The sequence below is a fragment of the Clarias gariepinus genome, chromosome 18 (assembly GCF_024256425.1).
Source record: "Clarias gariepinus isolate MV-2021 ecotype Netherlands chromosome 18, CGAR_prim_01v2, whole genome shotgun sequence".
In the NCBI taxonomy this organism is placed as follows: Eukaryota; Metazoa; Chordata; class Actinopteri; order Siluriformes; family Clariidae; genus Clarias; species Clarias gariepinus.
Genome location: NC_071117.1, coordinates 8828382 through 8892500, shown reverse-complemented (window position 1 = coordinate 8892500; position 64119 = coordinate 8828382). Strand labels below are relative to the sequence as shown.

Below are 64119 nucleotides of genomic sequence, written 5' to 3'. Positions count from 1 at the left end.
CTAATTAATTTGTAGCACTTTGAGATTTTCTTCAAATATAAAGTGCATTATAAATAAAATGTATTATTATTATTATCATAATATTATCATATAGACCAATATATATCATATTGCAATGTTTTTTAATATTTTATTAAAATATTTATACAAGTACCTGAAGTGTGTATATATTTTTTGCTGACTCTGAAACTTAAAAAAAACCAATCTGTATATAACACTACTGATTTTTCTCAAGCAAAGAGTTTTCACACCAAATACTTTAGTGCTCTTTATAGACGTTTCTTTTATGAAGAAATATTTTACTGTATATATATATATATATATATATATATATATATATATATATATATATATATATATATATATATATATATATTTAAGGCATCTTTACTTTTTTGTGTAAGTAAGTAAAATAGATTTTGCTGAGTGTTCTGGAGAATGTGGATTCTTCTAGAAACTTTGTCACACTTATTTTTCTTAATTTTCACACAAAACCCACTATTATATTAGGGTTTTTTTCTATCTGAAAACTGGTCTGTCATGTCATATGTTGCTTTCTTTACAAGCATGCAAATACTTTGTAAATAATTTGTAATATAAGGACAGAATAAAGTGTCTATAAATTGTCTATAAACTGCAAATATATACATTTTCTGTATTTATTTTATAAAATGCTTTACATCCTAAATGAAGTTGATCAGTCATGTTGGGTATTTATCTCTATCTCACATTTTTAACATAAACATGCATTATTAATTTCTATTTATAATTTCCTAATTAATTACTGCCAAACCTTTTAAAGAATCTCTTTAAAAAAAAAAAAAAAGTAATTGCCCCGCTCAGTTAGACAACTGACAGGGTTATTACAGATGGGTTTTTTTTGTTTGTTTTTTTTTTACATGTGGGTAACATTAATATTTAAAATAGAAGAGTAAACAGATACAGTGGTAAAAAGGAACGTTTATACACACACCCAAAATTGAGTTAAAATTATCCACTCTCTGGTTATAGAATTTATTTTAGGTAACTTTTAGAAAAGTTTTTTTTTTTTTTATAATTTACTTGCTTTAAATGGATGGATGGATGGATGGATGGATTCCAAACTATGTTGAATCTTCATCAATTACACACATGTTGTGTGTTGAACATTACCGTCCAGATTTATTCTCCCCTTCATTCAGTTACAAGAGAGTTAGTGAGTCCACACACTAAATACAGGACACTCGAGATCTTTTACTCCAACCTTAACACCTTAATACACTGGTTCTCCATGAAGCTCGCTTTGCGGATCTCACAGGAGCACAGTGATGCTGGAACAGGTTTAAGCTTCATAGTCACAGTGAAAGAAAATTTCGCAAAGAAATTATACACAGCTGTTTGCTTCTAACCTTATGGGGACAGTTTTGGGAAAAGAGATAAATGGATTTGATGATCAGGGGTGCACATTCTTTTGGATATATGGAGATATTTCCACAATTTTAACTTAATTGAACTGGAACAGGGAACTGTCTCTAATTAATAACAACAAAAAAGTCTAAAATATTTTCCTAAAAAGTAATTGTAATCAATAAATTAACAGTAAATTAGAAATAACCCACATGATGAGTGTGCCCAAATAGATTGCCTGTCAGAAAATGAAAAAAAAAAGATATTTTTTTTTATTAATCAAATTTATTTTTACTGATATCTTAAACTTGAAATCATTCATTATTTTATTTTACAAAACAGACCATATATTTTTTTTTACGTTAAAACGTTTAGCTGACGATGATTAACTAATACGTCTAAAAAACTACCCAATCAGAGAGCTGCAAACTGTTGCAAGCCAAAGTAGTGACCAATCCCCGTGCAGTAGGCGGGACTTGCTGTCATGCGGAAGCGGTAGTAGACTCATCTGGTTTGAAACGAAGGACCCCAAAATGGCGGCCGCCGCAGAAACAGCTGAGATCTGAAGGTGAGCTTGAATTACATCAAATGCAGTTTAGAATTATTGCACAAGACATTTTAAAAGAATAATACAAGTGAATAAAGCGGGAGTTATATTAATAATTATAATGTTTACGTTATTCATTATCGACCTTGTTGGATAGTAAACAATATTAAATTGTTGCTCAAGTCTAAAGAAATATAATGACTATTGCAACATATATTATGGGATGTTGTGGGTATAGAATATTGTATATCCTGCACTATTTTCAATTCAATATTAAGCCCAGGGTTAAAGTCAAACTCCACACTGAAACATATTAAATGTGTTTATTTTGAACTGTTTTTGCAATGTAATTTTGATGTCATATATGCACAAATTCAGGTGTGTTTTGAGATTCACGTCCCACAGATCCCGTCCCTTTTGCCGTATGTCCTCCCCCAGACGCCTTAAAACCAGGGAGTAGTGTTCGTTATTTACGGTCTGGTCCCTGGGGATGAATTCTCGATACACAATGGCACGAGTGTGGTAAAAAGCATGCACTCGGTCGAGCTGCCTCGCCTTTTTCAGTCTTGGAGATGACTTGGAAGGCCGTTGCTTCGTGTCAGAGTTGTATCCATACTCCCAAGTTTCATCAGCATAATGATCCTCGACGTGAAGGATGGATCCTCTGAAGTTCTTGGCAGTCTTTGACGTGATTTGAACATGCACAATGTTGCTGTCGGGTTCGTCCCCAGGACGTGATGTTTTTTCTGCTCCTGAGGATAAACCCAGCAGCAACATTGTGCATGTTCAAATCACATGTGAGGATCGCTTGGACTGTTCCATATGACACACCAACACAGCAATGTTGTGGATTTTTCTCCGGCATTCTTCATGTGCAAGTTGCTGAATGGTTTTGACATTTTCAGGGGTTGAGCTCGTTGAGGTCTTCCTGATCTCTCATCTTCCAAAAAGTCTTCCAAAGATTTTTGCTTTTAATGCCGTTGAAAACACCTTGAACGACCCATTGCAGCATCGCCATAAACTTGCAGAGTTATGTTAAACATGTCTGTGCCAGATTTTCCCGGTTTCACAGAGTGTCACACAATGTCTTTTGGCACACTGACTTATGATGGTTGTTGCACCTTTGATTATTTATAGTTATATAAATATATATTTATATTTTTTCTCTCTCTCTCTCTCTCTCTTCCTGGTCTCTCACACAGCCGTGACCATGAGCAGGCTCCGGAGCTTCTGGCACAACTACAAGGTTTTGATAGTGATGGGCTCAGGCCTTGGGTTCATTCACTGGGGTTGGTACTCGATCAAATCGAACCCGCTCCTGCGTCAGAACAAAGACGACTACATTCCCGAGCCGGGCATCGTGTCTTACGTGTCGCCTCCGCCACTGCCTCCACTCCCCGAACCCAGCAATAAGAAGAGGGCGCCCAAGACGAAAGAATAGCAGACCAAGTGCGCCTGTAGGCTTCCTCCTCCTGCTGATCTCACAAACACTGGTGATGCTTTAGGATTGATAATGAAGAGCACAGGGTGGGAGTTTGTCAGGTCGAGAAGCGGGTGTGCTCCTTTAAACTGAGTTAGGAAATATTTAAAGATCTTTGATCTGTAAACAGACAAATGAGTCGACAAATTGTCAATAATTTATTATATTTTTAAATTTCACAATACACTTATATTACAACTTTTGCATTTTTCTTTTTTGCATTAGTCACATTTATTACAATATTGACAGCATATTGCCTCTCTCTTTTTAAACTATTTCTTTGTTTTGCTGAGCCTACACTAGATTATTGCTACCTTTTTCTTAAATATAGATAGATGGACAGATGGATAAATGGATAGAAGGGGCCTCAAAAAATGTATACACACTTCAACAGTTATTTATGCCTTTCTTTTATATTGGATTATGGCAGCAATGTGTAGTATTCTGTTTCCTCTATAGATGCCGTCATGTGACTGTCAGAAGAGAATCATATTTTAAAAGTTTTCAAACGTGTATACATTTGTTTTTCACATATTTACACACGTCGACTGAGGAAATGGATGTTAAGAAATTCCAAAATTACAAATTGATGACATTTTAATTGCTGTTAAGTAATATAATTTTGTCATTTTTAAAAAATTAATGAGCAAATATAATATATATATATTTATTAAACATTACTGTTTACACTGTATATCATAATACATAAATATATCAGAAGTGTCATGCATTCTAATGGGGTATAAACCGTAATTATATTATAAGGTTTTGTTAATAGACTTAAATAGAAATGCAGTCTGAACTTTAAAGTCACTCATGTATGTTAAAGTTAATACATTACCTGGCCACAAGGAGGCGTCAGTCCCTCTTTTTTCCTCATTCTGATGCTAATGAGTTTTTGAATACCAAATATTCATCTACTATTGACTCTGAACATAATGTTATTATTTTTCTAATGGTGATTTTTCAATAATTATTACACTTTTAGTGCAAAGTGGGCGGGGCCAAGCCTAAAGCTTTCCCGTTAACACACATGGCTCTTGCTTATTAGCCTCGTGGGCTACACACACACTTTTCCACATCTCTAATAAGCATCTAAAAATATTTATATTAATTTATTCAATGGTCTCTCTGTCTCTCTCTCCTTGCAGCTTGAGCGCACGTGTGTGTGTGTGTGTGTGTGTGTGTACAGCGAGGATGAAGAACCCGAGCTGGCTGAGGAAGAACTGGTACTGGGTTGCGGGCGGAGCTTTCCTCGGGCTCCATTTTGGCACGTGGGTCATGCAGAAGGCAATGAAGGAGTCGGTCCGCACTGAACAGCAGCTCAAACAAAAAGGAGAGAGCTGATGAGAAGCTCGGATTCATGGCTGCTTTTCATCAGACTGTGTGGCCAATCCGCATTTCATTCAAGATCACAATTGACAGCAAAAATTGCTTTATTTTGCAGTCTCACACACCGTAAAGGGTTGTAATGCCACTGGGAATAAACAAGTAAAATTGAATCCCAAAGTCTATATTCGCAAATATAACACAAACCCATTGTTTGTTTAAGTAGTAATGTATTATGGGTGTATAACTTTTAGTTATAAAATAAAAAAGATCATTATGCTTTAATAAAAGCCAGAGATTGAACAAAGACGTGGTTAGACCTGTTTTCTTAAAAAAAATTTTAATGAGGCAACATAATTTTTTTAATGACGCAGACGATGCCCCTTCACAGAGGCTGACAGGTACACAAAGCCACACCTCTTAGAACAGTAGGCGTGGTCAATAAATCATTAACTGATTTAAATACTGTACTTAAAAGTCAAACTTGGAGTTTTGATGAAATTTCTGGAGACTTGAGACTATTAGCTGCATAAAACTATTTGAACGACGGTCCCAGCTGAGGTGGCCCTTTCCACATGTTTGGGCCGTTAAATGTGTTCCTGGGAGGCCAGTGTTTTAGATGTGAAGCAGGCAGGCTCCAGCATACTGAAAATTATTTTTTACCAAGCACTAGTGAAACACTGGGATAAGTGCACTAGTGTAGCAGAGTATATTAAATGTGTTTATTATTCTGTACAATTAAAAGTCCGGGTTTGGCCTGAACACTCGTTGTAAATCACAAGTATACTCTACACAATTAAAATATACATATATATGCCATTCTAGTGTTGTTTTTTTGTGTGTGTATTTATTTTGTTTAGCTCTTTTTATGCACAAAATGCACCTCAAAATGTAAATCATTAAACAAACTTCAGGAAATAAAAAGTACATTTGTAAAAGAAAGCTGTAGAAAACAAGGCTAGGAAAAAGAAGGAGGGGGAGGGCATCAATTAGGAATTTTGAAAGTTCACAGAATTTTCTTCAGGATCTATCTATCCAGTAAATACAGAATGAACTGTCCCAAATTAGTATCAGATTACTACCATGTATTAGATCATGGTCTAAAATTTGATCTATAAAAATCGATTAAAACTTCAGATTAGTCGTTATTGATCCCGAACCGGCCGTATGGATTCACTGATCGGGCTGAACACAAACCCACACAGTGAGTCAGTGCAGCTGCAGAGTAAACATGAACACACAGCATAGATATTGTCCTGATCTTCAGCTTCATCATGTCCTGGTTGTGAGGTATTCTTGGGCGTGGGATGATTTTCTCCTTGCGCTCTCCTGCTGCTGCTGTTAGAGGAGAAACGGGATCACTGCTTTCCTCGACTTGGGGTAATCGTCGAATTTCTCGAGGTAGAACCTACAGAGCAGTGATGAGAACTTCTGAATCAGGACACATCAACACCAAGACTTCATACCATTATTTATGCTTTTTAAAAATAATTATAATAATAATTGATGTAATTAAAGCATGAGCAAATGCAAGCATGAATAATTCAACACCACAGGAGGATTTATTCTTATTTATTTACTCGTCTATTTGGTGGCTTTTCTTTGCATAACTGTCGCACCTACAGGTGTTTTTAATTAAACTTTTTTAATTTACTATTATTTATTGCCTCATTACACTATTTAGTAGTTTTCTGACTTTTAATGGGGTTAGTATTATTGACTGAGACCTCAAATTTGTTTGTTTAATTTATTTTCATGCATTAATACGCCACCTGGCCAAAATAAAAATCAATTTAAACAAATAAATAATTAAACCTCTTTTCTTATATAATGTTTTTATTGTATAAATGTTAGAATTGTTATAATGTTTCAGAAGGGTCAAATTATTACAGAAAAACTAGAGAGACTCATCAAAAAAAAAGGCTTAGGTTTGTGAAGGAGTATAAAGACTGGACTTTGGAACGATGGAAAAAGGTCATGTGACGTGATGAGTCCAGACTGAGTCTATTCCAGGGTGATGGGCGCGTCGGGGTAAGAAGGGAAGCGCATGAAGCGATCATGCCTAGTGTCCACTGTACAAGCCTCTGGAGACAGTGTTATGATCTGGGGTTGATCAGTCGCTCAGGTCGAGACTCAGTAACGTTATGGCGCAATAAAATGAAGTCAGCTGACCACCTGAATGTACTGAATCACCAGGTCATCACATCTATGGAGGTTTTCTTCCCTGATGGCATGCTACATCCCAGAACTCTAATTGTTAAGGGGTGGTTGTGGGAGCATGAGGAGTCATTTTCACACATGAACACGTCACCACATTAAAAGCCTTTGGGATGTGCTGGAGAGTTTTATAGAGCACTTTGACTCTCCTGTCATTAGTAAAAAAAAAAAAAATCACAGCCAAAAATTCTAGAAATAAACGTTATGATGTTGAACATGGTAGATGAAAACAATGCCATGGCGAACACATGCATAAAATCATCTCTCCAAATCAGACAAAGTTAGGAAATTTTTAGGGAAGCGAGATTAGTCACTTCCATGTTGCATAAACTTCAGAAGAAGCTTTTTTGGCCATGCACATTTTCTGTATTATATGAATGGCATAAGTTTAAATCAGCTCCACTACTGTGTTTTGGCCGAATGTATTTCTCAGATTTTGATAATAATAGTGTTTTCGCAGACACTCGATCTTTTAATCCTCCGGCTAGTAAAAATTAGTTGTAACCTGTGAATGTGTTTAACTGTTATTCTATTCAGGGCCCATAGGGCCTGTAGGGTGCGCATCAGCGAGAATGAAAGGAAAGGTGTACAGGACAGTGGTGAGACCAGCGATGCTCTACGGCTTAGAGACAGTGGCACTGAAGAAAAGACAGGAGGCAGAGTTGGAGGTAGCAGAGCTGAAGATGTTGAGGTTCTCCTTGGGAGTGACAAGGATGGATAGGATCAAGAATGAGTCCATCAGAGGGACAACCAATGTTAGATGTTTTGGAGATAAAGTCAGAGAGGCCAGATTGAGGTGGTTTGGACATGTTCAGAGGAGAGATTGTGAATATATCGGTAGAAGGATGCTGAGGTTGGAACTGTCAGGCAGGAGGTCTAGAGGAAGACCAAAGAGGAGATTTATGGATGCAGTGAGAGAGGACATGAAGTTAGTTGTGTGAGAGAAGAGGATGCAGAGGATAGGGTTAGATGGAGGCAGATGATTCGCTGTGGTGACCCCTGAAAGAAGAAGAGGGCCTATAGGGTGCGCAGGACCCTCTTGTTTTTTTGGGCCCAAGCACTATAGGGTCTCTCGTCTAGGACCCTCTTGTTTTCCTAATGATTTTTTTTCCACCCTACAGGTTGGAATTTGCTGCCATTAGAATGCCTGAGAGTCGTGTGGCCCTGGGCCCCCAGGGGCCCTCACAAGAGATTTTGCTGCATGGCTCATACACACTTGCACATATGCACACAAAACTCGGTACACATTAGAGCTCATAGAGCTGAACAACGTTTGCATGTCCTGGGCTCAACACAACAGGAGGCCAGTTATTTTGGGTCGTTCGCAAAAACGCACCCCATGTATTTTGATTTACTCCTCCTAGGGAATTTATACGATCGCCACCAAACCGGGCCGATGTGATCTAAAGACACTGAATTTTTAAAATTACAGCGGGAGTTTTGTCTTAAGCTTGCGCTGAAAAATGGTTAATAATTTCCTGTGTGACATCAAATTCAGTGACACGTTTAGTGACGTCACATTGAGGAACATCATAGTGTGCTGCTTAATTTCCAGCATCTGTGGCCTAATGTACACACGTACACATTACAAATGTTAACACTCACACACACACACCTTACACACACACACGCACACTAACACACTCAAATATTTAAGGCCCAAACTGACATCCGCCCTATATAGTGTATAGTCTCAGACTGGTTCCTGTGTAACTGAGCTCTACCTGTGGTGGTGATAGGCTCGGGGTCCGATGGAGCACAAGGTGAAGAAAGCGAAGGAGAACGTGGGTAGAGACCATGTGGCAATGGCGTAACCGCACCACTCTATTATCTCCCCGAGGAAGTTAGCACCGGATACCCACTCGAACATTCCTCCTAAGAACACACACACCGAGGAACATCTACATATCTTCAATATCTTTCAATATCTCTCCAACTTCAATTTACATCTACATTTAATTCTTAAGCTCTGTATATATACAGTATATGTGTGTGGGTGTGTGTGTGTGTTACCCTCAGGGATTTTATAGGTGATCTCTCCCGGCTTCCGGAGGTTCCTCAGGATGTAATCGCTATGGATGTTTATGGCCATTCCTGAGAAGAACACTAACAGACCTGCGCACAAGAAGACATTACATACAAAGAGACAATAAATACATTTTTGGACTAAGTTTTTTAAATTATTTCAATAAATTCCCTGGTGGTGACAGCCTCCTTTACATGCACCAGTGCCTCTGTGGACTGCATTATATAACGAGAGTTTCCATGGAAAGTGAACGAATGCAAATCCAGCACTTGGAATCAACCTTTTATCTCCTTAATCTGTCTTGAAATTACCAAAAAACGGGTCACAAGTGGTCATGACACCGTTTATCGGTTAACTACGTGGTGAATTTTTTACCTTTGTAACGTTTGTTAATGTGAAACATCTCCCACTCACTCCAAGTACTGGATTTAATGGAAACGCTCATTAAGCACTCCAAAGATGTCCAAATGCTTGTAGCACTTATAGTCCAATTATTTTGGTAAAACCGCACTGAATTAAACATCTTGTATTATAGTTCTTTTTAAACAAGTTTGCATAAGCCTGGCAGCATTGTGGCGGAGTGGTTAGCACTTGCACCTTATACCCCCAGGTTCAATTACTGTCTCGGGTTTGCGTGTTCTCTCCGTGCTTGGTTGGTTTCCTCAGGGTACTCGGGTTTTGTCCCACAATCCAAGGATATGCAGATTAGGCTAATTACTGCCACCTGTATCTAGTCTGAATCTAATCTGATTTGTGTGTGTGTGTGTGTGTGTGTGTGTGTGTGTGTGTGTGTGTGTGTGTGTGTATATATAAGTAGGCCTGTGTTTGGACATGTGGTGGTCTCGTATCTGTTCCTATACTCTTGTCACCATCCTGTTTTCTGTTTGTTTCTGTTATCCGATCGCCACCAAACCGGGCCGATGTGATCTAAAGACATTAAGGACGCAAAAATCACGGAGGGATTCGGAGTATATGACTTTGCCCCAGTCCTCAGCAGTCCATTCACCATACTTTCTGCAGAAGATTAATCTGTCCCTGAGGTTTTTTTTGGGAGAGAAGTGGCTTCTTTGCTGCCTTTCTTGACACCAGGTCATCTTCCAAAATTCTTCGTCTCACTGTGCTTGATGCTTGATGCGCTCACACCTGCCTGCTGCCATTCCTGAGCGAGCTCTGCACTGGTGGCACTCCGATCCCGCAGCTGAATCCTCTAGAGGAGACGATCCTGGCGCTTGCTGGACTTTCTTGGACGCCCTGACGCCTTCTTAACAAGAATTGAACCTCTTTCCTTGAAGTTCTTGATGATCCTATAAATTGTTGATTTAGGTGCAATCTTAGTAGCCACAATATCCTTGCCTGTGAAGCCATTTTTATGCAACGCAATGATGGCTGCACACGTTTCTTTGCAGGTCACCATGGTTAACAAAGGAAGAACAATGAATTTAAGCATCACCCTCCTTTTAACATGTCAAGTCTGCCATTCTAACCCAATCAGCCTGACATAATGATCTTCAGCCTTGTGCTCGTCAACATTCTCACCCGAGTTAACAAGTCAATTACTGAAATGATCTCAGCAGGTCCTTTAATGACAGCAATGAAATGCAGTGGAAAGGTTTTTTGGGATTAAGTTAATTTTCATGGCAAAAAAGGACTATGCAATTCATCTGATCACTCTTCATAACATTCTGGAGTATATGCAAATTGCAATTATAAAAACCTAAGCAGCAACTTTTCCAATTTCCAATATTTATGTAATTCTCAAAACTTTTGGTCGCGACTGTATATACTGTGAGCATGTCTTGCCGTTAAACGTAGGCACATGCTTAAGACTTCATATGCAAAGGAAACCTTTATGGCTAAAAATGAATAAGGCTTATCACCTTATACCTAAAAGGGGGGAGGGGCCGTATCGCTGGGGAGATGGTGGTAGAAAAGTTTAAAGGGTAAACTTATATGGTAAAGAAAATGCTTGTATGTATGTGTTGAATTGTCCAAGCTTAAGGTGCGACTTTAGGCAGTTATAGTGATGACAGAAGGGCTTGCAAAATAACTGATAGAGCAGCATGTTCCCCTTGGAGGGGAAGTTAACATGGTGGGGATCCATAATTTCAAGAGAAAAGGACAGAAAACATCTGTCCAGCAACATATAGATTGTGTGTGAATGCAGTAATCTTCAGTGTATATAAGCAGAGTGAGAGAAGGGGAGGTACTGTATCCCTCTCTCACAGATGCACTCTGTGTGTGTGTGTGTGTGTGTGTGTGTGTCCTGCCCAGTCTCTAATAAAATCTTCTATTATTGGAATAGGTTATTAGATGGACGTCTCTACCTGCGTCCTTTACTGGAAGCACTTAAAACCCAAAACATTTTTTGCCTTTTTTTTTTTAGTAACATAAAAAAGTAACATATCTAAAAGAGCAACATATCCTTTTTTTTTTAAACAACCTAGAAAATTTGCAGAATTTCATTTCATTTCATGTTAACCGATTATATAAACAAGACTGAGCAAAAAAATTAATAATTAAAAATAAAAATAAGTTACATTGATCATGATCACATCTATTTATGGTCACGTTTATTTTTTGTTTTTATGAACCCAATAAAATTTTTTTTAGTTTAAATAAATATTAAATTAAAATAATAAAATAAAATATATTAAACAATAATAATAATCAGCATAAACATTTGGTGATTTTTACGACATCATTCCCATATTTTGGTTGTGGTAAAATTTTACGCCTTTTAAAAAGAATATTAACTTGGGTTCTACCTGACGTATTAAAAACTCAAATACAGCAGAACTACTGGATGAGCAGCTTTTTAATCAACGTGGTGTGTCCGAGACAGATCTGTGCCACTTGAGTTTTAAGGGTTTTAATACTCAATAAAAAAAAAAAAGCAAGGATGTTATTTATATATATATATATATATATATATATATATATATATATATATATATATATATATATATAGAGAGAGAGAGAGAGAGAGAGAGAGAATATTACGTTATATTACATGTAGATATGTAAACAAGTGGTCAGTGTTTCAGCATTTCTTTAGGGTTGGTGTTGCTCAGACACAGAGTATACAGTATTTACAGCATAACACAGAGTTACAGTATTTACACAGGTCTCAGGGCTCTGCCAATGTGTGTGTTAATACCTATAAAGCACTCCTAACACGGTGCATCTCTTAAATCCCCTTGATTTCACTCCTCCTCCTCCGAATGCACCAGTTCAGTGTCTATGTAAATAAACCACTCCTGAGCCACGCCCCTTCAGAGAACAGCAGGGCTGAGGAACAAGCCGGGGGAGGGGTGACTTCTTATATGAGGTCACAATGGGGGGGGAGTTGGGGGATGGTTAATTGGCTTTTTTTTTTTTTTTTTTTTTTACCTTGGCAATACAAAAGAATGGAGAAAAAAAATCTCTTAATATCTAAATATGACATATTTTAAAATTGAAGCTAATGTGCGACTTTAATGTTTCCTCTGATGTCTGAAAATGATTTTACTGGACTTTCAGTATTTCTGTACTGTATATGAGAACACACACCACAATAGCAGAACAATGCTAACGTGATGGAATGTCCCGATATGCTCACCCGCTATAAAACGTACGTCCGTGTGCCATTCAGGGTCAAAGTGAGCGCAGTGCAGCATGTGATGTCCCTGCAGGAAGCCATTTAACGAGCAGAACACCAGAGCCGACACCATGATGACCAGGGGACAAGGACGTCCTTTATTCAGCAACGAGTAGATGAACGTCCTGGAGGGAGAGAAAACAAGAGATGATGAGAACAAAGACCATGTGTTGTTCCCATGCCGTACTGTTTACAACAAGTGCAGAAAGAACGTGCAAAGGAATTACAATTATTTGTTTAACTATTTTGATAATAATAATTATATATTATCATTATATTCTTATATATTATATATAATTAATATAGTAATAATTATTATAATTATTTGTTTGGAACAAGTCGTTCTAGTGATGGTAATTTCGGACCCCCCCTCCCCCATACATAATCTTTATCAAATATTACATAAGAACAGAAATTCATAGGTTTATGATTTACAAATTACATGAAAGAATTTTACCATAAAATAAGCAAAATGAAAATATACATTTATATGAAAAAAAATATATATATATATTTATTTTTTTCATATACAACATACTTTTATATAGCTTTATATTGCTTTTACAGTATATATATATATATATATATATATATATATATATATATATATATTTGCATAAACCTATAACTTTTTGTTCTAATATAATATTTGATAAAGATTATGTAGAGGGGGAATCCGTGGCAGGGGGCCATTTTAGCGCATAACACCAGCTCAGACTGCGTAAGTTAATCCTATGGGGCTGTCACGCGCAAAGCCGAAGACTTAAAACAGGTGAACTAATTCGCAACATCTCGTTCTTCCCGAGTCACATTCCAATTGAACTAAACATTCAAGAACGACTAGTCTGTTCCTCTAAGGGTCCAGGGTGTGTGCAGTTGTACTGAATAGGCACTCACTGTCAACCCACATGCATTTTTGTGATACTGGTTTTAGTCTTGAGCTATCTTAGCTGACGGGAATGAGATACATTACAGTCGCAGACCTCGACTAAAAAAAAGAAAATCATTCAGTTCTAAACATTTTTGTTTATTTTTGTAACTTTTATATTAATACATAAAAATCTGGATTTATATGTTGTTTTATTTAGACATGGGAATAATGTGAGATTCCTATATTTTTTCGAGACAACATTAATACAAGCCATTACTCATACTATCACACAGAAATACCACACACTATCCAGGAAGAAAACGCTTATACAGTATTGCGTTCCTCATGGGTTCAGACATGTCCTTCTCTTATCTATTTTTTTTAAACACTTCTCCACAGTATGCATGTACTGTATGTAGGGATGGATGGATGTACAGTTCTGCTCAAAAGTTTGAGCTCATTTGCAAATTTATTAGCTTTTGTTTAGTGATTTATTATCTGTATTCTACAACACTAGTGGAGATTTCAAAATAATGAAATAACACATATGGCATCAGGTTATTATGTTTTAAGACACAGAGGTCAGCTGTTCTGGAAGAGTTTTTGCAAGAACAGTATTGTGTCAAGTGTGTTTGCAAAACCCATCAAGCTCTATGACGAAACTGTCTCTCATGAAGACCTTCCCAGGAAGCAAGAACCAAAACTGACCTCTGCTGCAGAGGAGAAGTTCATTTAGAGCCTCAGAAATCACCAACTGACAAACAGCACCTCAGATTAAAGCTGTTATAAAGCCTTACAGATCAGAAGTAGCAGAAACATCTCAATATCAACTGTTTAAAGGAGATTATTGTGTGTTTTTGAAAAAACTGTATTGTTTTACAGCGTAGAAAGAAATAAAAACCAGGCAGGAGCAACCATAGAGTTAGAAAGTGAATGTATAGTCAGGCTCATAGCTTTTGGAGCAAAGAAAAGTTCTCTGGTATTTGGACTCTGTTCATCAACATGTTGGATTTGAAATAAAACACTTCTTAGGTTTGAGTCGACATAGTCAACAAAAGTGCAGAATTACTCAAACAGTTACAGCCATTTTCATACACACACACACACATATATATATAAATTTTTTTTTTGCAGTGCTTATAAATGATGGAACATAAAGATTTTTTTTTAAACATAGATATGACCAAAAAACTTCAGCAATTAAAGCTATGCATGATGGAGGACACAACTGCTATTACATCATATCTGCTAGACTGAATTATGCAATTTTAGAAATCTGAACTGCAAAGAAAGTTATACAGTGTCACAATGTTATGTTTTACAACTGAAGAAAAAAAAATGCTAAAAATAATAAGACATGCTGTACCTGTACAACCTGTTAAAGGTGATTATGTCTGATTATGTCTCATTTCTCATTTTTCAGAAATCTGATCTTCCTGGAGCCGTGAAATAAACTGAGGCCCTCTGATGCAGGTTTGCTGATAACATGACAATTATAATTTTAACTTAAATAAAGAACAGTACGTTCAGTACAGTTCTTAGAGTGATGTTAAATACTACATTAGGGCCATAAGCAAACATGAAACAATACCAATATCAAAAGAAAAATTCTCAGCAAATTGTTTTTCACTATGTTCCTTCACCTCCTGTGCTTAACATTTAATCTCAGTACATTCAGACATCTTTATTCCATTTCTACAGGTCATTGCCTGCTTCCAATTATCCACTATAATCTCTGTCTTAATAAAATAGATATAAATTACACAACACACACACACAGATTGCATTCTTGTTGCTTAATGCTTATCAAATTAAAAAAATAAATAAGAAAAGATCAAAGACGTTAGGTGTGTCCGTCTCTCATGCCTTAGTTATATTTCTGGGAAATGGCAAACTTAGTCTAGAGTTAATTTATGTTAAACATTTATAATATTGTTAAGGATTTCAGAAAAAGTGTTCTGTTTTAGACATAACCACTGTAACCCGGAGAAAACCATTACATTTCCAAACTTACAGTAATACAGATTCTACATCAATGCTATTTGTTTTTTATTTTTATTAAATCTAGGTAATTAAAATAATAATTTTAAAATATTCAAATTTACATGTATTTTATATTACATGTAACGTTCAATGTTGGAATAAAGAAATGCATGACACACTGGTTAAAGAAAACAAATTATGCAGTTTTATAATATTTTAAACATTACTATTTAACAAATATTCCATTCAAATCTCTCGAATTGGATCAGCACTACATACTGTACAGTGGCAGGGTAGTATGGGGGGGGGGGGGGCGGGGATATAACCAGAATTTTTTTTTTTTAAATAACTACGGGAGATTTTAAAATTATGAAATAACACATCTGGCATCAGGTTATTATGTTTTAAGACACGGAGGTCAGCTGTTCTGGAAGAGTTCTTGCAAGAGCAGTATTGTGTCAAGTGTGTTTGCAAAACACATTAATTATCAATATAAACAACACACCTATGAGGCTGGACAATGGAATAAACTGTGTGGGGGCCGATAATGTCAAATATTTATCTGTTAATTCTTTGACAATACTGCTGCTTTTTGTTGGAAACTGGCAGACATTAAAAAAAATGTGAAAAATAGTTTGTGATGCAATGACTGCTGAATGCTGAACAGAGAACTGTAGATGGAAGGTTTTTCAGCTCACATGGGCGTAGGTCTCCAAATGAGCAGCAGGTAAGAATAGAACATCTTTTTTTTCATGTGACTTGAAAAATCTTCTATCTACAGTTAAATATAAATATTAAAACTTTGATCATCATGTTATCTAGTTTAATTTAGTGTTTTAAGACAGTAGGTTCTCTATTCAACCGCTAAACATTTCATAGCTACTAGGCTATTTAATCAAATTCATTAATATAGACAAACATTGTTTTAATGTAATAACACAAAGCATCTTTTTAATATCCTTTTTTTGTTACTATTAATTTAAAAAAGTAACTTTTTCTAAATCAAAGTGACAGAAACCCTATTCTAAGGCTAATAAATGTGTTTTACGATTTGGGACATTATTTAATACATACTTTTATTACAAAAAAAGGGGGTTTTCTATCTCTGTAAATCACACTGCTATACAGTTAAAGCGAGTGCACTGAATGCTGTCTGTCACTATTTTTAATCCTTTATGTTCATAACTCTATGGTAGTTAATGCTATATGCATTGTGCAATGTTTCATATAGACAGTCAGGTTTTGATTGTTTTATAAAACAGACCATAGATTCATAGATAGAGTCTGTATTAGGGGCTTCATGTTCACTGGAGGAAACAGCTGGTGTGATGAGGGTGAACACAGTGAAGATTTAACTGATTAATCCCTCATGACATTTTGTAGACTGTATTCATGAGAAAGGACTGCACTGATGCAGATACAACAATTTATCGAAACAACACACACCTTGCCATAATCCTCCCTCTGTGATGGCGAATTAAAGACCTGCTGAAAGACGGGGAGGAGCCGAAGGAGCCGCCGCGTTCATATCAAATTTAAAGGGGACGATAGGCGACCAGCAGTGTGTGTGTGAAGTTTATGGAGAATTTTCAGGGGGGCTGAGTACAAATGTTAGTTAAAACTTTTTAAAAATGGCCTAGCCACGCCCAGTAATATTTGTACTATATATAGTACAAATATATATATATATATATATATATATAGGCCTATCTGAACCGCCCTACTCAACCCTCTGCTCCTGTTACCCGACACTGAATAATGGATGGACGTTAGTGTTTAAAAACCAGGAGACTAGTCTTGCGGACTTGCCTGTTAAATGTCCAAGTCTAAACCTGATTTAACATAATGCTTTAGGTCAGGAGGTGTATTACAATTGGAGATATGTTCGTGAAATACTGATATTGTTAACGCTACAGTGTCTGAGTAATTAAAAAAGTATTAATAGAATTAAATCCAGGTCTAACAAAACTGAAACAATTAGACATGTGCTAAAACTATGATTCTTCTTTATGTGACACAGCGCAACACATCACCATTTAATTGCAGTATTTATACAACACACACAAAATAAAAACTCTCATTAATTAATCAATCAATAAAGTGTCTAATCCCGCTCCTACCTTTGGAAGTAGTGCAGGCAGAAGGTGCAGAGGAGGACACTGCGTCCCAGACCGGGGGAAGAGTCGGTGCTGAGGAGCAGAAGCACCGGCACTAGTAGAGAGGGCAGTTCCTGCAGGAACCAGGCCATCTTAGCCGGCACCATCACCCCTCCGGCTTCCACATAGCGACCGTACTGCGTGTGCTCCTTCAGTTGGCGCAGGAGGTACAGGACACCTCCAATGATGAGCGTCCAGCTCAGGAGAGACACGCTCCTCTCCATGCACTCCATACCCTGTCTCTGCTTACCCTCACTCGATCTCCTTTCTATATGTTTGGCTCCCTCCCTTTTCTCCCCAGGCACGACACAAGCGGAAACGGTAACCCGACCCGCATCAGTCTCTTGTGCTCATAGTAACAGCGCTCTTTGTTGGGCATGAAGTGGGTCAGTAGTAAGAATGTGCAAACGCACGATCCTTCTCAACTGTGTGCTATAGTTGAGTTATTTTCCCCCCCACAGTCTTAAAGTCTATAAGTTACTTATATTAATGTAAGTCTAATAGACGTTTTTACATCTAGAGCTTCAGCTGGAGTCCACTTTCTGACTCTCACTTTGGACTTGCATGATAAAGTCTCCTCCAGTGCAGTTCTCAGGGACACGATAGATACTTGCTTGGGGTCAGAAGCTAAAACAATCTCAGCAATAATTTGTTTGCTCATTCGTTTTTTAGTTCTCTCTCCTCCTGAGCCGAATATTTTACCGTGCATACAGACATCCATAGGCGTCTCTAGGCAATTTCCTACTTCCATTTGTACTCAGCCCCCCTGAAAATTCTCCATAAACTTCACACACACTGCTGGTCGCCCATCGTCCCCTTTAAATTTGATATGAAAGCGGCGGCTCCTTCGGCTCCTCCCCGTCTTTCAGCGGGTCTTTAATTCGCCATCACAGAGGGAGGATTAAGGCAAGGTGTGTGTTGTTTCAATAAATTGTTATATCTGCATCAGTGCAGTCCTTTCTCATAAATACAGTCTACAAAATGTCATGAGGGATTAATCAGTTAAATCTTCACTGTGTTCACCCTCATCACACCAGCTGTTTCCTCCAGTGAACATGAAGCCCCTAATACAGACTCTATCTATGAATCTATAGTCTGCTTTATAAAACAATCAAAACCTGACTGTCGATATGAAACATTGCACAATGCATATAGCATTAACTAGAGTTATGCACATAAAGGATTAAAAATAGTGACAGACAGCATTCAGTGCACTCGCTTTAACTGTAGTGTGATTTACAGAGATAGAAAAATCCTTTTTTTGTAATAAAAGTATGTATTAAATAATGTCCCAAATCGTAAAACACATTTATTAGCCTTAGAGTAGGGTTTTTGTCACTTTGATTTAGAAAAAGTTACTTTTTTAATGAACAGAAACAAAAAAAGAATGATATTAAAAATATGCTTTGTGTAATTACATTAAAACAATGTTTGTCTATACTAATGAATTTGATTAAATAGCCTAGTAGCTATAAACATTTTAAGCGGTTGAATAGAGAACCTACTGTCTTATTTATGTAGCTTAAACACTAAATTAAACCAGATATCATGATGATCAAAGTTTTAATATTTATATTTAACTGTAGATGAAAGATTTTTCAAGTCACATAAAAAAGTGTTTCATTCTTTCCTGCTGCTCATTTGGAGACCTATTCCCATGTGACTGGGAAAAAACCTTCCATCTACAGTTCTTTGTTTAGTTCTTCAGTTCAGTTCTCTGAAAGCGCAGCCTCTCAGGCACATTAATACTGTGTTCCCAACACTGATTGAAGTCATTGCATCAGAAACTATGTTTCACATTTTTTATGTCTGCCAGTTTCCAACAAAAAGCAGCAGTATTGTCAAAGAATTAACAGATAAATGTTTGACATTATTGGCACTTACACAGTTTATTCCATTCTCCAGCCTCATAGGTGTGTTGTTTATATTGCTAATTAATGTAAGTTTAAAGTTATATGCTGTTTTCTGGTTACATTTTTCTGATTGTACCTGTAGATAGAAAATGGTTTATACAGTAAAAAGAGTGTGTGATCGAGAAAACTCATTTGAGTACTGATTCTGAACAAGCCAAATATGTGATAAACATCTGTGTGGGCTGAGCCCCCCTTAACTGAAAATCATAGAAACGCCCCTGCAGACATCTTTAATCCATTACTGCGGGTCCCTGCCTTAAATCAGTCAGTAGCCCTTAATACTTTTAGACATTATTTGTTTTGCGCTTTTTTATAATAAACACATATAGAGCTCAGGATTGTGGAGTACAAATTGTGTCATGTCCGTTTTTTAGCACAAAATAGGCAATATTATGGTTGTTTTCAGGTGGTAATGCTAATTTTAGAGAGTATTCCCTTCCTACTAGTCATTATCATGTCAGTCAAAGAGAGAGACAGATGATCGGAAACACATTTGCATTTTTCAGTTAAACTAAAAGGTTTTTAATAGACATGAGCTGGGTGGATGTACTGTATACTTGTCTGGGTGCAGGCTATAGTAGGTATTACCACAAAGAGTCAGTAAGCACAATGATGGGGGCTGTTATTTGGGCACGGGAAGCTTCTCATCATATCATAATACCTTACACAATGCTGCAATCTTTTGTTTTTTAACTTAGCCTCTGGATTAAACATCATCGTGCCAAAACATCCTTACTCCAGATTAATCTGCATGAATCATTAGCTTCCTGACTGACAGTGTCCAAGGTTTTAAAAAGCACACCTTCAGCTTCAACATTTGCACGATCTGTTTTCGATCGAGTGTTTGCACAGTATATTTTTCATGTCACCGTCTGAGTTAATTTATCTTGTCATTGCCCCGACTCTAATTATAGAATATTTCTCTGGGAAATTCTGTTGCTCCGAAGTAGGAGATGTGTCTATTAAAGGGTACTGATACCTCCGCATGGTGAAGCTCTGTTTTATTTTGTGTTTCCAGTTTTCTTTCATTTCCTTTTGTACAAGTATAAAAATATAACACAATACAGAAATGCTATTTAAACATATTATTTGAACAATCACTGATCATGTATTGGGTCATATTAGTAAAACAAAGAAACATACATACAATACAACAAACAACATATAAATCAATAAAGACAATATTTTAAAAAGAATGGCAATTCACCCCTGTGAAATGTTCATGATATTTCACAAACAAAAAGCCAATTAGTCTTTACCTCATAAAGTGTTAGGTGAAATTTCACACATACACGTGTGAAATTTGCCACGATTGTTTCACTGGGATGAAACTGTGCCAGGTGGCGTTATAGCACTTACACTGATCTGAACAACTTTGAATAATGAACTTACTGAACTTTCCTTTGTGTTACAAATATGACCCAATATATGTTTAGTGATACTTTTTATTTACGTTTTTTTTGTGTGTGTGTGTTATATTTTTACACTAGTATGTGGTTTTTAAAATAAATCTCCACTTTAATGATTCAGTGTATTATGATGCGAGATGTGGTGGGTTGCTGGATCCAGACTCGCTGTCCCTGACTGTAATGTTAGAGCCATCAGAGCCTGAGGAACTGGAACTTTCCTTCACACCAAAGACAGAATCTGTTCATTTGAAGCATTAACCTCTAAAGCTTTTTCTTATTTTCGTGTAACTTTCTTCTTCCTCCTCCTTTTCATTCATTAAAATTATTATTAATTTGCTCAGCCAAAGATCCTGCACTTAAATCCAACTAAAAACTACTGAAAAGAAAACTCAGGCTCTATATACCAGCTTACATCTCGCATACGCGTTCACACAAGTACCCTGTGGGCGGGCCGACACGTGCAGCCCCGCCCCGATCTGCAGGCTGCAGACAGGGGCTTCTCGAAGGTGTGCGCGTGAGGAAGAACAGAGCAGGAGCTCGGCTGTGCTGCCCCCTTTCACTTTTAATTTACAGAGGGAGAGTATGGATCATCTTTCAGTACAGCAAAGAATGAATAATTGCCATGGATGAAAATTGAAGAAAAAAGAAAAGGTGAAAATTTACGCGACAAGAAGAAAAAGCTTTAAAAGCAGATGCTGTGAAATTCTTTAAATTAGCAGATTATGCCTTTTGTGTGAGGGGAAATTACAGTTCCACAGGCTCTGACAGCTCTAACATTACGGTCAGGGACAGTGAGTCTGGATCCAGCAACCTCAGGGTCAGTGATGATGATGACCAACACCTCTCCCCTTCTATATCCAGCACCTCTCCCCTTCTATATCCAAGCCAAGTGAAAATCAACTGAACAGATAAACTGGAATAAAATCAGTGGCAGCATTAGCTCGGGCTAGTAAACCAGTTACTCATTTTAATTATTATTGTAGTCAATATAAATTCAACATAAGGCTGAGAAAATATTTTAAAATAATATTGACTACAATAATAATTACTAGCATGAGCTGATGCTGCTACTGATTTTATTCCAGCTTACCTGTTCAGTTTGATTGGCATCATTTTCACTCTGGTAGATCAGGTGAGAGGTGTTGGTCATCATTAGCAGGCACTGGTTCATCATCACTGACACTCCTGCACATTCAGCTTACACTGATGAGTGGTGTATCTTACACTGACTGCATCAAGATGATACCCCCTGACCTGCTAAAATATTGTCTTTATAGTTTTATATGTTGTTTGTCTTAGTGTTCTTTCCTTTGTTTTACAAATATGACCCAATATATGTTCAGTGATACTTCAAATAATGTGCTTAAAAAGCATTTATTCTGGATTGCGTTATATTTTTTTACTAGTAAGTTGTGTTAAAAATAAATCTCCACATTAACGAGCACATGTATTATAATCTGGGATGTGGTGGGCTGCTGTGGGCCAGGAAGTTCAGGGCCACTTTTTAGTCCCAGTCCACCCCTGCAGCAATGCGAATAGTAAACACTATGTAATAGGCAAATCAGTCTACATTAACTGATAGATACACTTAAATGTCAACTAACTAAATAGCAAATAACATGCGGGGGACTGAGGAGACAAGTTGCTCAAGTTTAGGAATAGGAATGTTGTCCCATTCTTGTCTAATACAGGCTTCTAGTTGTTTAACTGTCTTAGGTCTTCTTTGTCGCAGCTTCCTCTTTATGATGCGCCAAATGTTTTCTATGGGTGAAAGATCTGGACTGGCCATTTCAGTACCCGGGTCCTTATCCTACGCAGCCATGATGTTGTAATTGATGCAGTATGTGGTCTGGCATCGTCATGTTGGAAAATGCAAGGTCTTCCCTGAAACAGATGACGTCTAGACGACGGCCCAAAGATCACGGGCATCCAGTATGGTCTTCCAGCCTTGACCCTTATGCACAGAGATTGTTCTGGATTCTCTGAATCTTTGGCTGATATTATGCACTGTAGATGATGATAACTTCAAACTCTTTGCAGTTTTTCTCTGAGAAACTTCTTTCTGATATTGCACTAATATTTTTCACCGCAGCATTGGGGGAATTGGTGATCCTTTGCCCATCTTGACTTCTGAGAGACACTGCTGCTCTGAGAGGCTCTTTTTATACCCAATCATGTTGCCAATTGACCTAATAAGATGCAAATTGGTCCTCCAGCTGATTCTTATTTGTACATTTAATTTTTCCGGACTCCTATTGCTACCTGTCCCTACTTTTTTGGAATGTGTAGCCCTCATGAAATCCAAAATGAGCCAATATTTGGCATGACATTTTAAAATGTCTCACTTTCAACATTTGCTATGTTATCTATATTCTATTCTAAATCAAATATTGAAAGTTTCACTTTATTGCATTTTGTTTTTATTCACAATTTGTACAGTGTCCCAACTTTTTTGGAATCGGGTTTGTATGTTGATACTGCTGTTTCACACACTACAATGAAAATGATTCCATATTCTTTCGGCTGCCCCCATCGGGGGGTCGGAACGGTGGACCGTCCGGTCTGCACAACAACTTGCCGCAGGATTTATGCAGGACGCCCCTCCTGACACACCACCCCCATTTTATCCAGGCTTGGGACCGGCATAGCGTCCAGTGGCTGGGGTTTGGGCATTAGGTGGGAAGTGAACGGTGTTTATTTTGCAAAAAAATACAAAACTGATCAAATTTAGGTTTGTGTGTTCTTTAAATTGTTTCCTCTTGTAGAGATGATAGTTTGAGCTTAGTGCACCCCCCGCCCTCTAATAAACAAATAGCACCCCTCCGCCCTACCCTCGGGGCTTGAGGTCTAAAAAAAAAATAGTAAAAAATGAAAAAGAAATTAAGTATGTGCTAAAACTGTTAGTCTAGGTTTCACTGCACTGGTGTGAATGCACATACACTCCCCCGGAACAGTCCATGGTTGTATGTATGGGCAATAATATACATTGCACAACAGCACAACAAAGCAGTGGTGAAGTGCGTAATCCTGCTCCTACCTTTGAAAGTAGTGCAGACAGAAGGTGCAGAGGAGGACACTGCGTCCCAGACCGGGGTAAAAGTCGGTGCTGAGGAGCAGAAGCACCGGCACTAGTAGAGAGGGCAGTTCCTGGAGGAACCAGGCCATCTTAGCCGGGACCATCACCCATCCGGCTTTCACATTGCGACCGTACTGCGTGTGCCCCTTCACTTGGCGCAGGAGCAACAGGAAACCTCCAATGATGAGCGTCCAGCTCAGGAGAGACACGCTCCTCTCCATGCACTCCATACCCTGTCTCTGCTTTCTTCTTTCTGTTTTGCTTCCTCCCTTTTAACCCCCAGCCAAGACGTGGGCGGAGACGGTAACCCTACGGTGCAGATGAAACGCCGAAAAAATGTGGAGTCACATGGCTCCTAAATTCAAAATATAACTATAGGTCTTTAGAGTGTAAATTTAAAGGTGTTGGGTAACTTTATACCACTCTTTCAGCAAAAAAGCAAACAGCTCAGCATTACTTAATGGATTGTGAACATTCATTTTTCGCTTAATGACATTCCAGACGTTTTCTGGAGTAAATTCCAGTGCTCTCTCATTTTTTCTATAGCTGTATATATATAATGTATATATGCAGTATATATAGTATTTTCCTCGACCTGTCACTTCTTCTGCTCTAGTGTTAAAACTGTCTCTACGTTGGTGCAAAACAACCACCTCATTGTAAGTTCTAAATAAATATGTGTTTATTTATTTATCTTAATGTCTTAGATACCCAAATTTTAACAATCAAGTTTTAAACCTTACAAATGATCAGACATAATCTTCTAAAAGGTAAAAATTAAAACAATAATGACTACCTTATGACAAAATATTTTGACATCAGAGTCTGACTTTATGACTCATTTTTGTCCATGTCTGCACTATAGCTCCTGTCTCCCTGCTCTCTTCATACCTATAAAAGAATGTGATAAAATACTCATGTAACTTATGCTGCTTCTTCTCGAAGCGCTTTCTTCTTGCGTGCCTTTTTCCTTTCGGCTCCACCTGGCCGCTTTCTCTCCACCATTGCCGCTCTGGGCAGACACGGAGCGAACATAACGTAATGACACCCGTCAAGACTAACTGAATCAAATTAATAAACAGATTAATATTTTTATAATTATTTATTTTAATAATCAAATGCCAATTTCAGAAATCATCACTTTAGTACACAGGGTGGGCAATAATATAAAAAATATATTAATTATTACAACAACAACAAAAAAACATGCTGGGTGGCAGCAGGCCAAATCAGTCACCAAATGTCCTCTGTGAACCTATTGACCATATTTCGACATCATACTATAGAGTTAAGCCTAATCCTGGACACTGGAGATGAAACGAAGAAAAAGTTATTATAATATTTTATTTCCTTACCACAATCATGTAATGTGTTCAAATAAAAAGAAAAAAAATCTATAGCTAAATCTACAAGCAATAAATAAATGTTAATGTAATTATAATTTTTTTCCTATCAAAAGGCTTGAACGCGTCATGACATCTAAAATAAATTCTTCTGGTGTTTAGCCCAAGACTGCTATGAGACGACGACTTCTTTGTCTACAGCGCTTTATCCTGTATACAGGGTAACGGGGGGCCTGGAGCCTATCCCCGGAGACATGCTAACCCTAACCCTAACCCCTACCCTAACCTAACCCTAGGCAGGGTACACCCTAGACAGCTAACACCCAATGTCTCCACAAGCATGGGTTAGGGTTAGGGTAAGGGTTCCATGCACACAGAGGAAGGAATTAAACCTGGCTGGGAGTCGAACCCGGGCCCTGGAAGTGCAAGGCAATGGTGCAAACCCTTCCTCCACCATGCCGGATGCAGTGCCGGTCCCAAGCCCTGATAAAATGGAAGGGTTGCGTCAGGAAGGGCATCTGGCGTAAAACCTATGCCAAGCTTGTTTGTGCGGACTGGATGGTCCATTGTGGCGACCCCTTGCCGGGAGCAGACATAAAGTCCACTACCATCTCCTTGGTTTTCATGATGTTTCATGGTGCACCACACCACAAAGCTGTCCAGAAGTCCTCTATACTCTGACTCCTGTCCATTCCTGATATACCGCACCACAGCAGGGTCATCAGAGAACTTCTGCAGGTGGCAGGACTCAGAGTTGTATTGGGAGTCTGAGGTGTACAGAGTGAACAGGAATAGATAAAGAACAGTCCCCTGAGGTGCTCCTGTGTTCTGACAACCCCATTAGACAGGGAATTCCCCAACCTTATAAACTTGCAGCTGAGCAGCTTCTGACTCAGTAAAAATTGTTGTATTATATTAAAATACTGTAAAACCAGCCACGTTTTTAATTCTGGGAATATGAAACAGGTTTGGGTTCTGTGTGTGAAAACTTTAGGAATACAAAGCTTCTGCGGCTTGAGAACTCTCTAAAGCATTCATTAGATTGTATCCCTGAGGGAATTACTGAAGCAAATATATTTGCTGCCCCTCCACCCCGACTTTAGTGTCAACTGCACCAAATAGTCATTTCAAATTAGTGCATATAAAATAGCTTGTTGTTTCGTTGTTCTACAATTTCTTGGGAAAAAATACATACATATCAAATGCATTTCAGTACCACATGCAATCCAAACTGTGAGGAATTGTTTTTAAATTTGTTATTGTGCTCTACATGTATGCAAATTTTTGCTGAAAGGAATGACCTGTTTGGCGAGATCACCTGCACACTTATTTTAGGCAAAAACAGTATAACCAACTTTGAGTACGTGTCTTGATCTAAAGCCTCCGTCACACATTGACGAAGACCACAAAGTTCCCATGAAGTCCTAAAATTATCGGAGTATGCATCTGGAACAGGGTCAAAATGGGAAAATGTGAATTTATCAACCACAGCCACATCCTTGTCACGTTGAAGTTGGATCTATCATGTGCTGTCACTAATTTCTTATCACACCCTGTAAAAATAAAACCACTGCTATGTCCATAAGCTGTTTAATAAAATGGATACAGGATATAGAAGGTGTTACATAAGGAAGCACAGTGAGTGTCTGTTCTCAAGGCACAGGAATCTCCTTACTAGATTACAATGTCTTACAGTGGTATAAAACCTTACACCCCTTTACTGCCTTCCAGTCAACATTCACATGTGCATTCCCACACTCCAAGGAAATTTTGGAACGACAATTAATCTAATCTGCAGGTCTTTGGACTGTGGGAGGAAACCACACACCAAAAAACGCTGGGTTGTTTTTTCTACCCAAACGCTGGGTTGCCTCTGGCTTTGTGTCTCTCTTGAGCTCTCACACCGCTGATGACGGTTCATCCTCCTCTGGCATTTAAGGGAAAATGACGTTAAATACAAGGTCTGTATACACATGTTCACTCACCTAAGTCACATATGACTGAAAAATTATTACTATATGTGAGATTTATTACTGTTACCGTGTTAAGGTTACACTTAAACTTTCAGGCTGGTCTGAGGTAAGATAATTTAGCTGACAATAGCTGCTATAGTTAGCCACAGAACCCCACCTGTGTGTGAAAGAAACGGATAAGATGTCTGAGCTTTTTATCTTTCTCTGTAGAATGTTTGCAGGGTGACGGAGATGGTGAAGTGATGAATGAACGCTAAACTGTTACCTGAATATGAGGAGAAAGACAGAAGAAGATGTGAGTAGGCAGAAAGCACGAGAGAGAGAATGTAGGAATGAGAGAAATAAAAAGTAAATGTAAGAGATGAAGACGTGGGTGTCCGGCTAATGCAGAGACAGGTGGAGAGACACGTAGTTCCAGTTGGACCACTTGATAAAAACCACATTTTTATTATCTATTCATATACCGTAAATTCCAGTGCATTTTAGTATATAAAATATCATTTTTGATTTAATGATAGCAATATATTTTGCAACCTGTGCCTACCCCATGTGAACTTCCTAGATACGCCACTCCAGCCCACTCTTCACTCCCTCCTTCCGACCATTGACTTCGTCTCTTACTTCCAAGGCAACCTTTTTTTCTAGCGGTGATTTCCCACATTCTTTCCTTGGAGGCCCCTTTTTGTGTTTAAGAAAAGCTGAGCCCGGCTTGCAACATACCAACCCCAGGCAACTCCAGCAAACACAAACAAGTAAAAAGATCTTTTAAAACAATGTTCGATGCAGACTTTTAATCATACTGTAAGTGTGTACTTAGGGTCTTATTTAACACCAGCATTAGTACAGGTTGTTGACTGTTGTAGAAATAGTTAAAAGCTTAAAGCTAAAAATAATCTGATGAGCTTTAATATAATCAGCGTTATTATGATAAGTTCAGGTTGAAGCCCACGTACATGTCTGTCTGTCTTTCTGTAGGACCGAACTCTCTGTCTAACTTATTAACACAAAGAAATCACATTCTGTAAGGTTGAGTTTTTCACGCCTTGTTTACGCTAAGTTGTCCTTACTTCGTCGTTGGACAAATACACTCCCTGTTTAAATTAGATTCTTACACACATGGACTGTTTAAAACTTCACAGTTTGGTGAGAATTTGGGTGCTTTTTAGGTGCATTACAGTAGTTTTTTGTGTCTTCTGCATACTCTATGTATTTACCGTAAATTACTGCGTTGATTGGCTCTGTTAAATGACACGTAAAGCCACAACCACTTTGAGGGCAAAAGTACTATATTCATACAGGTATGAGGTCATCTGGAACAAAACTGCACATAACTTCTTTTTGACTTAACATTTAGATTTAATTCATGGCACAGATTTAACTTCATACAAATATCTAAGTGCTGACAAAGTTTTGTCAAATATATATATATATATATATAACTTGTCTGATCTAAGCCTTTACGGTTGTTTCGGTTGTTTCTAATTAGATATATAAATATTTATATATTTATATATATAATTTAATATATCTAATTTAATTCATTTATTATATATATATATATATATATATAAAGTTTTTTTGTACATTGGTCAAAACTCGCTGTTTTACATGTCATACATTAAAGGACCTGAAACCAGTATGTCTGTCTGTATGTCTGTATGTCTGTCCAACCGATTTTGTCACAGCATCATCCAAAACCGGCTGGACAGAATTTGACAAAACTTTGCCAGTACTTGAATATTTGCATGAAGTTAAATCTGTGCCATGAATTGAATTTGCAAATATATATAGCATATATAATCAGAAACAATAGGAACAACTGTACAGGCTCAGATCAGACGAAGGCTCAATCACCGCCTTGTGATCTTTGCTTTTAAAGTTAAACCTTTACACATAGGATGGTCGGATTTCAGAACAGGTTTTCTGAACGTTCTGGTCAGCATTAACAACACTAAAAACATAAACATTGATAAGGCAATTAAATGGAGATGGGTTGTGCTTGTATAGTGTCTAATCCCGCTCCTACCTTTGGAAGTAGTGCAGGCAGAAGATGCAGACGAGGACACTGCGTCCCAGATCGGGGAAAGAGTCGTTGCTGAGGAGCAGAAGCACCGGCACTAGTAGAGAGGGCAGTTCCTGGAGGAACCAAGCTGCCTTAGCCGGCACCATCACCCCTCCGGCTTTCACATAGCGACCGTACTGCGCGGCCACCTTCACTTGGCGCAGGAGGTACAGGACACCTCCAATGATGAGCGTCCAGCTCAGGAGAGACACGCTCCTCTCCATGCACTCCATACCCTGTCTCTGCTTACCCTCACTCGATCTCCTTTCTATATGTTTTGTGCCTTTCTTTTTTTACCCCCCTGGCCACGACATAGGCAGAAACGGTAAACCTACTGAAAAATATGCCAACACATAGCTTCCTGATGTATGTTGGCCGGAGGGAAGAATGCCTAAATACGCACAATTCTTCTCAACTTGTAAAGTCAAATCTGTCTGATATAATTCCTATCTTGTCTTTACATCTGTACGTTCAGCTAGAGTCGACTTCCTGAATCCGACCACATCCTCTGTCTTGTAAGACTGTGTGATGTCATTATTTCTGCCACATTTCCTTTTCACTATAAATTTCCTGTGAAAGCCTTTTTAGAGTATTTTATATTTTATTTCCTCATATCGAACATGTAACCAATCTTTAATAAAATGAAAAAAACTAAGTGAGTGACTGAGTAAATGATTATTAGTGTAATCCTAAAGATATGTGTATATCTTCTAAAGATATGTGTTATTTCATATTTTAAAAAAACTAAAAATTGTTTTAGGATGTAGAAAATAAATCCAAACTTTTGACTGGTACTCTCATAAAGACCTTCCCAGGAAAACAAGACCAAAACGTACCTCTGCTGCAGAGGAGAAGTCCATTTAGAGCCTCAGAAATCACAGATTAACAACCAGCACCTCAGATTATGGCATATGGCCATAGAGTTATGCACATAAAGGATTAAAAATAGTGACAGACAGCATTCAGTGCACTCGCTTTAACTGTAGTGTGATTTACAGAGATAGAAAAATCCTTTTTTGTTGTAATAAAAGTATGTATTAAATAATGTCCCAAATCGTAAAACACATTTATTAGCCTTAGAGTAGGGTTTTTGTCACTTTGATTTAGAAAAAGTTACTTTTTTAAATTAATAGTAACAAAAAATTATATTAAAAATATGCTTTGTGTAATTACATTAAAACAATGTTTGTCTATATTAATGAATTTGATTAAATACCCTAGTAGCTATGAAATGTTAAGCTGTTGAATAGAGAACCTACTGTCTTATTTATGTAGCTAAAACACTAAATTAAACTAGATAACATGATGATCCAAGTTTTAATATTTATATTTAATTGTAGATAGAAGATTTTTTAAGTCACATGAAAAAAAAAGATGTTCTATTCTTACCTGCTGCTCATTTGGAGACCTACGCCCATGTGAGCTAAAAACCTTCCATCTACAGTTCTCTGTTCAGCATTCAGCAGTCATTGCATCACAAACTATGTTTCACATTTTTTTTTAATGTCTGCCAGTTTCCAACAAAAAGCAGCTGTATTGTCAAAGAATTAACAGATAAATGTTTGACATTATTGGCCCCCACACAGTTTATTCCATTGTCCAGCCTCATGGGTGTGTTGTTTATATTGCTAATTAATGTATGTTTAAAGTTATATGCTGTTTTCTGGTTACATTATTCTGATTGTACCTGGAAACATAGAAAACTGTTCATAGAAAAAGGTTTATACAGTAAAACGTGTGTGTGATTAACAGCACACTGGTGCCATCTAGTGTTTCATTACCTATATGTACTACGACTTGTACAACAAATTCTGGTCATGTGACGTGTGCGCGTGTGTTTGAGAGCGCCGTGGAGAGCGCGAGACGAGAACGCGCGCGCACACGCCTGCGCGCGCGCGCGTGTGTGTGTTAAAGAGCGTGACTCTTGTCACGTGGTGCGGGGCGATCAGCTGATTGGCGCATCACTTCCTGTTTAGTTCTCCCGGTGCTACGGCTCTCCGTAAACAGACTGATCGCCGCCGCCGCAAACGCAGATTTCTTACATCAACGTAAGTGTGAACGCTCAGTGTTTCCCGGTTTACACCCCGGTGTGTGATTCCTACACGGCTCGTGATGGGCGCAGCGGGTCCCTGGGAAACTTTGTGTCGAGCCCCCGAATGTTTACGATGAGGAAAACATTGTCTCTGTAACTCTCAGACTTACATTATCGAATACTTCCTGTATTCCAGGTCACGTGACCACCCCAGGTAAGTGACCCACCTTTGGGATGAGCGACTGACCAGACTTGGATATGGAGCTCCAGGGCTGGGCGACTCTCATGCTGAACACTGGCGTATTGCGATACATCGAGAAAAAGTTTTGACGACATATCCGGTGGATTTGTTGTACGAGTTCCTTGATCTCAAGAAAATCAAGGATTATATTAAGCATATAAACCTCCAGGGTCCGGGTTCGATTCCCGTCTCTGTGTGTATGGAGTTTGCGTGTTCTCCTTGTGCTTGGTGGGTTTCCACTGGGTACTCCGGTTTCCTCCCACAATCCAAAAACGTGCAGATTATTCTAATCTGTTTTCCCAAAATTGCCTATAGTGTGTGTGTGTGTGTGTGTGTGTGTGTTCCCTGTGATGGATTGGTTCCCCGTCCAGGGTGTACCCCCACCTCGTTGGAATAGGCTGCAGTCTCCCCCATGAACCTGGATATATACAGGATAAAGCGGTGTAGATGAAGAGTGAGTGATCAGACAGTACTCAAAGTTAATGTGTTGGAAGAATAAAACGTGGGCGAGTGTGAGGATCTAAGTGATGTGCCTGACGAGAAGCAAAATCTGATGGTTAGGCAAATGGATCGGGGCTTATGATCAAACAAACAACTGTGGGTTTTTTTGCCCTCGAAAACGGCTTGGATGGGACAAAACCCAGGACTTCAAGTGCGGATATAAGGGCGTTTAAATTTTTTGTGTCTTTTTTTTTTTTTTTTTTGCATCATATTGTCGCTCGGATTTGCTCATGCGCTTTGTTGTCTTTTTGTATAGTACTTGGTGTTGTTTTGTTGTTAATCTGTTTTGTCTTAGTGATCTAGTTAATTTATGTTGTATTTATGTACCTTGGTCCAGGAGGAACACTGTATCGTTTCACTGTGTACTGAACTGTATAGGTTAAAATAACAATAAAAGCCTACTTGACTCGACTTTACATTAGGGCTCCGGAATAGTTTTTTTTTTCCTGAAAACACTTTACCCTGAAGACTGGTTTATTTTGATCAGTGAGAACACGATCGTTCCGGAAGTAGAACAGTGTTTCGAAGCGGCATCAATAAAGCCGCGTGTGTCCTTTAAAATCTCTGTGTGAGCGATGTATGTTCACGCCGATCTCATCCTCTGGCCTACACAGACATAGCTGATACAGTTGGACGATGCCGGTCTGGTATTTTTCAGAAATATCAATAGTATTAGGCATAGTCAATTTCCTTCTTCTTTTATTTTCTTGTGTTTGACGGTGGCTTACAAACCTAATAGATGCACACTACCGCCTGCTGTTAATACGCAAACGAGCACAAAAAAGAAACAGTGCACAAAAAAAACGTTCCTAAGAAAATTTTCTAATGGAGTCCAGGCCTCAAAAGGTCAGGGCGTTTTATTTATTTATTTATTTATTTATTTATTTATTTATTTTTTGCCACAAGTGATGAAGTTGTTTCATTTCTCGATGAAGGTGGATACTGATACCGAGGAGCACTGATATAGTGTTATGGACGAACACAGATACCAATGAGAATGAAAGTGCCGGATATTAATATAGATGAACCCCTAAATAAAAAAAAGTCAGCGCGTAATAAGAGATATGTGCTTAGGGAGGGGACGAGCAAAACGGACTGAGTCTAATTTAGCCTTGGTCTTGTGCCTTGCTGTTTGTTGAGACATTTCTTTCTAAAGAACGGATATTAAATGATAATGTAGATAAACAAGTTTATTATTACAGGCAGGAATCATCCAGAGACCAGTTGTGATCCAATCCTATCGAGATACTCAGGTGCCGAGTCGCTTTGTATTGCGATTCCATATGTATCACGGTTTTATAACCGTGACTTTGTATTAAATTTATATTTAAATTCTAAACAAACTTAGCAAATCATTTGCTTGTATCACACAGGATGCTGTGCTGTGTTGAATACAGGTAGTCTCTGAATGTTTGAGTTATGAATATCTGCAAATACGATTTTAAGGAATTAGTCCGGGAGCACAATGATAGAAAATGCGAAGCTGTCGTGATGGTGAATAATCATAATTTTAGAAAATCCTCAACAAAACAGAGTTCACAGTCCAATGTAGTGGAAATCATCTCTGAGACAACATGGCGTCCGAGATTCCCCTCGTGATTTAAAGGTGGAGAGACATTTGTGTGAGAATAATTTTCTTAGGCGCGGTTACGGTTTTTGGCCACATGATGGCAGTGTAAGTGGACATCTGACAGACGTAGTTAAGGGGATTGTTATGCTTTAAATTTTATATTCGTGTCAAAGGTGTATAAGACTTACTTTGTCAGACTTAAGAACAAATCAGACTTACAAACGTGCTCCCAGAACGGAACTTGTTCGTAAGTTGGGGACGACCTGTATTTATTACCAGCACCACCTGTTGGATGGGGAAAAAAAATTCATATACATAATTTTTATATACATAAGCATTTTGGAGTCAATGTGGCAATGCATTAATTGTATAATTGTATAGATTTTTTCCCCCTTATCTTTATAGTGAAGTTTGTGAGGTAAAAGTCTGTGAAGTCCTGACACCATGAGCTTTAACTTTTTTCCCCTTTGTTTATAGGCTTTTGCAACCACAGGCTGTTCATGATCGCCTCGGAGAGCGACGAGGACTCGTGTAACGAGAGGACGGCGCTCATGAGCTCCGAGAGCCCATGCGTGCAGCCGTATGATCGGCAGCGTGAGCCGCCCCAGGCCCCTGACACCACAAGGGTGAGTGTGAGTGGGGAAAACGACGGGTTTAGAGATCGGAATTGAATTAGGAAAAGAAATTAGTTTGCATATTAAGCGCCTGTTTTCTGTTATTACGATTGTCTTTATTATATTTAAGGCGTACTGTAATATTGTTTTGAGGTAAGTGTAAGATTGTGACATCTTATGAGTGTCAGTAAGTGCTTCAGTAAAACAAAACAAAGTGAAGTTTAGTATTTTTGTAAGAATTGTGTGATGTGATATGATCTTCTCGTTGTTCCTCTCAGCATCGGCCCGTGAGGGTCGCGAGGGCACCAGAACCGAGACGAGATGCCGTCCCCGACGTCGAAGACGAGGAGCTGACGCTAAAGTATGGGGCAAAGCACGTCATTATGCTCTTCATCCCTGTCACGCTTTGCATGGTGGTCGTCGTGGCAACCATCAAATCCGTCAGCTTCTACACGGAGAAAAGCGGCCAGCGCCTGTATGTAACGCAGCGCGTAATATCGAATCATCTGTGTTTTGTTTTGATTTTTACCAATATGTACTGTATGTTTTTGTTTTTTGTTTGTTTCTCTTAAAGGTTCTACACGCCTTTCGCAGAGGACCCGAACACCGTGGGCGATAGGTTGCTGTCGTCGTTTCTCAACACCATCGTGATGATCAGCGTGATCGTGGTCATGACTATCTTCCTAGTGCTGCTCTATAAGTATCGCTGCTACAAGGTGAAGCTCCTCCTCCTTTTTCTCTCCAGCCTCGCTCATGGATTCATATCAAGATTATCGACATCATTAACGTCTGATTGATCTCACGAGTGCTTCTCACAATTTCACCTCAGGTTGCTTTGAACTGAAATGTTAATACATAAATACCCCGATTTCCTCGTCATAATTCATTCTTTTAAATGATTACAGACGATCTTGATTTAAAATTATATATATATATATATATATAGTGTCATTTATACTTAATTTGATTTTATGTGCGTAGTGCTGTTAACAATAGATACAATTCCAAAGCAACTTTAAAAAATTATTTAAAAGCTTTCTTTATCAATTCGATTCATTAAATCAATTCAGATTTTGATTCAAAATTGATTCGGACATAAAAAAAAAATTTTGGTAACTTATTTTTTTTTACAGAAAATAAGCTTTTAAAGAATAGTACCATTACACTTTTACCATTTTAGTATTGCTTCTTCTTCTTTTTGAGTTTTCGTGTGGTAGGTGTAATACCGCCACCTACTGTACTGGAGTGTGGAGTGTTTAAAAAAAACTGTTCACTGCTTTGTGTGACATTTGACAATTAAACAGTCAAGTTTAGTTTCAGTTTCAGTGTTTATTAGATATTGTTTAGTAATATTAATGCTTCAGAACCTGCTTGATACAAATCAGACAGTAAGCATCAGTGCTGTTGATTTGAATCAAATTGAAAATGGAATTGATAGTCTAGCTCTGATTCACATCTCTACTAATGTAAGTATAAATAAAAACTCTTTTGTAACTTTTATTATTATAGTCAAAGGGTGCCACTGTCTAAACAGGAAGTTCGAAAGCTATTTCTGATCGCTTTACCGTAACCCCTCATCAGGTGAAGGTCCACTTTTGGTCAGTGCCAGTATCGGTACGTTTTTACCATTGAATTAGTGTGCCTTTAATGCCATGGTGGTGTAGTGGTTAGCACTGTGGCCTTGCACCTTCAGGGTGGTGGGCTGGATTCCCGCCGAAGGGTCTGCATGTGTGTATGGAGTTAGCATGTTCTCCCCATGCTTAGTGGGTTTTCTCCGGCAGTCCAAAGACATGCAGGTTAGGCTGTAATTGGTGTTCCTTAATTGCTTATAGTGTGTGAGTGTGTGCATGTGTGTGCCTTGAGATAAATTGGAACCCTGTCCAGGAAATAGCCCACCTCGTACAATACAGTAAGTCACCTGGGATAGACTCCAGGCTCCCTTCGACCCTGAATACAGGATAAAACAGAATAGATGCCGAATAAATCCCAAAAAGTTTTTGTAACATATACGATACATTTTTGGAAAACTAGATAGGCTCTTTTAAAAAAATTTAAATTAAGTGTAATTAAAAAAAAAAGTACATTTAGAATTTCCAAATATTTCAGTGAGTACCTTATGAAGTCGATTGTTATAATTTTTCTGTTAAATATGTATTTGTTTTAAATGCTTTTAATATCATAAACAGGGGGGGAACAGGTGGAACCACATCCTGAAGGAGAGAAACTGTTGTAATCGCAGTATTTGACAATAAAACACTATCTTAAAAAAAGTTAAAGAAAAATAATGCAGCTCTGTTCGCTGTGTATCGCTTTAACACAATGGTTATGATTAACAGCTTATGTAAAGTCCAGTGCTTATCAGACCTCATGAGTAAAGTCTATATCACTGTAATCTGACTGGTGTGTGTGTGTGTGTTTTCTGTTGCCAGTTTATCCACGGCTGGCTGATGCTGTCCTCCCTGATGCTGCTCTTCTGGTTTAGTTACATGTATCTGGAGTAAGTCACACCACAACTGTTCCTACAAAGTAACACGGTGTATTTAAGGATTCATTTAACTACAATGTTCAAGATCATGAACACATCTTGTGTGTATGATATCTTCAGCATGTTTGCTTTTACAAATATTCGTCTGTTGTTGATCTTACGAACAGGGCAAGTTTCCGTTTAAAGTCTGAAACGGCTTCTAGACCTAACGTCGTTTCGTGGACACTAAAGTCAAACTGTGTTCCTCAAATTTGCCTTGTGGTGAATCTGATTAGATTACATTCAGACATGTAAATAAGCTCCGCCCTCTTGTTGAAATATCTTCTTGTTTTATTTTTAAAGTGCAGAAAATAAATCACATTCATATCTGTTTCTGTAGTTGTAGTTCTCCATGCAGGCACCAGAGGTCTTCAATCATTACACACCGCCCCTTTAAAGTGTTTTTTTAAGTTTGGTTTAGATTCCTGACTTGAGAATTTAGAAGCGTAATTTTAAAAAGCATAAATTTTTCCAGCTGCTAAAGTGTACCTACCCTTCCTGTGCCGTACCACTGATTCGATCGTAGCTTTTCTCCTTCATCCACAGGGAGGTGTTCAGGACGTACAACGTGGCTATGGACTACCCGACGGTGGCCATGATCATCTGGAACTTCGGGGCAGTGGGGATGGTCTGTATCCACTGGAAAGGGCCTCTACAGTTGCAACAGGCGTACCTGATCATGGTCAGCGCCCTGATGGCTCTCATCTTCATCAAGTACCTGCCTGAGTGGACCGCCTGGGTCATCCTCGGCGGCATCTCTATTTACGGTGAGGGTGGTAGCGTCTGCGCTGTTTCTAGCACAAAACTACGAACTCTTAGCTAGCACAATGCAGCCGAATGCTAAACTTAGACGGTCTCGATTTGCAGCTCTGACAGTCGCGCGGCTACAAATCAAAGGCTTATATTTATGTTCAATATTTTGACATGCAGTACTCGGTTGCCCATTAATCATATTTTATTTGACTGTAACTCTTTTACTCCTTTAAGGACCTTGTTTTACACTGTTGACACAGTTTTTAAGCAAGTAAATCCAAATATGGTTTTAAAATTCTTAGAAAAAATACATTTTAAACATCTTATCTAGTTCTTGAATAACAAAAATGCTTTCCGCCGTAAATAAATATCCGTGGAAGCTGGCATGGCGTTAAGAAAGATGTTCAATATTTGTATTTATATATTTTTTGGGTAATACAGGGGTACGTCTGCATACGAACACCTTGCTTTATGTTTTTTTTTTTTACCTTAAGAACAAAAATTTTGCAAGAAATTTGCTTTGGCATGCGAGGCATTTTCGGCATACAAGTGGCTGAGTGCGTACATCCGGTTGTGCTTAAATCCGGTAGCCAATAAAACGTGTTTGGGTTAGTGCAAAGCCAAGTGAACCGAGTTCACATATGTTTTCTTTTTTTTTTGTGCAAGATTTTGTGCCGAGAGGAAGTTAAGAGAGGTTAAATGTTTATTTATTTTTATACAGTAAGCCCTCTGACTTTTGTTCGTAAGTCGGATTCGTTTGTAAGTCTCACCCCATCTTACCTACGCAGAGTCAGGGCGGTTCCCCACGTTTTGCCAGAGTGATTATGTTTCCAATCTTTACATGCTAAGAATTTAACTTGTGCCTAACACCGAGTCTCACTGTGTATCAAACCGCGTAGGAGAGATAGGGGTGTTATACACCTTTGACACAAATATACAATGTAAAGCCTCAAGCAGCTTTGCTGTTTTGTTTCCCATTATACTCTCGTAAAACTGCGCCTACAAATTGCGACCAGAATTCCGGTGACGTAGCAGGGTCAGCTGACCTCGTTTAAAGGCAGCCTCTTTTGATTGTTTTTATATGCAAAAATACAATTATGGTGTTGGAAATTAATGATATCGGTAATATTTTTTGGGTGGTTGGAATGGATTATCTGCATTTTGTGTTATTTCCTATGAGAAAATGCTCTTCGCAATACGAAATCTTGCTCTAAGACCTTGTCTCCGGAATGATTTAAATCGAGGTACCGCTGTACTCATTTTTTAGAATGTATCTTGTTGCTTCAGAACTGATCCTCATGGTGAAGTGGTAAAGTTATATTATGTTGTATTTGCTGCAGATCTGGTAGCTGTACTGTGCCCTAAAGGTCCTCTGAGGATGCTGGTGGAGACTGCGCAGGAGAGGAACGAGCCCATCTTCCCCGCTCTCATCTACTCGTGTAATTCCACACACTGATGAGGAACACACTCGGCTCACAATCTAGTGCAAAAAACTTCACTCAGACATCAGTCCATGATCATTATTATTTTTTATATATAATTATTTGAATTCAATATTGAGAGACGACTCAGTGCTCAGAGGGACGAGGCGTTGTTTTTAGAAAACAGCCCAGATATTCACTGCTAAGAGCCAAGCTGTTAAGTAATCAGGTGATTATGAATGGAGTTACTACTAGTTTTTGGCCTGCGTGAGGAATGTGTTTTAGCTCCGAACATGTGACTAGTCTGACTCGGACGCCAAAAGCAACACGCTGCTGCAGCTTATCTGATTTCTTACAGCACCTAAGAAAAATCGTACTTTACAAAAGCTCTGGTTAATCACACTGTTACAACATTTAAAAAAATCATGAACAAAAGAATGTCTTCTATCCTCAGCTGCTATGGTGTGGATGGTGGGAATGGCCAGTCCGTCATCTGTCTCTAATGAGGGTGAGTGTGTGTGTGTGCGTGTGTGTGTGCTACGACACTGCAGACTCCAGAAGTTATAAACTAAAAGCTGTGTTAAAGTTAAAGTATTATGTGCTTGCTTCAACTCTCTCAGTCTCTCGTTATTATAAAGTTTTTTCGACAGAATAACATTCAACATCTTGTTACTCACTGAAGACCCAAACTAGACTAATTCATCATATTTTAGCTTATCACATCTTGGCTTAAGTCTTGTTTCTTACTTAAGCTGTTTTTTTGAATCCCTAACATTATGATCATAGCTCTCATTTTTACAGGTGACATTTAAATTTGACATTTAATTTGTCAACATAATAGACTACTTACTTGGAATATATTTTAAAAAATAATGAATTATTAATAAAAATGGAATATAGAGAGGTATTAACTTAAAATAATGATAATAAGTTGAAATAATCAGATCTTAAAAGAATTGCTTATTAAAGGTGAAATAGTCAGATATTAAGTAAAAAAATTTGTTAAGTTAAAAAATATATAAATTTGAAATAAAGAGATATTAATCTAGAAACTGACAAATTAATAATGGAATGTTAAGTTAAAGTTAGTTGTTAAATGTTAACAAACTTTAAATAGAACAATTTTTTTATTAAAATGAAATGATTTTACTCATTAAAGGTAAAATTATAAGATATTACATAAAATATAAGCTGTCAATTTGAAATAGAATTTTAGAAAGTTTAGATATAGACATTTATTTTTATTAATATAAAGATAAAAAAAGGTGTTAAGGTAAAATAATTACGTAAATTTAATAAAAAACTTAACATATTTTACTTTTAACTCAACATATTTTTAGGTTAAATCAGATAGTTAAAATAACTTTATAATGTCTTATCTAATTTTAACTTAAGTAATTATTTTCACTTAACATGTTCAGATATTAAGGTAAAAAGTTATTGAGATATACTAAGTTCAAGTAATATGTTAAGTTAAAATAATAACTTCTGTTAAAATTAGGTAGTTACAATAAGATGTTTAGTTAATATAATGAGATGTTATTGTGTAGAAAAAAAATAAGTTGATGAATATTAGGTTAAAATATAGAGATATTGATTTAAAGTCATAAAATTAAGATTATGATCTTGTTTGATTAATAATCGTAAGGTTTAAATAATATGTTTAAAAAAAAAAACCTGAAGTCAAAAAAATAAACTAAGATGTTAAGTTAAAGTAAACCGTTATGTTAAAATGAAAAGAAATGCTACGTAAAAAAATATATTAAGAAAATATTCTGTATTATTCTGAATATAAATTTGAAAACTTCCATCAGTTTGTCCCTAATGAGACAGTGGTGAGGCAAAACTTCCTGACACACACACATGACACACTATATTAAATCTGTTGCTTGCGTATGTTCCTCAGATGAGGAATTGCTACATGACGAGGACGGGGCTTTGGAAAGGGGAGGGGCGGAGCCTGAGAGCGAGGCGCTGCGTGGGCAGAGCAGGAGCCAGTCTATAGACGAGGACCTGGAGGAGGACCGTAAGTGAGATTTAAGTTTGATTCTTAAATTAATTTAAGACTAATGTAACGTTAGTCTTGTATACGTGTGTGTAGGGGGTGTGAAGCTGGGGTTAGGAGACTTCATCTTCTACAGTGTTCTGGTTGGGAAAGCAGCAGCCACGGGTGGAGACTGGAACACCACGCTCGCCTGCTTCGTCGCCATCCTTATCGTGAGTAACACCTAACGCCATGTACATATATGTTGTTCTGCAAGAAGTGTCTGTGTGTGTGTGTGTGTGTGTGTGTGTGTGTGTGGTTGCTCCACTTGTCCCTCTCTCTCTCTCTTTGTCTCTGCAGGGTCTGTGTCTGACTCTGCTGCTGCTGGCCATCTTTAAGAAAGCTCTCCCGGCTCTGCCCATCTCCATCACGTTCGGCCTCGTCTTCTACTTCACCACCGACAACCTTGTGCAGCCGTTCATGGACAGCCTGGCAGCTCATCAGTACTACATCTGATCCCGGAGACTCACCGCCATCGCCGCCAAGCCATAACCACACAACCAGCGCCTGCCAATGTGAGAATATACCTACTTTTCATTTACCTTCTGAGGCAGGACCTGCAGAGATTTCTTTCTCTCTCTCTCTCTCTCTCTTTTTTTTTTTTTTTTTTTGTAATAAGAAAAAGAAGAACCCCCGATCTGCGATCAGATCTTGCCATTTGTATTCGGATCCATCCCTGGATATGAGAAGCAACACTTGACCCTGGATCAGATGATGTTGAAGCTCGGTGTGGGGTGTTTCAGCTCAGAGCTTTCTGCCTGGGCTTCCCAGATTTATTATTTTTTATTATTATTTTGAAGTATCATATTGCAAAAAGGTTTTGTGGTTAAGAAACCATGTCAAAAAACATAAGCTAAAAAAGATTTATTAATGAAGGATTAAAGTTTTAAACGCCACAAAAACAAACCAAACCAAAAAAAAAACAAGCTGCTAATTTCTTCAGCTGTTTTTTGTTTTGTTTTTGTTTGTTTGTTTGTTTTTGTTAAGGAATGAATCCTTGTTTGCATAGAGCCAGATTCGAAGAATATACTTTAAAAAAATTAACACACAGACTTCATTTCCACTTCTCCACAAATATGCTAGTCGCCGGTTGGTTTCGCGACAGAGCTACTGTACGAGGCTAACGTAGCCCAGAACCTGAAGGACGTGTACAGCTAAATGTTTAGCATCGTCCAGTCGTTTATAAGCACTAAACAAACCTTTTTTTCGTAATCCTTATTTTGAAAGTGGTTACACTCCGATGAAGTATCTTATACGAGTTAATAATAACTGTGATCCACTAGAGTATTAAAAATACAAACCCTACTACTTCTTATTTTTTATCATTATTATTATTATTAATCCTGATTAACTCAGCACCTCTACATATAAAAGTGATTATTCCTGAATGTGATTGCAGCATTCATCCCAAAAAGCGCTTGAAGCCATTTGAGATGCTAGCTCGCTAGCTACACCTAGGTTTGTACGTCTGAAGTAAAAGTAAGTAACATTCAGTCAGGTTAGTCGGCTAATCGGCTACGTTACATCAAAATGCCGGGTTGTTTAAATTTTTTATTGTACACATTATTTAACGTGTCCCTGAGTGTGTTTTTGTTTTGTTTTTTCACTGCGCTCATTTTAGGTGTTTAAATTGTTTTTAAAATGACTAACTTTTTTATTATTATTATTATTATTAAACATTGACCATGAAGAAATCCCACATTTATCAATATAATTAATGTTTGTGTAAGAGAGATGACCAATATATAACACTTAGCTAAAACCCGATGAGGTAAAGTTATAACAAGCTCAGGCTTTATGGCTAGCTCACTTTACAAGCCATGTTGTGTTTTTTTCTTTTCCACATTTATTCATTCATTAGAGTTCACATTTATAATTACACGTGACTTTTTTTTCTGAGAGTAATTTTTACTCTTTGTTTCTTTAGAAATGTCTAAAGCTGATATTTAAACAAAACTGAGACCTACAGAAAATGTACTTTTAAGTCACAATACTATGAATCCCAGGCAATTTGATTTAGAGTACAAGTCCTCGCTTTGTTTTCTTCTTCCCTTATATTATTACATACTAGAGTTTACCAGCAGATCCTGATGGCCGCGTGTCCCTGCGGTCAACTTGCGGCCGCTCGTTCCTTACTTTTAATTCTGCCTTCCGTATGCGCTGCCTACTGCTACGTGACTACAACGCCTGTGACATGCTCACGGTATGACATAAAAAGTTGATGACGACGCTGCCAACTGTTACACGCCTGCGTGACAGACACCGATGGTATGAGGGAGTAAAAAGTTATCGTTCATCCTCATGTTTTATCCTGATAGGCAGATAGTTTTTACATTACAATCGGTCTAATTAAACACTGAATGTTGTCAAGCGTCCATAGAAGACGTTACGTTAAAGCAGCTACAAACCATCGTTCCCTCAGCAGCTTCTGATCTCGTTTCTTTTATTATTTTTTTTAAATGTGAAATGTTATTTCTTTTTTCCTGCCTTCTCTTGCTACCTGAATGAAATCCTGAAGTGTTTCAGGTTGAAACGCGCATGGGACGATAAAGGCGGCACTCCCGGACTCGTGCGTTTGTCTGCGCAGAGTGTCTTTCTATACCGAAGAGGAACATACACACCTGTTTTCTAGTTTCCTTCTTGTGGGTGTATGTATGTATGTGTGTGTTTACACATAACCTGAAGTTTGTTTGTTGTTTGGAAGTGAAGTTTTGTGAGAATAAAAGTATACACAAGCCAACCAACTGAACAATAAATTATTAAACCAAAATAAAACTGAAGCTCTGTGTTGTGATTCTGCTGTAACATTTTTAATCAAGTGTCAAAAAAAGAAGAAGAAAAAAAAAAAACTAAAAAACATTTCAGGGGGGAAACAGTTGAACAGTTGGGTTGGGTTTCAATCAGCAGCTTCGTCGATACTTCAGCCTAACCCCGGTCCTCGAACTGAGACTTGTTCTTTAGGAGGAACGTGGCTAAAAACTCGATTGGGTTCGGAGGCCTGAGAAAAGAAAAACAGGAAGGGAAAAGATTTGGTTAGTGAGCGACTGTTAAACTACACACAGAAACGAGTGCTGCGTTGTTTTTTTTTTTACATAAAGGAAACCAAAAAAAGAACACAACGCCTTCTAAAGTTCTTTTAGAACACAACGGATGTGCTTTTTACTTCTCGGCTGTTGTATTATAATAAACACAGCGAGCGAGAGAGAAAGAGCGCTCAGTAACAAAGGACGACGTTTTAAACACATCTCCAGTTTGCAACCTGACAACCAAATCCCCTCCCCATTCTGTCCCTAACACTGAACCCCCTCCCCTTTAGACCTAGGACTCAGCCCTTTCCTTCCTGAAGCCCCGCCCCTTTTCCTTCCAGGCAACCAATGACTTGCCTCCGTTCTTTCCCAGCACCTCATCCCATGTGACACACCCACTTTCCTTCCCTATAACACGCACTGTTCTTTCCTTCTCCTCTTACTTCCTCAAACACGGTTCTGTCACGATCAAAGATGATATCTTCATATTAAAAAAATAATTTATAAATTAATGTTATGTTCTAATCTGAGAACTTATCTCTGATCTCTTCCATTTAAGAATCATTCCTCCAGCCACAGGAACGAACATGCAAATTAATCCAAGTATGATGTGATCTGGAGACTTGGTTATTACTGCCACCTTCTGGTCTCGATCTCCCTCGTCTTCCTTTAAGTATAAATAGTCCTGTCACTCTTAAGAAGCTCATCACATACTTTCTACATTGTTTTCCTGTTTTACAGTGGATGGCGTCCAGTAAGTTCTTTGACCGCCACCTCTCGGTCTCACTCTTCCTCATCTTCCCAGCCTTTTATATTAAGTTTTCCACTCTAGTCTTTCTTTAAAAAAAAAAAAAAAGAAAAGTTATTTAATGCCGGCTTTTCTGATCAGTGATGTTCGTCCAGCGTTAAATAACATTGTTTTTTTATTTATGTGCACGCTCTGCGACACATTCCCACAAGAAGTAAAGTACGGCTGACGGTAACACTCAGGCTGATGAAATGTCACCATATTTTTGATTGGGCAGTCTCCAACCAATGAAATGGCTCCATAAATAGGACTCTTTTTGTTTACTTTCCTAGTAGTGACACAAACAAGCGAACAATTTAGACCTCAGTTTTTAGACAATGTGATAAAAATAATAATTATTTGGACACATCTTTATAGACTGAACCTGTCCTTGATGACTTTCTTGCAACCCATGGTGCTCTGCCTTCACTAAATCTTGCAACAAAAAAACAAAACATAAAATTTGTGAACTCGTTTCACCTGGCTTTCCGCTGTTGTTTTAAGCGGCTCCCGGTTCTCCTCGCAACTTAACTTCCATTTGATTCGGTTTATTCGTCGTTCGTATGCCTCAAGTGCTTCTTGCTAATTTTCAGTTAAGGTGAAAATTTAAGGGTGTGCGAAATTTCATATTGTGAAACGCATTTTTCCATAGGAAATAATGTAAGTTCAGATAATCTGTTCCAGCCGACCGAAAAATATTACCAATTTCCAACACTATAATCATATTTTTGCATATAAAAACTAAACATTTAGAAAAGACCTGTAAATAAAATAAACAAACATTAAACCTTACTTAATCTTAATTTATAAATTCTCTTGGCACCGGCTGCTTTAAAAACCAAACTGAAAGCGGCTCCCTTTTCTTCTTGCTACCGTTCTTGCTAACATTCTTGAAACCCATGGTGATACGTCCTTACTGAATCTTGCACAAAATGCAAATAATTAGGGATGCATCGAAATTTCGGCCGCCGAAAATTTTCGGCCGAAATAGCATTATCGGTTGGCGCAAGAAAGCGCCGAAAATAAAAGCCGAAATTGTCGCCACGCCTCTCCCATCCTCCCATCTCGTTCGCGCTGTCATTACGCATCAAACACGGAGTATGTCGGCGGTTTGGAAGCATTTCAAAGTTTCAGATGAGGACAGCAAAGTTGCAATATGCAACCTTTTTTTTAATACAAACAAAAAGAAAATATTTTAAACATTTAAACAACGTTTTTTAATGAAGCCATTTTCGGTTTCGGTATCGGCCCAGAAATTTCATTTTGGTGCATCCCTACAAATAATATAATAATTGCTTGGCTTTCCACTGGCACCTCGTATGGACGCTCGTATGCAGAGTTAAAGTTCTTGCAAAACTTAGTTCTTAAAGTGAAAATTGAGAAGGGAGGGCATTCGTATGGATGAATTCTCAAATCAGGAGATGTTGATTAATCGAATCTATATCAGCTCATTTGTTTATCTTATTTTAATAAAAAATAAAAAAATAAAAAAAAAACATTGGACGTGGACATGAAACGCACCGTTCCTTGGCGAGCACCGAGAGGCCCTGGAGCAGGATGGGCACCACCGTCTGGTCCAGGTACGCCCGCGTGGGGAGGGTCTGTAGCGTCTGGAGATCCACCTTCTGTTTGGGCACTTTGTCAGCGTTCGCCTTCTCACTCTCCACTATTCTCTGCGCGCACACACACACATGCAAAGAGTGTTAAAATTATTTACACCACAGACTTAAAGAATTCACTTTGGGTTAATAAACACCTGGATGTTCTCCGTCAGCCCGTACTCTGCATGGGGATTCTCTGCAACCTGAAACACACACAATGCCAGAAGGCAAAAGTGATGGGTTGAGTGATAAAAAGTTTTGGCACCCCATAAGATTCTATATTGCTGGAGTGTAACTCACAGGAGTGTGTCCTTCCATGCTCTGGTCTGCATCTGTGTGATCTGGAAACACACAAAAGAAAATAAGTGCAATAATAAAACGTCAGATTTCATCTAACAGTTACCGCTCAATGGCGGAATTCAATGGGCTAGGTTAGCACACTTAGCTAACCAGCTAACGTCTACGTCAGCAAGCTAACTGTACATTTAAAAAACTCGCGAACAAATCTTGAGCCCAACCATATTTCTTATTTCTTACTAACTCTGAAAAAGAACTTATTTTTTCTTTCCTTTGTGTATAAACCAACCCCCGGGAGACGGGGACACACTTAAGACTTACCGTCCGCCATGTTTGTTGTTGGTTTCTACGCAAACATTTCCTACGCGCCGAATCAAGGCAAGACCTTTACGCACTTTACGTAGCTTTGCCCTACGGCTACAATGTGAAATCTCGCGGGATATGCGAAACCGATCTGTTCGTTTCAAAGGCGTCTGAGATCTCGTGAGATTTGATGCGAAAATACAGTCAAGACCTTCTAGACATGGCCGATTGGGCATGCCAACGTTTTGTTTCCGCATCTATCGCTGATTGGTTGCGCAGAGATTGGAGGTGGGGGCAGGTACGGAAGCCCAAAGTGGACATGGGTTTGTGCAGACGCACCATACGTACTTAAAAAAAAAAAAAAAAAAGAGGCGCTGGCGATTGAATAACTAAGAATCTGACGAGATTAAGAGATATTTAAGACTGCAGATTTAATACATTTCAGAATTATTTAACTAAATAAAAATTAGATTAATCGCAACGCCAAGAAGCAGACAAAAAGAAGAATCGGCGTGTTGACAAATCCGCGACATCAGGTAAAAACGCCTTTGGCGGCACTTTCAACATGTTAGCTAGCTAGCTAACCTAGCCAACTAGCTTCTGTTCTTCAAGATGGATCTGAAGGCAAATCAATGAATGCAATGTTTCTTCTGTGTCTTTTGTCGTTTATATGTTTTATAGTTATGTCACTAACTTGGCGTCGCATATTGGCTGGTTTTTTGACACATTCTACCCCTTAGCTAACCAGGTTAGCCGATAGCTAAAACAGCGCAAATCGGGGCCCTCCTTCGGGGTTTTATTTCGCACCCGTATTCCCCATAAGCGCCGCCTCCGCCCTGAGGGGAGGAGGAAGACGATTGGACGGAATGAGCGCCAGTCAAGCCGCTCTAGCCAATCCGCTTAGAGGATGCGGATTTCCCGGAATACGGATGGGGAAAACAAAATATCGGCCTTGCCAGATTCAAAGCCGGGAAAACATTTAAGTGAAATATTAGGTCAGTTTAGGCATATATATATATATATATATATATATATATATATATATATATATATATTTTTTTTTTTTTTTTAAAGCATAGTTTTATATAAGATGAGTATTTGTTGCTTTGATTAATGTTGCTAACACTACCCGAGCTAACGTTTAGCGCATCTCAGTAACATTATAACTAACAATATTATTATTAATCACCTTAAGATTTAAAAATTGTGATTAAAATCTGAAACAGTCCCTTAAACACGACATTAATATATTATTTAAAGCGATTTAAGGCTTGATGACACGAATAGAAATGGGTTATTAAACAGAGTGCTAACGGGGGGGCTGACATCTTAACACACACGTTAACGCATAAATACAGTAAAACAAACACACTCGGGTTTTATTAAACATTATATTCAGCCAGTAATTTCAAAACGAAGCAGAAAAAGATGTTTTTCTGTCAGGATTAGAAGAGAAATGTCACCCCCCCCCCCCCTCCTTTACACTGGACTGTACCATGATTTAACCGTTGCTATGTGAGCCTTAGTAACAGTGAGGGACCGTTTTAATCATTGATTTGACTATAAACCACTGTTTTTTTATTTTTTATTAGCATATAGCATGTAATATTTACGTTTTATACCAGGCCCCCGAAATGTATTTTTCTAATTTAACCTAAAAACAGGCATAAAAACAAGGCAACAATCTGATCGGACGTGTCCCAATCCGCATCGTGGTCACTAAGTAGTGCACTGCGTTTCTTAGGGAGCTTCACCGGGTGGATCGGTACGAGGTGGTATCGAAAAGTTTTGAGATTTGCTCATAACAGTGCCGTTCTTCCTCAGACGGCTTAAAACCCGGCACTCGAATTCATTATTGACCGTCCGTCCCCTGGGGACGGGTTCTCGCCACAAATGTTTAAATTCAAATTTTATTTGTCACATACACATAGTTAGTGTGATACGCAGTGAAATGTTAACACTCGGTCGAGCTGCGGACCTGCCTCGCCTATTTTCGGGCATGACCATGATGGGCTCTTTCACTGTTGCTTCGTTTCGGTTTTCGTCACTGGACGTGTCATCGGGAGTTCTTGGCAGACTTCAACACGATGTTCCCTCGGCAGCAACAGACATGCTAGCTTCAAAGCCGGGCTGAATAGATCCAGACGGATTATTAGGTCAGTTTAGCCATCTTTTAAAGAAAGAAAAAAATAAATCAACATAATCCAAGCATCATCATCTTAGGAGTTCAGATTTGTGCTGGAAAATCTAAAACAAGCCCAAACTGTTGTTGCACAACTTGCTGAATAGATTTGAGATAATGGTCGTCCTGATCTTTAGTCGTCCTCTGGTGATGTTCTTCCGCTCTTAATACCTCGAGTGTTCACCTCGAATGACTCGTTGAAGCATCTGCCTTGCCCAGGTGTGTCTTTTGGCACACTGACTTATAAAGGTCTGTGCTTCCTGTGACTTGTGCTGCCATCTGGTGCCGTGTTACAAAACTAGCCTCCAAACCTTTTTTTATACCACCTCGTATCCTCCTGCACTCATCTGATCTTAAATTCTTCCAGTAGGGAGTAGGGAACAGCGAGTCTTTTTAGGACACGACCCTGTTAGGGGATGTACTCTGCACTCTGTTTAACGCCGCAGTTGATCATTAACAGTCCTGACCTTCTCACCCGCTTCCATCGTGTCCCGTCACAAGAACCCGGTTCTGATTTGAGTCATCGCGATATGTTTTATTTAATTTAATTTAATTTTTTTAATTTAAATTTTATTGTTTTATTATTTTATTCACCACACCATTGCACCATTAAGTCTGGAGCATCCGTAGCTGGAGGTGTGTGTGTGATTGTGTGTGTGTGCCTGCAAGATTTATCTGGAGTGTGTGTGTGTGTGGCATCGCCGATCATTTCGAGTAGAGTTCTCTGTGTAGCGCACTCATTCGTCCCTTGTGTGTGTTTTCCGTGTTTCTGTTTTATTTGCGTGCGTGCATGTGCGTCCTCGTCTTTGTGTGTATGTATGTATGTGTGTGTGTGCACGCTGGTGCGTATGTGTGTGAGGGCAGGATGGAGTGGCAGCCGGACGAGCAGAGCCTCCAGCAGGTTCTCCTGCTGCTGAAGGACTCGCAGTCTCCAGACACGGCCACGCAGAGAGCGGTGCAGGAGGTATCCTTTCACACAAGGAAGAACGAAACGGAATAGAAAAAAAATAATAACGAGGAAATGAGTGCATTGTTTTGGGTGTGTTTTGTTTTCTAATATCGTGAGAATCTCTTTCTCTTCTTCTCTCCCTCTTCTCTCTCTCCCTCTTCTCTCTCTCTCTCTCTCTCTCTCATTTCAGATAATTTTATTCACTTGCGTTCATGTTACTTTTGCTATTCGCACTCGGGTATGCTTTTAAATTAAACATTTTTTTTTATGGTTTCCCTGATTTTATTCCTAATTTTTATGGTTTCCCTAATTTTTATTCCTAAATTAGGAATTTTATTCCTAATTTCATAATTTCTAACCCATCATTCGGTCACTTCCCTCCATCAACTACCAACCAGGCAGGGCGAAGGATTTCACATGTTTCCTTTATTATTGACTATTTGATATTCTAGATCCTAATGTAGAAAACCACCTATAAGAGGACCGGAGCTCATTGCTGGGATTTATGTCGCTCGTTGTTGTCTCCAGCAGTGGTCTTTAATTCTCCAGATGTTTATACAGCTGTATATGTGTGCACGCACGCTTAGACCTGCGCTACAATGTTCGGTTGTCATCTTCATTCGCTGAGCTCGAGGGATTTAGCCGAACGCCTGATTACACTCTAGTGCCTGTCAATATTTACAGCCTTTTATTCTTCTGCTCGTTGTTGTTGTTTGTTGTTGTTTGTGTGACGTTTCCTGAGCGAGCGCTGTGACAGAAATTGGAGCAGCTCAATCAGTTCCCTGACTTTAACAATTACCTCATCTTCGTCCTCACAAGTCTCAAGTCTGAAGGTGAGTCCTGGGATCCTTTCTGCTTGCGTGTGATCTTTATTCAACGTATTGATTGCGTGTGTGTGTGTGTGTGTGTGTGTGCGCGCACAGACGAGCCAACTCGCTCCCTCAGCGGTTTGATCCTGAAGAACAACGTGAAGGCTCACTATCAGAGCTTCCCTCCGCCCGTGGCCGACTTCATCAAACAGGAGTGTCTCAACAACATCGGAGACCCCTCGCCCCTCATCCGCGCCACCATCGGTCAGTGTGTGTGAGAGAGAGAGAGGGAGAGAGGGAAAGAGGGATATAACTATAAACAGATAAAAACTCAAAATATGTTGTTTGTAATGCTGTAAACACACACAAATAAACACACACTGTGCTTTGTTCTCTACACGGCTTTAGAGATTTTTATTCATCCAGTTTATAAGTAACAAAGTCCCGATGCTTAATGCCTGCACCTAGATACGGTTGCTAGGGGGAGGGGTTTAATGAATTTTCAATGAGAAGTAAGTGTGTGTGTGTGTGTGTGTGTGTGTAGGTATCCTGATCACCACCATAGCGTCTAAAGGCGAGCTCCAGACGTGGCCTGAGCTTCTGCCTCAGCTGTGTAACCTGCTCAACTCTGAGGACTACAACACCTGCGAGGTAACACTCACACACACACACACATACACACACGCAGATTCTATAGTACAATATGTGTGGTTATACTGTAAGCAGTGTGTGTCTTAATACATTGTGTCTCTGTGTGTGTAGGGTTCGTTCGGTGCGTTACAGAAGATCTGTGAGGACTCGTCCGAGCTGCTGGACAGCGACGCTCTGAATCGTCCTCTTAATATCATGATCCCCAAATTCCTGCAGTTCTTTAAACACTGCAGCCCCAAGATCAGGTCTCACTCTCTCACCGCCTGCCTCACTCTCTTAATCTTACTCTTTGCCTAACTCTCGCTCTTAGTGAGAGTCTCTTTTATTTTCATCACTGTCTCTCGCTCTCTTTCTGACTTTGTCTCTCACTCTGCCTCTTTTTGTCTCACTCCCTGTCTGTCTCACACATGCACACTTTTTTAACTTCTCTATATGTTATTCTCTGCACCTTTCTCTCTCTATCTATTCTGTGTGCGTATAGTCATGAGTCTGTGTGTGTGTGTGTGTGTTAGCTGTAACACAGTGTCTTTGATCGCTGATGTACTTGTTGCTCTCAAAGGATTTTAATCTCTCTCTCAGTCCAGTTCAGAAAAACTTTAACAAAAAAAATACGTTGTTGCCAAAGCAATTATAAAAGATGGATTACTTTATGAATAAATAAAATCAGTCTGAATTCGTAAACATATTAAATATGGAATAACAACCCCCCCCCCCTCCTCCCAGGTCTCATGCCATAGCGTGTGTGAATCAGTTCATCATCGGCCGAGCTCAGGCTCTGATGGAGAACATCGACACGTTCATAGAGGTGAGTCAGCGTCAGGACGTTTATCTCTCGATCTGTATGCACGGGTTTGACCCCTGACCTCTCCCTCTCTCACGTCTCAGTCGCTGTTTGTGCTGGCGGGTGACGAGGACTGCGAGGTGAGGAAGAACGTGTGCCGCGCGCTGGTGATGCTGCTGGAGGTCCGTATCGACCGTCTCATCCCGCACATGCACAGCATCATCCAGGTGAGACACACACACACACACACACACACACAACAATCTTCTGGATAGCTTTTAACACACAGACGACACTCCTTAATCCATTTTTCTCTAACACACACACACAGTACATGCTGCAGCGCACGCAGGACCCCGATGAGAACGTGGCTCTGGAGGCGTGTGAGTTCTGGCTCACTCTGGCTGAGCAGCCCATCTGTAAAGAAGCTCTGTCGGGTCACCTGGTGCAGTGAGTACACTTACTCCTCTTCTCTCTCTCACACACACACACACATTAGGATGTTAGAATTACCCAAACCTCTAGGTGCGCACATAGTGTTCTTATTTTTACTGTGTGTGTGTGTGTGTGTGTAGACTTATTCCTATCCTGGTGAATGGGATGAAGTACTCAGAGATCGACATCATTCTGCTGAAGGTCAGTGAGTGTCTCTCTCTTTTTCTCTCACACACACACACACACACACACACACACACACACGAGACTCCTCTCACTGTCTTTAGCTGCATCTTTTCTGTCTCTTTCATTTTGTTTACTTCTCTCTCTTTAGGGTGATGTGGAGGAGGACGACAACGTCCCAGACAGCGAGCAGGACATAAAGCCGCGTTTCCACAAGTCTCGCACAGTCACTCTGCAACACGAAGGAGGGGAAGGACAGGAGGACGAGGACATCGATGAAGATGAGGATGATGACGACGACACTCTGTCTGACTGGAACCTGCGTGAGTGTAAAGAGAGAAAATGTCTCCTTTACTGTGGCTGAAATACATACAGGCCACGCCTCCTCAATTGGACTGTCAGGCCACGCCTCCTTCGGTTATACTGACAAATCACACCTCCTTCACTTGTGCTAACACAGAGGCCACACACGCCTCACGTTTACTAACACAGAAGCCACGCCTCCTTCACTTGTACTAACACCACGGTCACGCCTCCTTTACATGTATTAACACCACGGTCACGCCTCCTTTACATGTATTAACACCACGGTCACGCCTCCTTTACATGTATTAACACCACGGTCACGCCTCCTTTACATGTATTAACACCACGGTCACGCCTCCTTTACATGTATTAACACCACGGTCACGCCTCCTTCACTTGTACTAACAGCACGGTCACGCCTCCTTCACTTGTACTGACAGAGGCCACGCCTCCTTCACTTTGACTCATGTTGGGAAGACCGTTGTCTTTTAAACATTTAGGGTGTATTTGGGAGTGTAATTGTGTTTGTGTGTGTGTAGGTAAGTGTTCAGCAGCAGCACTGGATGTTCTGGCGAACGTGTTCCGTGACGAGCTGCTGCCTCACCTGCTCCCCCTGCTGAAGGGGCTTCTGTTCCACCCGGACTGGGTCATCAAGGAGTCCGGAATTCTCGTGCTGGGAGCCATTGCTGAGGGTGTGTATCTCTCTCTCATACACATAAATCATAAATACAAAGACAGTAAATGCTGCTTTTGTTTTATTACATCCACCGTATTGGAAATTGCCAACTAAATTTATTTGAGGTTGTGTGTGTGTGTGTTTTTTCCCTCTCTCTCTCTCTCTCTCTCTCTCTTTCTCTCTGTATCTAGGCTGCATGCAGGGCATGGTTCCGTACCTGCCTGAGCTGATCCCTCACCTGATCCAGTGTCTGTGTGATAAGAAGGCTCTGGTTCGCTCCATCGCCTGCTGGACGCTGAGCCGCTACGCCCACTGGGTGGTGAGCCAGCCGCCCGACGCCCACCTCAAACCCCTCATGACTGAGCTGCTCAAGCGCATCCTGGACGGCAACAAGAGAGTACAGGAGGCTGCGTGCAGGTGTGTGTGTATGTCTGAGAATAAAAATAGCAATACAGTCTTTCCCCTGTTTTCATTTATCCTTCTCTCTCTCTCTCTCTCTCTCTGTTGCTGTATTAGTGCGTTCGCGACCCTTGAGGAGGAGGCCTGCACCGAGCTCGTCCCCTACCTCAGCTTCATCTTGGACACACTCGTTTTCGCCTTTGGAAAATACCAGCACAAGAACCTGCTCATCCTGTACGACGCCATCGGGACCCTCGCTGACTCTGTGGGACATCACCTCAACCAACCGGTACACACACACACACACACACACACACACACAGAGCGAATGTACAGAACAGGAAATCGCATCATTGTTATTACATTATTTAGAAATGATTTCTAGCTTTAAACACATTTTTTTCCATCTAGGAGTACATCCAGAAGCTGATGCCTCCTCTGATACAGAAATGGAACGAGCTGAAGGACGAGGATAAAGACCTGTTCCCCCTGCTGGAGGTGAGACACTGAGACACAGGACAGACAAGGAACTGGTAGAGTGGGAGAGTAAAACCTTGAGCCAAGGTGTGTGTGGATCTGATTGTCCGCCTTGACCGCAAGAGAAACAACATATAGAGGAATAGACGCTCGGTCAAATTATAACATATTTGGAATTATGAACCATGGACAAATGACCTGATCCACACTGGAACAGATTAACTTTAAAGGACATGTGGATGAAGTGATAAATTAATACATTGACAGAGGAGTGTTGCATGTTCAGGTAAATAATTGAATAGATAAAAGGTGGATGAATGGAATTTTTAGTTGAGACAGTGATAAATTGGATGGACATTTAGACGTTCAATGTCCAGATGCCTTTCATCCAGAGTGAGACGCAAGAATGGATGGATGGATATACAATTAGATAGAAGTTATAGATAATCAGGCAGATAAATGTATGTCTGACTAAAGTGAGAAATAATGTAATATTTGTAGCACAGATTCTGATAATGATAGTGGTAACGGTAGCAGTGGTTTTGGTCATGAGGGTAAAGGTCGTGATGGTGGTGGTAAAGGTGGTGGTCATAGTGATTGGTGGTGGTAATGGTGATAGTAAAGATGATGGCAGTGGTGGTGGTAATGGTAGAGATGAAGGTGCTGAAGGTGGTTGCGTTGATAATGGTGGTGCTAATGATGGTAAAAATAAAGGTGGTGATGGTGATACTGGTGACAATAGCGATGGAGACGATGGTGATGGAGAAGTTGGTTGGTGATGTCATGGTGGTGATGGAGATGGAAAAGTTGGTTGGCGATGTCATGGTGGTGATGGAGATTGAGAAGTTGGTTGGTGATGGAGATGGAGAAGTTGGTTGGTGATGTCATGGTGGTGATGGAGATGGTGGTTGGTGATGGAGATGGTGGTTGGTGATGGAGATGGTGGTTGGTGATGGAGATGGTGGTTGGTGATGGAGATGGTGGTTGGTGATGGAGATGGTGGTTGGTGATGGAGAAGGTGGTTGGTGATGTCATGGTGGTGATGGAGATTGAGAAGTTGGTTGGTGATGGAGATGGAGAAGTTGGTTGGTGATGTCATGGTGGTGATGGAGATGGTGGTTGGTGATGGAGATGGTGGTTGGTGATGGAGATGGTGGTTGGTGATGGAGATGGTGGTTGGTGATGGAGATGGTGGTTGGTGATGGAGAAGGTGGTTGGTGATGTCATGGTGGAGATGAAGAAGTTGGTTGGTGATGTCATGGTGTTGATGGAGATGTTGGTTGGTGATGTCATGGTGTTGATGGAGATGTTGGTTGGTGATTACATGGTGGAGATGGAGAAGTTGGTTGGAGATGGTGTTGATGGAGATGTTGGTTGGTGATGGAGATGGAGAAGTTGTTCTCAAGCGTTTCAGTTCCGGTCACACTCTTACAAGAAGTTCAGATCGGAGCTCAGTTGTTGTTGTTTTTTTCTCCAGTCCTCGTTTTTTCTCGTCGTCTCGTTCACACCTGGTGTGTTACCCCTCAGTACAACATGGTGTTGCAGTTCCCTCAGAGACCAGGGGGTGGAGTCAGGGAAGGGGAAGCGGCTCAGGGGGTGGTATGGGGGAGGGGGGGTAGGAAAAGTTAATTCTCTAAATATCTTTTATGTCATTTTCAGTTCTGCATTTATGACGGATGGAGGTCATGCAGTCAGGTCCAGGACTAAACACTAATGTGTGTGTGTGTGTGTTTCTCTTTAGTGTTTGTCATCGGTGGCGACGGCGCTGCAGAGCGGCTTCCTGCCTTACTGTGAGCCTGTGTATCAGCGCTGTGTCACATTGGTGCAGAAAACACTCGCTCAGGCTATGGTGAGTGTGTGTACTCTCTCTCTCACACACACACACACACACACACACACACACACACACACAGATCAGGAAACAAGTGACGGATATGAATCAAGAGTCGTTGACTTTCTTGGCATTGCAAAGTTAAGGTGTGTGTGTGTGTGTGCGCAGATGTACAGCCAGCAGCCGGATCAGTACGAGGCTCCTGATAAGGACTTCATGATCGTGGCTCTGGATCTGCTCAGCGGATTGGCCGAGGGTCTCGGGGGTCACGTGGATCAGCTGGTCGCCCGTAGCAACATCATGACCCTCCTCTTTCAGTGCATGCAGGTTTGTGTATGTGTGTGTGTGTGTGTGAGATTGTGAATGCGATAGAGAGAGAATAAATAACTCCACCACAAACATTAACAGTTCATAACAGTAAAACCGAAGTGTGTGTGTGTGTGTGTAGGACACGATGCCGGAGGTGAGGCAGAGTTCATTTGCGTTGCTGGGTGATCTGACCAAAGCCTGCTTTCCTCATGTCAAACCCTGCATTGGTAAGATATCTCACACACACACACACACACACACACACACACTATACACACTCATTATAATTCTTTTTCCTGTGTCTTTACCTCTGTGTGTGTGTGTGTGTGCGTGCTCACAGCTGAGTTCATGCCGATCTTGGGGACGAACCTGAACCCTGAGTTTATCTCCGTGTGTAATAACGCCACCTGGGCCATCGGGGAGATCTGCATGCAGATGGGTGAGTCGAATTTAAACCACCTGCTCATCTTTTGTTTGTCCTCAGGGAGTAGATTAAACATCCTTGTGTGTGTGTGTGTGTGTGTGTGTGTGTGTGTGTGTGTGTGTGTGTGTGTGTTTATTAGGGGTGGAGATGCAACCGTATGTGGCTCTGGTTCTTCCTCACCTGGTGGAGATCATTAATAGACCCAACACACCCAAAACATTGCTGGAGAACACTGGTACTGCTTCTCTACACACACACACACACTCCACTATACTCTCCTACACACTTCTACACCCTCCCAAAAACCTCCAGTTACATTACCCTGTACACTTATACTAGAGCTGGGCGATAAAACGATAACGATATGTATCGCGAAAGACACGCGATCGATATCAATAAAAAAAAAATTGATAAAACGTTCGATAATTTTTATTCTTTGTCGGAAGAAAACAGAGGTCGCGAAGCTAGTTTGGTTGCTGTCATGCGCACTCGCTCCGCGCCCGGCACTAGGACCCTGAAGTAGTACGGTGGTCGCGATATAGTATAAGTAGGAGACAAGATGGCGCTGATGGGAAAGACAAACGAATCGATGCATGTCTATTCTTTTATTTTCTGCGTTGTCAGGCGATATTACAAACTTCGGGTTGGATTCCGTACTTAAATCAAACCAAAAACTACTAAAAGGTTCAGGCTCTATATTTCAGCTCATCTCACATTTCCGTGTTCACGCACATTGGACTGCATTTCCCACAAAGCATTGCCTGCACTGGACTACACTCCCGTAAACCGCTGCCTGTTCGCGCTATTTCCGCGTTTGGATTTACCGTCCACGCTACAAAATAAAAATGTTTAAATTTAATATATTTTTCTCCTGGTCCTTATTTTAAATGGGTCATAAAAATATCAATAATTATCGATATCGGCCGATATGAAACACTGATATCGTAATAAAGTTTTCAGCCATATCGCCCAGCCCTAACTCATACACACCTAAATAACTGTATATTGACTGAAACTCACTTATTAATCACATGATCTCATGAAACTTTCAAGTTACTTTGTAGCGATTCAGCTGTAAGGTTCTGACTCCGCCCCCTTTTTCTTCAGCTATCACCATTGGTCGGCTCGGTTACGTGTGTCCACAGGAAGTGGCGCCGATGCTGCAGCAGTTCATTCGGCCCTGGTGAGGTTCTCACACACACACACACACACACACACACACACACAGCATGTTTACACCAGAACTGTCTTTGAGGGGTCGTGACCTGTGTGTGTGTGTGTAGGTGCACGTCGCTGAGGAACATCCGCGATAACGAGGAGAAAGACTCCGCCTTCAGGGGCATCTGTGTGATGATTGGTGTAAATCCTGGAGGTGTGGTGCAGGTGAGGAGGAAAAAATACAATCTGTCCATCTCTCACACCTTTTCTCTCACTTCTGTCTTCTCCTGACTCACTTGTTTTTTCTCTCTTGTTTTTATCCGTCTTGTCTCTCTCTATCTCATGGTTTGTCTCTCTTTCTCTTCCTTATTGTCTTTTTCTCTCTCTCCATTACTGTCATCCTCTCTTGTTTCTCCCTTTTCTCTCTTTTTTTCCCCCTTACTTTCACCTGTTTTTTCCCTCCTTTTTCTCTTCTATTTACCCACTCTCTTGTCTTTTTTTTTCTCTTTGTCATTTTCCCTTGTCTCTCTTCCCTCTCTCTCTCTTGCTCCTTTTACATCGTTTTGTCTTTCCTGCTCCTTTTAGGATTTTATCTTCTTCTGTGATGCCGTGGCCTCTTGGGTCAGTCCCAAAGACGACCTCAGAGAAATGTTCTACAAGGTTAATGTCTCTTACTCATACTCACACACGCACACCATGTTGTTTTTTACTCTTTACATCCTTAACACTGACATGTTAAGGTAGTTGGCAGATAAACTTTGTGTGTGTGTGTGTGTGTGTGTGTGTGTGTGTGTGTGTAGATCCTGCACGGTTTTAAGGACCAGGTCGGGGAGGAGAACTGGCAGCAGTTCTCGGAGCAGTTCCCTCCCATCCTGAAGGAGCGTCTCTCCGCCTGCTACGGCGTGTAGACCCCGCCCTGCACACGCACAGCACGACCCCGCGCTGTCAGGTGAGGCTCCGCCCACTAACCACTCCTACACATCACACTCTCAAGAGCTGTCTCGCCATGGACGTGTCTTAATAACCTCTCTGTCTCTCTCTGACAGTTGGATCTTTAGGAGGGTTACCGGGGGGAAACTCATCCATCTGTGTATTGCACTGCCCTGATCGTGGGGGAGAGGGACGCGACTGGCCGCTCCGCCTGACGGACAGCCCCCACGACCCTGTGTGTGTCTCCATGAGGGTGGGTGGGAGGGAATATTGGGAGGGGGGAGGGGATCTCCTCTAGTTAACTACAGAATGCACCCAATCGCAGGGGGGGTTAGACCTTAACACAGAACGAATAGGGTAAAAACCAAGCGAGAGAGCGGGAGGGAGGTGGAACGTTTAAACGAGTAAGTAAACAAACAAATAAATAAATAAATAAATAAAGGGAGGCAAACCGATTGTGTTAATAAGACGAGGGGAGGCGCCAGACAGCAAACTGAATTAATATTATTATTATTATTATTTGTTTTTTTTTCCAGGTTATGACAAATCCAATAGGGGGAAAACACACGAGCAGGATGGTTTAATCAAGCTTTCACGCAGACGCTAGCGTTTTAGAGTAAAAAAAAAAAAAATGTTTAAAAAAATAATAATAAATAAGTAAATAGAACAATGCACAATTTCTTTTGGTTTAATTCTGTGTCCCCGTCGTGTTTGGTTTCCCTGACCGATGGATCGTACTCGCCGCTTCTTTCGTCTTCAGCTTTCTGCGTCGCCTCGTTTTTGTGCGTCGAAACGTGTTAATGTTTTGTTTTTTGTTTTTTTTTCTTCTTGAACTTTTCTTCTGAAAGTCCACACAGGCCGTGCACTGACCAGATCTTATTTCTTATTTACTGTTATTGTTGTTAATATTGCGCATTTCTTTTTCCCCCTTCCTGTTCCTGTATGATCACGACGTTCCTCCAGACATCAAGCAGAACATCTGACCACGAAAAAACGTCCACCTAACACTTTATTTAAAAAAAAATAATTTGCTCTCTCAGACGCTTTTTGTTTGTTTTTTTTGCTTCCCCATGATGTCTAGACGACGTGCGACAGAACCGACCCGATTTCATCGAATCTAATCTGCGGGTAATGTTTTTTAACGTCGCTCATTACGGGAACTTTATAGCCCCGCCCCTTTTTTATGTTACCGCTATACGCTTTCGGCATTTGTAAGAATCGTTTACCCTTCCCACGTAACTACTGTGTAGTTTAACACGGTTGCTGGAATCTGTAAATATTGGCGCCCTCCCCACGCCTTTATGCAGTACTACTATCATTTAGGATAACTAACTAACTAACTAACTAATAGACGTGCGAGTATCCATCAGTTTCAGGACCGTGATAGAGGTGATGAATGTTAGGTTGTTTTATTTTTTTTTATTATCATTTCATTTCCATGCTGTTGTCTTGGATTTCACGGTTCGATCCGTGCAACCCTAGAACCTCGTGATCTGGAGGAAACGGGATGGGAAAAATAAATACCACCTGGCCCCTGTGGACTCGCGCCGAGACGTGCTGTGCTGTCGCCGCTGCTCAGTCGCTCGCTGTTCCTCGCGCTCGTCGTTTTCGTTTTGTGAAACACATCGCCGTTTAGACGAAAAAATCCAATTTATGTATCGAATGAAATGATTTGCCGTAATGATCATGACTTGTTTGTGTAGCTGTTTGTGTGTGTGTGCACGCGCGCCTGTCTTTTGGACTTTGGATGGCTGTAAGCGTAAATTTATTTTGTTTTGGTCACCGTGTGTGTGTGTTTGTGTGAGAGAGAGTGTGTGTGTGGCATTAATAATGTTTAATGTTTTAAGGTACGCTATTACACTTGATTCCTGGACCCCTATTGACCTGTAAACTGTGACCTGTGTGTGTGTGTGTGTGTGTGTGTGTGTGTGTGTGTGTGTGTGTGTGTGTGTGTGTGTGTGTTTGGAGTGTATGGGCAGAGTCCGCTTGCTTACAACACTGTGTGTTTGTGTGTGCGCATGTGTGTGTGAGTGTACCCGAGAGAAAGTATTTGTACTGATGACTCTTGATGCCATATTGATATTTGATATGTAGTGAGTTAATCCTCATGCAGCACCACAACCTATCAAATATACTTCTACAAGACGAGTTTTTTTATTATTATTTTTGTTTTGCTGCTACTGCTGTTTTTTTTAATTATTATTTTGTTTTGTAATTTATGAACTTCGTATAAATAATTAAAAATCATATCCTTAAACATATCCATGATAAGAAATAAAGATAAACACATTTTACACCACAATGATCTTGTTATGCACTTTCCTCCCCCCTTTTTTATTTTACACTTTTTTTTGTTATTCCATTTTATTTATTTTTTTGTATTAGAATCTAATGCCGATAAATTTACCGATTAAATAAAGCTGGTGGACTCATTGTTTGTCTCAGTTGTGTCTTGTGAGATGTCTTTTCTGGGACGTTTAATAATAATAATAATAATAAAAATAATAATAAATTAAAAGGGAAATAAGGTGAAAGAAAAGTTGTGTGCAGGTATGTGTGAATGTCTTGCCTTTTAAAAAAAAATACTAAATTTATTTTTTCACTGCTAATAGAAATATCTTCTTTAAATCGTTCCTGTAGTAACATCCAATCTAAAGTGTCCCTACTGTAATTATTATCGCTGTTCCTCAAGCACCAAGAAAAAAACACCACGTGCACATTTCTTTGGTTAGATTAATGTTTCACTTGGCTGTGTTTAGGTTTGGAGATCACCTTGTGCGAACCTGGAACCTGAAGGTGCACTGTTACACTCATCGATCTGTCTGATTTAAAAGTAGAAAACAAGCAGACTTGCACAATACAGCTGTGAAAAAAATATACACTGTCTGTGTATACGGTATAAGATTTAAATAAATTCAAAACCTTTAGCTTTGATTACACACACACACAGTGGTGTCCAGTTTGTTTCTTACCCTGACACGCCCATCACTCTGGAATAGGATCAAACTGGACTCACCAGGTCACATCTCTCCAAAGTCAAATCTTTATGCTCCCTCGCAAACTCAAGCCTTTTTTCTGATGAGTCTCACTAACAAGTGGTTTTCTTATGGACACAGCTATTTCGTTCCTGTCCGTGCTCTTACTTTCACTATTAAACATAGCTCTGGTTTCTACTGTATGGTATTTACTACAGTTAAAACTCTTACATGAAGTTGATATTTCAGCATGTCTTAAACAGTTCTTGACCCTGATCTGAGATCTGAAGGGGAAAATGAAAGGAGTCACAAGAAGCTTATTTTTAATTCCATTGTTTCTATAGCAACAAGCTGTATGGTGGACAGTCCACATAATAATGCTAACAAGCCTATTATTATTATTATTGTTACCAAAATAAGTTATATTCATTGTCATGGACGGGCTGGTGTGTACTACTTCTGTTGTGAACGTGTTACATCAGTTCATTTGAGCTAAAATTATTTATTGAAGACTTTGTGTGCAGTATGGATAAAGCGTTTGGGCGATACTCTAAGGAAGGTGAAAGATTTTTAAGGAGAATCATTACTGGTGATGAGACATGGATTAATCAGTCGGTGGGATGTACACTATTAGGCAGCAAGGGAACCTCATCTTTGGAAGTTGTTGTGATTGAGGAACAAATAATGGGCGAGCATGATGATCTGAGCAATTTTAACCAATGACACATTGTGGTGGCTAAAAAGCTTGATTAGAGAATCTCCGAAACACCAGATCTCCGAGTCCAAGGCTCATAAATTGGCATGTGAAGCAATTGTTTGGGCCGATCCCACAGAAGAGCTATTGTAGCAGGATATGCTGGAAAAAGTTATTTCTGGTTCCATAGGAAACAGTCAGGACACACAGTGTATCCGAACTCGCTCCGTATGGGGCTGTGTAGCCACAGACTCGGACCCCTGTCCACTGCTGAAACTTCTACAATGGGCACATGAACGTCAGAACTGGGCCATGGAGCAATGAAAAAAAGAAAGTGGCCTGGTTTGATGGATTACGTTTTCTTTTAAATCATGTGGATGGCCGGGTGCATGTGCTTCACTTGCCTAGCTAGTAGGTGGCTCCAGGATGCACTATGGAAAGAAGACAATGTGATGCTCTGGGTAATGTTCTGCTCAGGGTAATGTTCTGCTCAACAACCCTGGGTCCTGGTCTTCATGTTGATGGGACTTTGACACGTATGGCCGGCCAAAAATTTCTGCAGACCAAGTTTTCCCAAAATTTTCTTTTCAAGCAGGCTAACACACCTTTCTGCACTGCAAAAACATTTAGAAATGGGGTGAGGAACATGTCAAAGAGTTCGGGGTGTTGGCTTGTCCTCCAAACTCTCCTGATCTCAATCTGACTAGGTTATGGGTTTTGAAGGTGCGAGGCCACCCCCCCACCCCCCCCTCCTGGATGGATGGATGGATGGATAAATTTAGCTGTTTATTCGCTTCTGGCTGATCGGTGTACAGATTAATCATGGAG

At 39.7% G+C, this 64119-nt stretch overlaps 4 protein-coding genes across 6 annotated transcripts; 2 read left to right on the top strand and 2 right to left on the bottom strand.

Moving 5' to 3' along the window:
- Positions 1 to 5569: 5569 nt before the first annotated feature.
- On the bottom strand, positions 5570 to 29900 carry srd5a2a (steroid-5-alpha-reductase, alpha polypeptide 2a). Of its 2 annotated transcripts, none has more exons than XM_053477649.1 (5): positions 29373 to 29900; positions 12584 to 12747; positions 8973 to 9074; positions 8684 to 8834; positions 5570 to 6150 (listed from the first exon to the last, which is right to left on the bottom strand). In XM_053477649.1, exons 1-5 carry the CDS (start codon positions 29639 to 29641, stop codon positions 6084 to 6086), a joined length of 753 nt encoding a protein of 250 aa, XP_053333624.1. In that variant the 5' UTR covers positions 29642 to 29900; the 3' UTR covers positions 5570 to 6083. The 2 variants fall into 2 exon arrangements, with proteins under 2 accessions (XP_053333624.1, XP_053333623.1); XM_053477648.1 differs by lacking the exon at positions 29373 to 29900 and adding an exon at positions 17597 to 18104.
- Positions 29901 to 31371: 1471 nt separating this feature from the next.
- psen2 (presenilin 2) lies at positions 31372 to 43562 on the top strand. Of its 2 annotated transcripts, XR_008355689.1 has the most exons (12): positions 31372 to 31456; positions 34230 to 34378; positions 34645 to 34841; positions 34941 to 35082; positions 36796 to 36863; positions 37437 to 37657; positions 38984 to 39082; positions 39519 to 39572; positions 40971 to 41090; positions 41166 to 41281; positions 41409 to 41623; positions 41728 to 43562. XR_008355689.1 is itself a non-coding variant. In XM_053476471.1 (11 exons), the coding sequence occupies exons 2-11, from the start codon at positions 34253 to 34255 to the stop codon at positions 41562 to 41564; spliced, it is 1299 nt and encodes a 432-aa protein (XP_053332446.1). In that variant the 5' UTR covers positions 31372 to 31456; positions 34230 to 34252; the 3' UTR covers positions 41565 to 43562. The 2 variants fall into 2 exon arrangements, 1 of the variants encoding a protein (XP_053332446.1); XM_053476471.1 differs by having other exon boundaries at positions 41409 to 43562.
- A 334-nt stretch (positions 43563 to 43896) lies between these two features.
- dpy30 (dpy-30 histone methyltransferase complex regulatory subunit) lies at positions 43897 to 47322 on the bottom strand. Its single transcript, XM_053476472.1, has 5 exons — positions 47141 to 47322; positions 46823 to 46863; positions 46678 to 46725; positions 46443 to 46594; positions 43897 to 44106 (listed from the first exon to the last, which is right to left on the bottom strand). Exons 1-5 carry the CDS (start codon positions 47148 to 47150, stop codon positions 44034 to 44036), a joined length of 324 nt encoding a protein of 107 aa, XP_053332447.1. The 5' UTR covers positions 47151 to 47322; the 3' UTR covers positions 43897 to 44033.
- Positions 47323 to 47435: 113 nt separating this feature from the next.
- On the top strand, positions 47436 to 62055 carry LOC128506159 (transportin-2). Its single transcript, XM_053476470.1, has 25 exons — positions 47436 to 47658; positions 50169 to 50268; positions 51011 to 51086; positions 51177 to 51326; positions 51607 to 51713; positions 51825 to 51958; positions 52437 to 52518; positions 52599 to 52721; positions 52826 to 52944; positions 53070 to 53130; positions 53264 to 53435; positions 53958 to 54110; positions 54286 to 54511; positions 54611 to 54782; positions 54905 to 54991; positions 56712 to 56819; positions 56970 to 57128; positions 57250 to 57337; positions 57451 to 57549; positions 57674 to 57769; positions 58642 to 58717; positions 58818 to 58917; positions 59278 to 59352; positions 59493 to 59641; positions 59739 to 62055. Exons 2-24 carry the CDS (start codon positions 50170 to 50172, stop codon positions 59598 to 59600), a joined length of 2670 nt encoding a protein of 889 aa, XP_053332445.1. The 5' UTR covers positions 47436 to 47658; position 50169; the 3' UTR covers positions 59601 to 59641; positions 59739 to 62055.
- The last annotated feature ends 2064 nt before the right edge of the window (positions 62056 to 64119 follow it).

Excerpts from the sequence above, each read along its gene's own strand:
- srd5a2a (XM_053477649.1), bottom strand. The coding sequence starts at position 29,641 with ATGGAGTGCATGGAGAGGAGCGTGTCTCTCCTGAGCTGGACGCTCATC. Across the intron at positions 12,748-29,372 it reads TGCCTGCACTACTTCCAAAG|GACGTTCATCTACTCGTTGC; the intron begins GTAGGAGCGGGA and ends CTCTCCCTCCAG. Across the intron at positions 8,835-8,972 it reads CACCTATAAAATCCCTGAGG|GAGGAATGTTCGAGTGGGTA; the intron begins GTAACACACACA and ends GTGTGTTCTTAG.
- psen2 (XM_053476471.1), top strand. The coding sequence starts at position 34,253 with ATGATCGCCTCGGAGAGCGACGAGGACTCGTGTAACGAGAGGACGGCG. Across the intron at positions 36,864-37,436 it reads TTTAGTTACATGTATCTGGA|GGAGGTGTTCAGGACGTACA; the intron begins GTAAGTCACACC and ends CTTCATCCACAG. Across the intron at positions 39,083-39,518 it reads CCCCGCTCTCATCTACTCGT|CTGCTATGGTGTGGATGGTG; the intron begins GTAATTCCACAC and ends TTCTATCCTCAG.
- dpy30 (XM_053476472.1), bottom strand. Across the intron at positions 46,595-46,677 it reads GGCTGACGGAGAACATCCAG|AGAATAGTGGAGAGTGAGAA; the intron begins GTGTTTATTAAC and ends GTGTGCGCGCAG. Across the intron at positions 44,107-46,442 it reads TCGGTGCTCGCCAAGGAACG|GCCTCCGAACCCAATCGAGT; the intron begins GTGCGTTTCATG and ends TTCTTTTCTCAG.
- LOC128506159 (XM_053476470.1), top strand. The coding sequence starts at position 50,170 with ATGGAGTGGCAGCCGGACGAGCAGAGCCTCCAGCAGGTTCTCCTGCTG. Across the intron at positions 53,131-53,263 it reads TCGACATCATTCTGCTGAAG|GGTGATGTGGAGGAGGACGA; the intron begins GTCAGTGAGTGT and ends CTCTCTCTTTAG. Across the intron at positions 57,338-57,450 it reads TCATGTCAAACCCTGCATTG|CTGAGTTCATGCCGATCTTG; the intron begins GTAAGATATCTC and ends GCGTGCTCACAG.